Source organism: Semicossyphus pulcher, unplaced genomic scaffold, assembly GCF_022749685.1.
Source record: "Semicossyphus pulcher isolate SPU_LCO1_2020_fin unplaced genomic scaffold, fSemPul1.0.p SCAF_40, whole genome shotgun sequence".
Lineage (NCBI taxonomy): Eukaryota > Metazoa > Chordata > Actinopteri > Labriformes > Labridae > Semicossyphus > Semicossyphus pulcher.
The window spans coordinates 180,001-245,000 of record NW_027211716.1 but is presented as its reverse complement, the minus strand read 5'-3'; the positions used below and the strand labels follow the sequence as shown (position 1 = coordinate 245,000).

Genomic DNA, 65,000 nt, shown 5'->3' with positions numbered 1-65,000 from the left:
AAATGGAGTAACAGCTGATCGTCGTGTCGGTCGTTATGGAGACACAGCTGGCTGATGTGTGATGTAACTGTAAAGCCTCTTACACACAGAGTTGCTCTTTTAAAGCCTGTAAAGTGTTCTTATACACACTGAAACGAGCACGACGTAAATCGTAAGTCACATGACTGATCAGTCAACAAATCTTTACCAGGTTAGACGGATATCTTATAAAAAAGATCTTACATGTAAACAGAGATATTCTCCACACAGGAAGTGTTCAGTTTAACAGGTCTCACCTGTACCTGTGGTCAGTGTGTCGTGTCTGCAGGTGTGAGCAGGTTGAAGCGATCTCAGACTCTCAGTTTGATCTGCTGCAGTTTGACTTCACAAACTGACACTGTGCAAACAGACAGGTCGGGATGGTTTCATGGTCCAGGGTCACTTTAATCCTGCCTGTCTCTCTGCCTGCCTGCCTGTCTCTCTGTCTGCCTGTCTCTCTGTCTGCCTGCCGTGTGACCTGTCAGCAGGAGAACAGACAGTCTTGTTCCGTCGTGTTTCCAGTGTCTTTGTTCTCGTTCAGTGATTAGTGTTTCTGAGCCAGAAAATCTTTCTCCCCTTCCTCCCTCTGAGGTTTCTACATTGAGTCAGGACCAGGTGTGTGTGTGTGTGTGTGTGTGTGTGTGTGTGTGGGTGTGTGTGTGTGTGTGCGTGCGTGCGTGTGTGTGTGTGTGTGTGTGTGTGTGTGTGTGTGTGAGATGAACTTTGCTCAGTTTTGTAAGAACCAACTCCTTCAAATGTTGTTTTTCTCTCGTTTGGACAGAAACGTGTTGGAAGCAGCAGCGATGTGAGTCTAACTTTGGTTTAGAGTCTGAGGTGGTTTCAACAGTTTTCCGAGCTAACCTCACGTTCACCTTCGTATCACCTTTAAGAGTCTTCTGATCCGGAGCCTCTGAACTCTGACCCTTTCAAACGTTCTGTGCTCAAAGAGAACACGGAGACAAACATCCTCTGAGCCGAGAACAAGAACAAGACCAGTAAATGCTGCTGTGTCCTGTACAGCTGTTACCTTATCTCCGTCTACCTCCCTCCATGAGCATACATGCTCCCCTCTCCTCTACAACTGGCTGCATGTTGAGGTCATTTCCCATCATGCACCTGGTGAACATTTACAGGAAGAAAAATAAACAGTGGAGCAGGAAGCAGCTTTGGGCCACAGCTGTGTGTGTGCAGTGATCATTGTTATCGGTGCTAATGTTAATGCTAGGTTAGCATTATGTGCTAGCAGGATGCTAGTGAGGCATTTACTTCCTCCCTACGTCAAACTTTCACTAATCTGCCAACGAGCCGAATCAGGACGCGCTGCTCGGACAGTTTGGCATTTCAAACAGCTACAGTCCTCTCCATGTTTACGATCTACCTGGTTTTCTACTTCCTGTTTCCTGCTGACAGAGTGCTCCTATTGGTTGATGACATGTTGATGTAAAGTTCCTTCTCTTCTTGCTCGTTCCCTGGCTGCAGCAGCTGTGAGCTCAGCCGAGCAGACTGAAGAGACCTCAATTATTTAACCTGGAACACATTTATTATGATACAGCTGTCAGGGAGGAGGAGGAGGAGGAGGAGGAGGAGGTGCAGAGATAAACTCTTTTTAGGATCAGTCTGTTTAATCAGAAACATTCACCTCAACACACTTTGTGTTTCCCACATACCTCATTTGATTGGCTGCTGTCTGAACATGTGACCCCTCCCTCCCTTACAGCCCCCTCCCTGATGTCCCACCGGTTCGTGACGGTGCGGCGGGGCAGCCCGGCGGCTCGCAGCGGGCAGATTCAGCCCGGAGACCAGCTGGAGGCTGTGGAGGGCCGAGCGGTGGGAGGACTGCAGCACCGAGACCTCGCCCAGATCCTGAGGAGGGCGGGGAACACCCTGAGACTGAGCATCACACCACGGCACCGTACGCACACGCACACGCACACACACACACACACACACGCACACGCACGCACACACACATACACACACACCTCAGGATCTCTGCAGAGTAACATCTCATCTTCTCCTCGCCTCCTGTACTTGTTTCCTCCCCTCGTCTCCTCTTATCTCTCTTCTCATTGTCATTTCTTCTCTTTCGTCTCCTTTCCTTGTCTCCTCTCTGCCTGCCCTGTACTTCTCTCCTTCCCTTGTTTCCTCTTAACATGACTCCTTGTCTCTTCTCCTTCTCTCGTTGTTTTCTGTCATCTCTCAACTTCTCCTGTATTTGTCTCCTCTGTGTCTCCTTATCTCCTTTCCTTTTTTCTTCTGAGTCTTACTCTCCTCTCCTGGTTTCTCCTTGTCCTCTTATTTCCTCCTCTTCTTGTCTCCTCCCTTAGTTTTTTTTCTCTTTGTCTTTTCTTTTTGTTTATGTTTCCTGTATCCTCTCCTCGTATCCTATCCTTATCCCCTCTCCTTTTTTCTTCTGTGTCTTACTCCCTTGTTTGTTCTCGTTTTACTCCATCCTTGTCTCTTCTCCTCCTCTCCTTGTCTCCTCTCCTCCTCTCCTTGTCCCCTCTCCTCATCTTGTTTTCACTCTGTTTGCATTTGTTCTCCTCGTCTCGTCTCCTCTCCATGTGTCCTCTGTTCCTCTCCTAATCTCCTCTCCTCGTCTCCTTGTCTCCTCAGACTCGTCCTCTCTGTCAGAAGGAGCAGACCTGGATATCGACGGTCGGTTGATGAAGGGATCCAGAGGGAGGTCAAAGGTCAGTGGGACTCACAGGAAGCAGACACGGAGCTCTGCAGCGATTGTTGCATCTGTTTGATGTTGTATTACCTACCTGTCTGTCTCTGTACCTGTCTGTCTCTGTACCTGTCTGTCTGTCAGGAGGAGTCCAGGTTCTACAGTGTGGATCTTGAACGCGGCCCCACAGGGTTCGGTTTCTCTCTGAGGGGGGGCAGCGAGTACAACATGGGGCTGTATGTGCTGGGACTGATGGATGGGGGGCCGGCCCAGCGCAGCAACAAGATACAGGTACACACACGCACACACACACACACACACGCACACACACACTTTCTGCAGCTGTTTCATGTCTCTTCAATGGCAGGCTTTTACTTTGAAGGAGATCCAGGAAGTCTTGCAGCCTCTAGAGGCCGCTGACAACACGGGACTCTGCAGCGGCCTCAAGCGGGACTTCAGCAGTACCTCTGTTCAAACTTATCTGCTCATCGTTTCCATCATTGATTAATTTGGTCTAAAACATAAAAGAGTGACAGCTGTAGCTCATCTCCAGCAGGGACGAGACAGACAAGGCGGATAGAGGGAGAAAGAGAAGAGGTGTGTGAAGGGTTAACTGGTGAAACAGAGTTGGTTCATGGAAACAGGCTCAGCTGCTCTTATAAAAGCTGACCCAGCAGAGACGCTGACTCTCTCCTCTCACATAGGATGTTATTTATTGAAGAGTTTCCGTCTGTTTCTGTGGATTCTGAGCATCAAACATTGAACATCACAGCTGCTAACGAGCTCGCTGCTTCCTCTCCTTTAAATATTCAACACTGAGAGAGAGACGGGGTGTGAGCGCCCTCCACAGGCTGCAGGAGGTTCAGCCCAAAGGGTTATATTCTCTGGTGAGCAGAACTGAGATCATTCCTCATCAATCAGTCTGCAGGTGATGAATCTTTAACACCACCATATACTGCCCCTGGCTTCTTTAAGGGAGGAGAATTTAAAGTCCACAGAGTGTGAGCGGTCAGGTTCACCTCCAGCTGTGAGGAGGACACGCAGACCGCGTTAAAGCTGCTCTCTCGTCTGCTTCCAAAAGATGGAGACGACCACAGAACCAAACTCGGCTGTTCCGGTCTCTCTGTGCAGGGTTTGTGTGTGTGATGTCTGAATAAAGGCGTACCTGTCCTCAGGTGTCGGACCAGCTGGTGGAGATAAACGGAGACAGCACGTCAGGGATGACTCACAGTCAGGCTGTGGAGCAGATCAGGAGGGGAGGACACCGAATCCACCTCATCCTCAAGAAAGGGAACGGTTACGTGCCCGACTACGGTGAGAAACATAAACTGACCCGGGTACAGATCAAAGTGTAACACCTGTCAGCACAGGTGAGCCACAGCTCTGTGTTCTCTGTTCTCTCTTCACCTTTAAAAACAATCACTTTAGACTTTTCTGATGTTTGACTGCAGAGGAAATACTCAGGTCAAAGGTCAAAGAGCTACATCCAAACTAACCATGGAAGCTCGATGAACCAGTCACTTCCTGTTTCTTTCAATGGACCAATGAGATACAACGTTTATCTTAAACTTCACTCTGAAATCATCCAATCACAGCTCTGCATTCTCTCCACTTCCTCTCTCTGACTTGACTTTTTATTTCTCCTCCTGTACTTCCTGTCCCCCTCCTCCTCCTCCTCCTCCTCCTCCTCCTCCTCCTCCTCCTCCTCCTCCTCCTCTCCCCTGTACTTCCTGTCCTCCTCCTCCTCCTTCTTTCCCCTGTATTTCCTGTCCTCCTCCTCCTCCTCCTCTCCCCTGTACTTCCTGTCCCCCATCTCTTCCTACTCCTCCTCTCCCCTGTACTTCCTGTCCTCCTCCTCCTCCTCCTCCTCCCTGTCTCCACCATACTTCCTGTCCTCCTCCTCCTCCTCCTCCTCCTCCTCCTCCTCCTCTCCCCTGTACTTCCTGTCCTCCTCCTCCTCCTTCTTTCCCCTGTACTTCCTGTCCTCCTCCTCCTCCTCCTCTCCCCTGTACTTCCTGTCCCCCATCTCTTCCTACTCCTCCTCTCCCCTGTACTTCCTGTCCTCCTCCTCCTCCTCCTCCTCCTCCTCCTCCTCCTCCCTGTCTCCACCGTACTTCCTGTCCTCCTCCTCCCCCCTGTACTTCCTGTCCCGCTCCTTTTCCTTCTGTACCTCCTCCTGCTTCCCCTCCTCCTCCTCTCTGTACTTCCTGTCCCGCTCATTTCCTTCTGTACCTCCTCCTCCTCCTCCTCCTCTTCCCCCCTGTACTTCCTGTCCCGCTCCTCTTCCTTCTGTACCTCCTCCTCCTCCACCTCCCTCCTGTACTTCCTGTCCCACTCCTCTTCCTTCTGTACCTCCTCCTCCTCCTCCTCCTCCCCCCTGTACTTCCTGTCCCACTCCTCTTCCTTCTGTACCTCCTCCTCCTCCCCCCTGTACTTCCTGTCCCACTCCTCTTCCTTCTGTACCTCCTCCTCCTCCTCCTCCTCCCCCCTGTACTTCCTGTCCCGCTCCTCTTCCTTCTGTACCCCCTCCTCCTCCTCCTCCCCCCTGTACTTCCTGTCCCGCTCCTCTTCCTTCTGTACCTCTTCCTCCTCCACCTCCCTCCTGTACTTCCTGTCCCACTCCTCTTCCTTCTGTACCCCCTCCTCCTCCTCCTCCTCCCCCCTGTACTTCCTGTCCCACTCCTCTTCCTTCTGTACCTCCTCCTCCTCCTCCTCCCCCCTGTACTTCCTGTCCCACTCCTCTTCCTTCTGTACCTCCTCCTCCTCCTCCTCCTCCCCCCTGTACTTCCTGTCCCGCTCCTCTTCCTTCTGTACCTCCTCCTCCTCCCCCCTGTATTTCCTGTCCCGCTCCTCTTCCTTCTGTACCTCCTCCTCCTCCTCCTCCTCCCTCCTGTACTTCCTGTCCCACTCCTCTTCCTTCTGTACCTCCTCCTCCTCCTCCTCCCCCCTGTACTTCCTGTCCCACTCCTCTTCCTTCTGTACCTCCTCCTCCTCCTCCTCCCCCCTGTACTTCCTGTCCCGCTCCTCTTCCTTCTGTACCCCCTCCTCCTCCATCTCCCTCCTGTACTTCCTGTCCCGCTCCTCTTCCTTCTGTACCTCCTCCTCCTCCACCTCCCTCCTGTACTTCCTGTCCTGCTCCTCTTCCTTCTGTACCCCCTCCTCCTCCTCCTCCCCCCTGTACTTCCTGTCCCACTCCTCTTCCTTCTGTACCTCCTCCTCCCCCCTGTACTTCCTGTCCCACTCCTCTTCCTTCTGTACCTCCTCCTCCTCCTCCTCCCCCCTGTACTTCCTGTCCCACTCCTCTTCCTTCTGTACCTCCTCCTCCTCCTCCTCCTCCCCCTCCCCCCTGTACTTCCTGTCCCGCTCCTCTTCCTTCTGTACCTCCTCCTCCCCCCTGTACTTCCTGTCCCGCTCCTCTTCCTTCTGCACCTCCTCCTCCTCCTCCTCAGTGGAGCTGTCCAGCCTGTCTCTCTGTATGACAAACTCCAAACAGGGGGAGCCCTGCTTCTACGTGATTGGACGCACTGAGAACTCGCGGTTGGTAACTCTGATCTCTTACTTCCTTCTCTGTCGCTCGCTCTCATCCCTTCACCTTCATGTTTTCATCTCCAGCTGCTTCATCAGGAGGTTTCAGACACTTGAATAGAGCAGACGAGGAGCGGTTCAGATGTTGCATCATCAGCTGTGCTTTCATCCTGCTGTTTCACAGCAACACAAACCGGACAGGAGTCAGTACATCTTTGTCCACAGGGGGCGCCAAAATGTGTCGGTCTGTTTTCAGTGACTGTAGCAGCGCAGTGTCTCGGGTGGTGGCTAAATAAAAACACACTTTTTGGGTGTCTTGGAGCATCAGTATCAGAATCTAAATGTGTTAACAACTAAGCTACAGATGCACCACCTGAACAGCCTCTGAATCTGCACATAAAGATTTATAAATGTTATAAAAGGCATGTTTTTAATGGCATTAAAAACATGTTGCGTGTTATTAACGTGTTCCTGAGAGGTATGTCTCATTGTAACAACACATCCTCTTTGTTAGTAACAGGGTTAGCAAACTGTGTGTCTGTTGTTTTCTCTATTCATTTGTGTTTCATCAATGTGCAGTGTGTTGAGCTCTCAGGGCCACCGTACATCCCCCAGAGACCATCTGAAAGTACGCTCAGATCTTCACTGTTAGTTTGTCTCTGTCATCGTCTGACCCTGAAAGATGTTCAGTCAGAATGTTTGTGCTGTTTCGTCCTTTAAAGTCGTAAAGTGAGCGTAGAGAAGCTGCAGGAAGCCTCAGACTCTGAAACACATGAATGTTCTCTGCAGCGCCTCAGGCCTGACAGCAGCCTCTGGTGGCCGTCAGAGGAACTGCAGCTCACTCTTTGTTTCTGTTTGTCAGGCCCTGAGGAAGGAGCCCTCTCCCCCTCCTCCTCCTCACACACAGAGGAGCAGGATGCAGATACAGTAGCCATGACAACTGCCCCCCTCAGCCAGCAACGGGGAGGAGGAGGTGGTACAGCAGGAGGAGGAGGAGGAGAGAAGAGGAGGACAAGGAGAGAGGGAGTAACCAAAAGAAGAACAGGAGGAGGAGGAGGGTTAGGGCCTCCTGATCTGGACCTGGACCTAGTGGAGGAGGAGGCACGGGAGGAGGGGAGGAAGAGGGAGGAGGAGGAGAGAAGAGAAGAGGAGGAGAGGAGGAGAAGAAGTCAGACTGTTAGGCAGGAGAAGAGGGAGGAGCAAAGGGAGCTGGGAAGGAGGAGCAAGAGTTTACCCAGCAACAGTGCTCCTTCCTGGGACACGCCGCTGCCAGAGGAGAGGGCGGAGGTGGAGGAGTCAGGAGAACGAGTGAAGGAGAGGAGGAGGAGGAGTGAGATGAAGAGCAGGAGGAGAGCCATGGAGGCAAACAGAGAGGAGGAGGAGGAGAGGAAAGAGAGAGACCACAGCACCACCCGCCACGCAAAGCATTCTGGGAGCTCAGCATCACCTCAGAAAGCGGCGTTCTCCTTTCTCATGCCCATGGACGACAGGCGCCAGCGTCTGTCTGACAGCGAATCAGCAGCCAGCTTCTCAGAGGTCAGCCTATCAGCAGCCAGCGTCGCCACCGCCAGCTGGAGGGAGGATTCTGATTGGAGGAGAGGCGAGTCACCATGGCAACAGGGGAGCACCCCCGGCCCCTGGCTGAAGCCGACCCCGCAGAGACTGTCGCAGGTTCTGACTGGCAGACAGCGCGGTGGGCGGGAACTAGTGGGCGGGCTCTCTCTCTGATTGGCTCACAACGAGAACATTCTCTTTTTTTTTAAATTGGCGACATATAAGGGCTTTTTTAATTGGCCTGCTGAGAGACGACCCGCCTCTGCTTACTTCTGATTGGATGACAGACAATTCCTGACTAAAGGATGATAAAGCGAGCAGAAAAGGACTTGTTTCTGATTGGCTAGTGGGCGGATTTTGAGGCCTCTGATTGGCCAATGAAATAACAGCTGCACACAGAGCCTCCTAATTTACCTACAGTTGTTTTTTTATTTTACCCATGATCCTTCACTGCATCCTGAGAGCTGTATCACGAAGTCGGCTCAGTGTTTCATCCAGCCTCATATTCTGGTATCATGGTGCTGGTTTTATTACCATGGTAACAGATGCTAACCTTCTCCTTAGCTTCATCCTGACCACTGACCAATCAGATCACTGCAAAATCCTACATCAGCATCATTACTACAGGATCCTGACAGGGACACAAAGTACTGAGTTTATAGCAAACTGATAAAAAAGTACTAAAGAGCAATAGAAGTAAGGAGAGAGGAGATTATTGACACTGTTAGCCACCGTGCTAAGCTAATGGGACCGTTTGCAATCAGGTCAGCTTTGGTTTCTCTCATCACTCACTTTTATTGAACAATGTCAGAAAACCAAACATAAAAGTAGAGGAAAAAATGACCTAATGTGACGGCTACAGCTAGCCAGCTACCGTAGCCTGCAGGTTAGCCGTTAGCTTTTTAGCTCACTTTAAAAGTTGTGTTCAGACCAAAAGCAAAGCAAATCTTTAGTGACGCCTGATTACATACAGAGTAAATCCAAAGACGCAAAAGAGATGCGAGATCCACAAATTAGCATCCGAACTGTTCAAACCAAACCCCATTCAAAAAACGGTCATTTTAAAGTAGTGTCTTGTTGTCTTGCAGACAGACCTGACAAAGCATGAGTTCAGACTCTTTACAAACCAACATCATGATGTAGTTACTTCAGCATCCTTTCAGCCTGTTTATGAGGCACTGGTCAGCCTCAGGGAGCTGGAAGCAGCAGGAGAGTTCATCCAGACACAGTTCAGGAGGAGGAGGAGAGATTAGCTCCACTTTGGGTCTGAACACTCCTTTAATAATCACTTCATCACCAAACCTACAGAACTAAATATTCTGCAAAGGTTCCTGGATGAATTCTGCAGCAGCACGCTCTGGTCTCCGGACTGAGCTTTACACTTCCTGTCAGGCTGCGTCACAGACCTGCAGTCAGAGAGCAGCTTCACGATACCAGAGATCAGGGTCCTGCTGTGGACTGATACAGGCCTCCTCTCTGTCTGTGACATCATCATCATCTTCATCATCATCATCGTCCTCTAACTTTAAACTCGTATGCAAACAACATGAGAACCTTTGAGACTGAACCTGTCGTCTGAAGGCTGTTTGTGATTCTGTAACCTGAGCATGTGAATATCACAGGAATGATTTTTTATTTTTATAACATGTAAAGGCTCAAAGACATTATTAATATTCAGATTATTATTAGAGATTAAATAGAACAGAGATGATCTGATTTGCCTGCTTGCTTGTAAAAAAGAGAAAAAAACTTTGCCCTGATGATGTAATAGAGCCATACACACACACACACACACACACACACACACACACACACACACACACACACACACACACACACAGAGTCCAGGTCACGCTGTGGTCCTGTCGGCTGGAATAACCAGAACAAAGTGACAGCCATGGAGCGGCAGGCGGCGACCTGCTGCTCCGATCATGAAGTGCCTCTTTTTATTTCAGCCTTCGTCCTGCAAAGTGACGCCGAGGCTGCAGGCAGAGAAACCGCCGCGACACACCTCAACACTTCCTGTTCACACCACCACACTTCCTGTCCTGTCGTATGTACTACATGGCTTCCTGTTTATCTGACCCTGTAGAAGCTCGACCCGCACGCTTTGACGGTCACATGACTGAAGAGTTATAAAGTGATTAGTCAGAGCTGAGGCGCGAGTCAGCCTCGGTTTGAAGACCATGTTTTTAACGTTCACCTTTTAGAGCAGCTTAAAAACTGTCTGCAGCTCATTATGGGAAACTTCCACCTGTTACACTCATCAGCTGTCACTCACTAATACATGTGAGTATTGATCAGACCTGAGAACAGGCGAGGAAGTTATTACCTGGGGATCCATGCTCTTAGCCTGATGTGGTTTTCCTCCTGCTGTTCATGACGTCAGAAGATGTGAAGAAAAAGCTTTTCAGCACAAACTTTCTTCCATCTTTAATTTTAATTTAATCCGTCAAAAATGTTTTAAATTGATTTCTTTTAGGGACGCACCGATGCATCGACCGAACACCGGCCCGTCTGCAGATAAGGTGGCACGCGCCGATGTTTTTATTACTGAACTGCTTTAATCGTGCAGAAAATGTAAATTTAAGTGTTTATGTTTTCAGAAAGATCTTTGTTCGGCTATGTGAGCACTGAAACATGTCTGCACCGTGAGCAGGTGATTCAGGCTGAAGAGGCTTCTCACTTATTTTAATGAGAAATAAAAAGATTGAAGATTGAATTCATGCTTTCACAAAGAGTGTGATGAAGGCCTGAATACATTTTTATTCATGTTTCTATGATTAAAGTGAATTTTGGCCCCGTCCCCAGACGAGGGCATTAACAATGACAGAAATTACAGTTATTGAAGAACACGTCGGTGTCAGCCATCGGCCCTGATTTTCGGTGCATCCTTAATTTCTTTTCATTCCACAGAACAGGTGAAAGAAGGCTGAGCAGGGTTAGGATGGTGATTCTGAATTCTTCAGGCGGATGTAATAAACGATTGTCGCCTGATCTAAAGTCAAACACAGGAGAGAAAATCACCTCAGACTTCAGGATGGACCGCAGGACTTTCCTCACTTTAACCTGATGTCAGGACAAAACGAAACACGCCTGTCGTCAGATCATGTCCGAACTCATCAAAGATTGTTTACGAGGTAAGACGCTCTGCTCCGTAACGCTCCGGTTTTTATGTCCAACAGAGTGAGACCTCTTCTTTTTGTTTGACTTTAGTTTCAGGAGTCACGTTCTCCACTTGTTTAGATCGGATCAATCCTTTGAACTGATCAGGTTTATAGTGGTGAATCAGGAGCTCCAGGTTTAGATTCTACAGCTGTTAACCAGCAGATATTCAATAATAATCAATATTAAAGATCAGGATTAGGGCCATCAGAACCTGATCAGGTCACTTCTGTATTTTAATGTGTTTGGACACGGGAAGCGTTCGTGTCAATGCGCTAAAATTAAGGCTGACGTGATGTTAAAATTGGACTACAAACATGGTGGACTCTATTTCCCTCACCCATCTGTCACATCCTGTTGTTTAAAGGTCATATAACTGTTTGTCTGTCCGTCTGCACCCTCTGCAGTCACACTACAACTCCCACACACCTTTGCGCTGCCCTTTAGCCCCGCCCCTCAGCCTGCGCTCTCTAAGGGCATTTGGATCTTTGTCTTCTATGCATTTTCTAAGACTGTCAGCTGATCGATTCTCTGATTGATCGGAGGATCACCAGAGCGCGGACTCTGCTGCTCATGATGCGTCTGAATATTCAGGTTCTGGTCCAAAGAGAACCAGGAAGCAGGAAACAGTTTGATCCTGAGACAGCAGGAGGATCGTCACATGACCGTCACATGACTGTCACATGACTGAACTGTCTGATGCTTTAATAAAGTGTAAAACTTTAAACACAGCTCACTGAAGCTGCTTCATGTGTTCTGTCTTTCTCCATTAATTTTCTTTGATCTTTTACAAGTTGCAGCTCTGCTGACGTCCGGCTCACGTTTCCAACGAAAGAGGAGAAAAAGACTTCTTTAACATGCTAACGTTAGCAGGCTATGTGCTGCTAGCTATGTTAGCTTTGAGTTAGTAACTTTCTGTCAGTCAGCGTCGTCCTCTGCACTTCACTCGAACATCTCAAATTAAAACACACACTGATTAAACTGATCTGATATCCAGCAGTCGAGTCCTCAGCAACAGAACATTAAGCTAACACATGCCACCCAGCTAGGCTACATGTTAGCTCATCATGTCAGAACAGATGACTGATCCAGTGATGCTAGTTTAATGCTAACATAGTTTTATGCTTCACACAAACCGAGGAGCGATTTCAGAACGCTCACACATCAGACGACGACAGTCTCAACAAACGACCTGATCACAGAGCGACAACAGGTCGACCAGTCTGACACCTCCTCTACAGAAACAAAAGGAGCGCTGTCACCTGGACAGGTAGCTTCCGGAAACATCTGTACAGGTGTGATGAGAGCTGATGGAGCTTTGATCTTTCACTTCAGCAGAAGTAGTAAAACCACAGAGAAGAGGCTCCTCCTGTGCAAGGTACAGCTCTGCTTTAAGGCCAGTGAATAAGTCACTAATGAAATACATGAAAGAGTAACTGCACACCTCAACGTGTGTGTTGAGCTGTAATCTAAATTATATTACTGTGATGAAACACGTCACTGCTGCTGTTAATGCAATTCTTAGCTAATGTATAAAAATCTGTTTCATGTGTTGGAATGTCTCAACACGCCACCTGCTGTTTTAAATCAGCCCTGCACCTTGCCGGTCGATGGAGACGTAGAGGCGACCGTTTGGGACGAAATTACATCATGAAATTTATAAAAAAAAGGAATGATAACACCTGTCAATCACAGGTGGGCGGTACCACCCCTGGCCCCGTCTTTGAGAGGGAGTCTGTGAAACCGCGCTCATATTCAAATATATCCTGATGGACATCATTACATCGGCAGCCTCTCCTGTTTTCCGTCCTGAGCCCAAGGAGTCTTCTTTTTGTGTGCCACAGTTGTTCTGCTGCTTGTGAACCTTAGTTTCTTATTAAATGGGATTTCCTGTATTCCGCCTCCTGTGAGTGTGTCTGCTTTTGGGATCCAGTTCTACTATGAAGCTTAACATGTATACCTCCATGACTCGTCTTTATGTCAAACGTCCTCCTGTGATCGAAAAGACAATCATGAATCTGTTTAAAAAATGGCACCAGTTAAATGTTAAAGTCAAGAATCTAATTATGACTTTAAATGCACCATCAGAGTGGAATGTTTCACCAGTGACTACATTGACTCAAAGCTGATGTTTAATGAAGGAATGAACGGGACGCCATGTTTGATGAATGCGTCCTGAAAGAGAACCTGCAGACACGACTCAGGGCTGAAACAAGCAAAGATACTTGATATATTAAATACATATTATATATATGAAATATTTGTATCTTCAGTTAAAGGGAGAAAAAGTGTAACGTGGGTCACTAAAGGTCAGACATCGTCCTACAAGGAGGAGAACGTGGACCTCAGAGTGCAGCTGAGTTCAGACAGGATGAGGAACACACTTTAATGAGGAGTCTCTGCACATCTGCTGGTTAGTGTCCCTCGCTGTGAGAATCGAGTGTTTCTGTTGCACTCACCAAATGAGATGCTGTACCTGCTGTACCTGCTGTACCGCCCGCTGCTGCTGCCTGGTTGTTGTGGGTCCAGTGAGAAACAAACTTCTGCTCGTGAGGAACGTCTTTCTATCCTGTGTTTACTGGCAGACTGCTGAGGGTGTCTGTACTCTTTACTGTACTCAGCTGTCCACCTGTGGTCGGATCACTCATTCTGATACCAGCTAGAAGTCATTGCACGTCCCTCCCGCGCTGGCCCAGTCCTGTCAGAACCACATAGAAGGCCCTTCCTCGTGCTTTGTGTTAGTTTCAGGTGTTCTGTGTCGTCCTGTGGCTGAGCTGCTGGGCGTCTGTTTCACTCAGTGTCATCAACCTCTGTGTAGTGTTAGCATGTTAGCATGCTAGCTCTGACTCTCACTGCAAGCTTTACAATGACACATGATGTTTCCTGTTTATTCTCAGAGTTCTGCTCTGACAGCATGAAGGACACTGGGATGTTTCTCATGGTGTGTTGGTGCAGTTATAACACAGGAGGAGATGTGAACAGTGATGTGCGTCATCAGTGTGGGACGTCCTGACATGTTTGATTACTTCAGTCATTTATTGATCTGCTTTAATGACGATCAGGGAGTTTGATGACATCAGTTTCATTGTTCAGAATATTTATTTATCAAAAGGATCAAAGAAACATCAAAGAAACATCAAAGAAACTTTATTCTTGCCTCCACATTTGATCATGTTTGATCGTTATGAGTTGATCAGGACGAGTCCCCACAGTTACTGTCAAAGTGTGAATGTCATGCTAACAGGAAGCTCTATATTAATCAGCAGCAGTAAGCTGAGCTGTACAGAGAGCTGCAGGCCGAGGCTCAAACAGATGATTAACTATGATGGAAACTAATGACAGGAGTTCTCACAGTCCACTTATACAGAGAATAAAAACAGATCAAAGCCCACTGATGTTCTGAGACTGGACACATCACGCTGTTTTCATTAGGCGGTTCATGCGTCTGGCTCCGCCCCCTGCAGAGGGCTCTGCTCCTGTTGGACAAACAGCTGACAGATCACTGAGGAAAGGCTTTAACCCGTCACTCCCCACAGAGACACACAGTGAAGGCAGTAATGAAACAACAGCTCGAAAGTGAAGCTCAGACAGATGATGATCGATAGATTTACCTCCAGCCTCAGGTCGTCAGGACGCATTCCCAGCTCCTGCAGAGTTTAACATCGTGAGTTTGACATCACATCATGTTTTCCCGTCAACATCACTTTCTCACTTTGTGAGCTCAAATACGAGAGACGGAAATATTAAACTTAAAGGATCATTTCAGTGTTTAAAACACACCTATGTTTACTTTGGGTCTGAATGACTCACAGGAACACACAGTGTGTGAATGTGTCAGCAGATGTGTTCATGCTGCAGCAGTGACACAGGCTGTAATGGCTGCAACATAATCCTTGATGGGTCAAAGGTCGTCCACATCAGTCACTTGGACCCAAAATAAGTTCAAATAGGTCCCAGGTTAAAAACAAGGCGTTGCATGTGTCAGAGGCAGTTAGAGACAAACACACTCTGACTCTTCATCCTGCTGACACCACACAAACAGACTCTTTGACACGCTGAGAGAAAAACCTGTTAACATGTACCTGGTTCTCTGTCGCTCGTCGCCCTCGCTGCGCCTCTCGTTCAGAAACGTCTGGTTTAGTCTGGTCTCTAACCAGCTCCTGTGCCACATCCAAACACTCCTCCCAGTCATCACCTTTTATTTTCTTCTGGATTTCTTCAGTCAGCTTGTTCACCGCTGATTTCCTCAAAATGTCTCTCAGGACGTTTTCCTCCTCCTCCAGAATCAGCTCGTCGTACAGAAATGTCCTGTGGCAACACTTGGAATCACAGCAGCGTCTCATCCGTACAAACAGTTTCAGCACTAATCCAACAGTGATGATAGCCAGGAGCACGACAGCCCCTCGAACCTGAAGAACAACGTGTTAGAACAACATCAGTGTCGATGTCAGTTTGTTATCAAAGTTACAGACTGCATTTAAGACATGGACACAGCCTGCTGGTTTCAAAAGTGAAGCCAAAGCAGAAGTCTTAAACCTGCAGTCCCTCTCATGTCCAGCAGGGGGCAGAAAGAAGTCTGTTCCTATAGAAGTCTATGAGAACATGCTCCTCCTCCTCTCCTGATGTATTCCCTCAGTAAACATGTTCCTAATGAGTTTATGGTCTCAGTCTCTAGTTTCAAGTCTTCTTCAACACAGCATGATGTTCATTTAGTCACTGATGCTCCCATTGAGAGTCACACAGACCAGGAAGAGGGGAGGGGTTAGGGCGGGGCTACCTGTGAGTGACAGGTCAGTGTCTCCTTTCAGTGTTGTACTAAAAGACACTCTGAGGAGTCAGCTGATCAGTGTCAGCAGGGACATTGTTTGTAACCAGCCATGTGTTCTTACATACAGTCTATGAACAGATCAGGTAGAACAACAGGTAACACACTCACCCTGGACTTGTTCTTCAGCTCAGAGATCATCACTTGTTCCTTCTCAGTGATCTTCTCCCCAGCCTTACAGCCTAACAGCGCCTGTCCATCAGAGCGATCGTTCTGACAGCACACGTACCAGTCTCCATCGATGAGGACAAACACCACCCACAGCAGCCCCACAGACGTGGCGTCCACCACCTTAGAGCCAGCAGAAGAGAGCAGAAATGTGCAGCCTTCACTGCTACAGCTGGCACACGAGTATCTGCACACTCTCAGAAACAACCTGTGTGTCCAGATGGAGAGGAGAAAAACGATGAAGAAGGGCAGAGTCATGTACAAGCGACAGGCCCAGGCTTGGCCTTTGCAGGTGCAGGCGAAGTCCCGGTCGAGCAGGATGGTGTAGGTGAACATCACGATGATGGTGGCACAGGTGCTGGCCTGATTAGACAGCAGTTTATTCAGTAAGTTCTTCATGTTTGACGTGCAGCTGACATCTGATGAGATCTGCTGCTGCTCCCACGATCAGACACCAACATGAAACCACAGATTCCCTTTTTTAGAGGAAATCTGAACTGGTTTATTAAAGATGAGAAACATGATGAGTGAGTCATCAACCTCTGAAACTGCAAGTATCCTACATGTGGGTTTTTGTGTCTGCCCCCGTGACTGTTACATTGATTTATCAGAAACAGCTTTAATGCAACAAACAGGATTCATTCGTGTCTCATCTTCTTGTTCACTCAATCAAGAATCACTAAAAACAAAATAACATAAAATAACATTAAAAACATGATGGTGCAACAGGAGGCGGAGCACAGCATGTTAGAGTACAGGTGAGAGAGGTCCATAGCAGCACAGTGTGTTTAAAGGGCTCACAAAGTGCAGATTCAGAGTCACACAGGGCACCGTCCGCTTGTCATCCCGACTGCTTGTGGAAAGAAGCTGTTCAGCATCCTGCTGGCTCTTTCCCCTGACGGCGGGCCTTGGGAAGGATGATGCTGGTGGCCCTGCACAGCGTTGGTCCAGCAGGGAAGGGAGAGAGGCACCTATGATCTCGCTGGCTATCTTCACGATCCTGCTCAGCTGATGTTTGTCCGGTGCTGTGCAGCTGCCGAACCAGGAAGTGACACCACAGGATATGACAGATTCAATGGTGCCTCTGTAGAAGGTGGTAAGGTGGGGGGCGGGAAGGCCTGCCTTTTTCAGACGTCGGAGGGGGTGGAGCCTCTGGTGGGTCTTTCTCACATTGACCGTGGTGTTGGTGGTGAAGGTCAGGTCGTCTGCCAGGTGGACCCCCAGAAACTTGACCCTGTTTACCCTCTCCTCCGCGGCGCCACCGATGGTCAGCGGCTCGTGATGGTGCTCGCCAGCCCTCCTGAAGTCGTCTCTTTTGTTTTGACAACAGTGAGGGAGAGGTTGTGTGAGCTGCACCATGATGTTAGTTGTTCCACCTCCTTCCTGTAAGTAGACTCATCGCCGTCATCAGCAAACTGAATGATGTGATTGGTGTTTGATCCAGCAGTGCAGTCATGGATGAGCAGGCTGAACAGCAGGGGGCTTGAAGTGAAGCCGTCCACCCTGCCTCTCTGCTGCCTCTGTGACGAGAACCTGAGGATCCAGCTGCAAGTGCCAGAGAGCGCCCCCAGCAGCCTCAGCATTTCCCCCAGCTGCTGTGGAAGGATGGTATTAAATACTGAGCTGGAGTCAGTGAAGAGAAGCCTGGCGTAGGTGTTTTTCTCATCCAGGTGTGACAGAGTCAGATGGAGTACAGAGGAGATGGCGTCGTCTGTTGAGCGGTCGGCTCTGTGTGCAAACTGTAGAGGGTCTAAGTCTGCAGGACGAGCCGCTCAAACATGTCATGACTATGGTAGTGAGAGCCACGGGGAAGTCACTGAGGCAGGCTGGAGTTCTTGAGGCAAGTGGGAAAAACAGCTCCGTGCACTCCCTCACCACACGTCCAGGAATGTTGTCCGGCCCCGCCGCCTTGCGTCAGTTGGTGCTGGCGAAGACTTTTTTTACCTGGGCCGCTGTCCCCTGGGTTACCTGCTCACTAGGTGATGGTGAGGGCACCAGTGCTTTGTAGTTGTTCTTGTTGTCTGTCTGGTAGTGTGGGGTCCTTGCAGCTTATCAGCGATTGTGTTAAAACACCGCCACGACCGCCTTGAGTCTTTGTTGTCCGTGAAGCGGCTGCAGAGCTTTTGCCTCCCTGATGCCGGGACAGACTTTGTCTCGTCTATCTGCTGCCGCTGTCCCCTGATTTAAAGGCAGCATTTCGGGCCTCAGCAGTGAGCAGACCTCTCCACTCCGCCAAGGTTTCTGATTGGCACGCTGCCTGATGGCTTTTTGGACAGTCACATCGTCTCATCGTCTCATTTGTTTATGTAGCCAATGGCAGACAAGAGTAGATAGTACAATAGTACAAAGCGAGAAAACGTAAGCGCGGCTTCTTTTAGGATTCTCAAATACATGTCCTGCAGAAGATGATGGATAAAGTTCATTTGCAAAACGCTGCTGAAAATGTAGAAACATGAAATAAACCTCTTAAAGGTGTTGAAATGATTGACTGTCCTGCTGACCAACCTGGAAACCACGAGCCTGCACCTCCTCCTGGGTGAGGAGCAGACGTGTCCTCCTGATGCTGAGGATGCACCGCCCCTCCTGCTCCCTCCCATCTTTCTCCTCAGTGCTGAGTTATTTCTCGTGCCCGGGCCTGAAGCAGAGGCAGCTCTGTGTTTTTCTTTCTTCCTCTTTCTTTGTTCTCCTTTGAACTGTTTCCCATCATCACTGATGCCACGTTACGCTCAGGCAGAGGACGAGCTGTGGCTCTGTGGTCGCAGCTTTAGGGATGTGAAGAGTTACGCAAAACTCATGTGCTGTGGAAGTTAAACTTTCTATACAACATACAAACAACACAATCTGTCATGTGACTCTAAGTAAGTCATCAAACTTAAACTGCTAAAACTTGGAAGTGAAAACATCCAGATGCAGATTTTTACTTTAAATCCACAGCAGTGAGACCGAAGCAGACATGTGATGATCTATCAGGTCACAGGTGGGCTGAGATCTGTCTCACTGTAGCGCTATGAAGCCACAACAAACAGATGTTACTGAGATTTAATGACAATAAACAGGCTGAGAGGATGCTGAGAGAACTACATCAGGAGGCAGGTTTGTAAAGAGGCTGAGTTCATGCTCTGTCAGGTCTGTCTGTGAGACGACAAGAACACGAATGACTTTTAAAATGACTGTTTTTTGAATGGAGTTTGGTTTGAACATTTCTGTTGCAACATCAGATCATCAGAAAGGTCAAACGATGACAGACGATTCATCAGGCACAAATAGACCTTCAGTGTTGTCATGTTGCAGTATTGTAGATTGTATTTCTCTGTTGAACTGAACACTTCAGAGCCAGCAACAGGCGCACCAGACAGACAGGTCGTGATCGCTGAGACACAGTCACAGTTTGTTCAGGGTCAGAAGGAGACGCTTCGGCTCCAAACTAGTGAAACGTTTCTGTTAGTGAAGTTCACATGTGACTGAAAATAACTCACTGCTGGCATTTGATTTCCTAACGTGACATGAACACCAGCCTCTTGTGTTTCTGTCATAATAATAACAGCCACTAGGGGCCGCCACCTAACTATAAACATGAGTCATAAGAAGGCACAGACGAGCTTCACAAGAGGAACAGGACTGTAGAGACAGAAACGCTTTAAAGAAAGATTTATCACTAAAAACACAAATCAGGTGATGATGTCACATCTGATATAATAAGTGAACACTCCAAAAATAACTGAGTAAATGAACTGATACAGAAGAGTTAAGGGGCATTTTAATTAACTCAATACTCAAGAATGATATATAAAGAAATGCATTTCAAAAGGTCATTCTAACTAATGGTTCTTTTTTAACAAAGGTTTAAAAAAGGACAAAGGTCAAAGGTCACTGAGACCTCATGTTTGTGCCATTCTTTTTTTATTAAGACTGGTTCATGTAGAATTTTTCCTGCAGAGAAAAAGACGCCATCGTCCTCCCCTCTCGTCCTCCCCTCTCGTCCTCCCCTCTCGTCCTCCCCTCTCGTCCTCCCCTCTCGTCCCTGGTTGTTCGGCCGTGGTGAGAAGATGTGCTGACAGTTACAGAGAGACGCCACTGATCGTGGTGTGAAGCAGAGGCCTGATCATGCTGTTAATAAGCCCCCGTCCCGTCCACAGTGTGGCTGTCACGTGAGGTGAGCTGTTGTTCTTCACAAACCGTCACACAGGCTGGTTTAACGTCTGTCGTCCTTCAGAGGAGGGAGCACGATGTCAACATACTGTACCCTCACCAACCGTTACTGTGTGTGTGTGTGTGTGTGTGTGTGTGTGTGTGTGTGATGGCACACCTAATGACTAAAAGGATGCCCTTATGTCTGTGTGTATATAAATGTGTGTGTGCTGTGGTTGCTAATCATCAGCAGTTCCATCACAGCCGGGACGCCACACACACACACACACACACACACACACACACACACTCGCACACACAGCTCTGGCCGGCCTCAGACCACTAACCGCTCTCTGTTCATCTCCCTTTTCCTCTCTTGGCCTTTTTTTTCTGGCTCCGGAAAACCAGAAGCCTCCTGCTTGCACAACCTCGGCCTCCAGCAGGCAGGTGGCTCTGAGGAGGGGGGGCAGGAGGGGCATGAGGGGGGTAACAGCATGCTCTCTTCACTGACTGCTTCTACATCCACACATGATGCCCTCTGACAGGCGCAGGCCTCTGATAAAGCTGCTCTGTCAGTGTGTGATGTCACAGTGTGATTAGCGTCTGTCTTTAGCCTCTTTTAGCTCCTAGTTTTAGATTTTCTGCTAACCATTACCATAACCCAGTATGCATGGATTACTGAAGGGTCCTAACAGGAAATACAATATTTCTACATATCTTATGATCTAAACAGGAACACACAGTGTGTGAATGTCTCCAGTAGATGTGTTCATCCTGCAGCAGTGAAACAGGCTGTAATGGCTGCAACATAATCCTTGATGGGTCAAAGGTCGTCCACTAAAAGTTCTTGTTGTTTCCACTGACAGGCTCAGATTGTTATTCTAAGTGTGTGACAACATGACAGAAAGGATCCCTACAGAGATAGACCTTTTTGTTACAGAGGAAGATGATTGTTTTAACCACACACAGACGTTACATCGCTCTCTGCACACACACCAGACTCCATTCAGAAAAACACTGATTTAACTTTATGGGAGTTTCTGGTCTAGCTACCTTGATTGTTACGTTTGTTTATGTCAGTATGTGACTTCAACATTTAAAATAGTTGCTTCAGATCCAACATAACATTTTTGTAAGATAAAATAACTCAAAAATCCTCCCTAACTTTAACCCTAACCCTGTCCTGTGAGGTTAAATCACTGATTTCTTCAAAGGAGTCTGGTGTGTTTGAAGAGAGTGATGTGACTGTACATTAACCCTCTGAAGCTGATTTGAATGATAAAATCACAACATCTAAATGAAAATAGATAAAATACTTTTGACAAAAGAAGTGCGTTAAAGAGCAAACAGATACCAGACGCTGACAAATGTTCAAGTATAAACATTTATTTCATGAAACAATTGGTTAGGATCAATATCAATATCAGTTTAAAAAAACACAACAAAATCCGCAACTTAAAAAAGTCCCACAGGTCACAGCAAACACAACAACCTGTTTTATATGTTGAGCAGAGACGAGGAGGTGTGCAGGTTACAGAGACAAGCAGTGACACATGACCTCCTCTGTGGGCGGGGCCACCCTGGACAGCTCACTCTCTGATTGGCCAGCTCTCCCGATCCTCTTGTTCTTACTGGTTACTTTACGCTTTCTAGTTTGGATTCCATCTTTCTTCATTGCCAACGGCCTGTTCACCTGAAACACACCTGCTATGTTAAGTACTTTTACAAGTACCTGCTGTGCTTCATAAAGAGGTGTAGTACCTGGTGTAGTTTGAGGTGTAATACCCGGTGTAGTTTGAGGTGTAGTACTCGGTGTAGTTTGAGGTATCGTACACGGTGTAGTTTGAGGTGTAGTACTCGGTGTAGTTTGAGGTGTAGTACCTGGTGTAGTTTGAGGTGTAGTACTCGGTGTAGTTTGAGGTGTAGTACCTGGTGTAGTTTGAGGTGTAGTACTCGGTGTAGTTTGAGGTGTCGTACTCGGTGTAGTTTGAGGTGTAGTACCTGGTGTAGTTTGAGGTGTCGTACTCGGTGTAGTTTGAGGTGTAGTACCTGGTGTGGTTTGAGGTGTAGTACTCGGTGTAGTTTGAGGTGTAGTACTCGGTGTAGTTTGAGGTGTAGTACCTGTTGTAGTTTGAGGTGTCGTACTCGGTGTAGTTTGAGGTGTAGTACCTGGTGTGGTTTGAGGTGTAGTACTCGGTGTAGTACTCGGTGTAGTACCTGGTGTAGTTTGTAGTAGAGCCCACAGGCGTTGCAGACGGGGTCTCCTGCAGCGTTCCTCCTCCACAGCGTCGTGGTTACGGTGAAGCAGTTCACACACTGAGCTCCTTTTCTCTGAGACACCGTCTGGAAACACAAACATCACAGAAATCAAATATTCATCACTAAAGCAAAAACTTAAAATGTTCTCTGCTTTATCCAGAGTGAAGTACCAGCTGCATCTGTGTGTCCAGAAAGGGTCCAGAATGTTGTTAGCCTAGCTTAGCACAAAAAATGAGGCAGTGGATTTTTATCTTTATTTAGTAGAAAAACAGGCAGCAAGGGAAAACCTATAGCCTAGCTTAGAGCAAAGACAGGTAACAGAGGTAAACTGTTAGCCTAGCTAAGAGCAAAGACAGGTAACAGAGGTAAACTGTTAGCCTAGCTTGGAGCAAAGACAGGTAACAGAGGTAAACTGTTAGCCTAGCTAAGAGCAAAGACAGGGAGCAGTTTGCACAGCCCCATGGGTAAATTTAAGGTATTTCAGCACCATTAATGCTAAGCTCGCAGCAGTTGTACAAATAGCTCGAGCGCTTCTCTTACACCTTTCTGTCTTTGATAAAAATACAGGTGTGTGTGTGTGTGTGTGTGTGTGTGTGTGTGTGTGTGCGTGCGTGCGTGTGTGTGTGTATCTTACAGCTCTCCTCTTTGGTCTCAGCAGGGGTCTGTTGTTGGTTCTCTGTTGGACGATGCAGGTGTTACACAGGTGACGACCTGCAGCCTCTCTCCTCCACAGGGGGGCGCTGCTCGTCCTGCAGCTCACACACTCACGCTGTTCTGAACACACACAGCAACAAACACATGACACATCCTCTGACACACAGCAGACAGGTGATGCTCGGACACACAGGTTCATATCTCACCTGGGACACTGCCCCGCCCCCATGTAAGGCTTCCAGGTGACGGCAAATCACTAGAGGAGGAGGGGGCAGGGTAATTATCTTCATAGTAATTGTTCCATCCAGGTGTTGAGGTGAGGACGCAGGTGGTGGGCGGGGTCAGAGCAGGGTTACCATGTAAGGGTGAAGAAGGAGGCAGTGGGATGTAGGCAGAGCTCAGTGATTGACAGCTGGAGTCATCCAACCAGTGAGGGGAACTGATGAACAGGTAACTTGGAGCCGTCAGCCGCTCGGCCTCATGGGACATGTTTGGTGATCGGAGAAAGGTGTGTGAAGGGGCGGGGCTAACCTGCGAAAAAAAACCCACTTTCATTTATGTAAATTAAAAACAGAAGAAGCGCACGAGAGCTGTTAAAGCAGCAAACCTGTTTCAGACATTGCACGTGAAATGTATGCAAACAAGAACTACGGCAGGCCTGAGGGGTCAAGCAAGAGCAGCGTTTTGGACAGCGAAATTAAAAGAATCAAATACATTTGAATGGAAGCTGAAATTTAAATAATTAAGCTTTAAACAATCTCGGACATGAAAATGGATTCTGACCTTTGTGCTGCAGCTGGATGTTTCTGATGGCGTTGTCTTAACAGCAGAGGACCAATCAGATTTCTGCAAATAGTCTGACATCATCACTGTGCATCTCAGAAAAGAGGTGAAGTAAAGTTAGACAGACATTTTATCTGTAGTCCATCAGCACAAAATTATACAAATCAATTAATAAAAGTCAGAAAAGACAAAACATCAACATGACGTCGACTTCATAAAAACGTGTTCTGTCATCAGAGCAGCAGGTCGAGCTCAGGTAGAGACTAAAGAAACCTACAGGTGAGAGATGCTGATACTCACCGCTCCGACTCTTCTCTCCTCTCTGACGGCTGCTCGCTCACACTCAGAGGAGAGACAGGAAGTGTGGGAGGAGACAGAGCTTCACTCAGGTTCCTTTATTTCTCTTATGAAGAGTCATAATCTTTTAGCTGAATCAAGTTATTTTACTTTTTTATCTATTTTTCCGATTTATAAATAACTTTGGTTTCTGTTTGTTGTTTGATCCAGTGGTGGATCATCTCATTTTTACCACTTCCTGTTGCATGTTCTTGACTGCAGCGCTGCTTTTTATGAAATTTGACAGATTTTAATAAAGAGTGACAGGAAACATGAAGAACAAGCTGCAGTAAACTTTATTACACATGTAAGTCACAGTTTAAGTGTTTCAGCCGGTCACATGTTCGAGTTTATAACATCAGCAGAGTCAATGACAGAGAAACATGTCCTCGGTTGTTCAGAGGCAGGAGGCGTGTCCCTGAAGCAGCACGGGGTCTACCACACTGCTCTGCAGGGGCAGGTCCAAAGAAAAGTCAGTGGGCGGAGCCTGCAGGCGCTGACGGGGGGGTCTGCCCCCCCTCTGAGGGATGGGCAGCTCTGAGTGGTGAGCAGGAAGAGGAGAGGAGAAGAAGTATGGATGAAGGAGAGCCTGCAGAGGACAAGTAGACCAATCAATACTTCTATTAAGCAATCAATCAATCAATCAGTCAATCAATCAATAAACAAAGTTATGAATTAAATCTTACTGTTTAAAGTATGGATGTGTTGCGCTGATAGAAAACACAACAGTCCACACAAGTACAAACTTTTGTTTTCTAGTACGGAGTCTAATTCCCTCCAAAAACTGGATCCTACATTTCCCATAATGCAATTCGACAATGGATCCCCTACAGTAACAGCAGACATCAGTCGGGGTCCACAAACAGTGAGCTGGACGGATATTATTCTTGTGTTTCTGGACTTTAAAAAACAAAAACATGTGAACACAAAAAAAGAGGGGACCTCAGATCGAACCCTGAGGAACTCCACCTCCTGACTTCTACAGACCTGTGGTCCACTTCCTGTTTCCTACCTGTCTGGCTGAGCAGCGCTGTTTGGACGGATAAACCAGGAACTTGTAGAGCAGGTTGACGGCCTGAGGGGACGTGTCAGGGACGATCTCCTCCAATGGGATCGCAGGATTCTCCTTAAAGGTGATTTTATTGTAATCAGGCAACTCAACGATCTCCTGAAGAGAAGCACAAAGACAGACCGTGATGTCATCACGTCTCTGAGACATCTACTTCTATTACAGATGTATCAGACGTCAGCGCAGACCCGACCAATAAGAAGTGAAGACCTGCATCGCTTTGCATTTTATTGTTTTCTGATGATACCATCCAACCAAACCCGAAGTTCAGACACCTGTGTGGATTTATCAGGAGAGACCCAACAAAGGACGTGTTGTGTGTTTCTGTGAGACTTACAGGCCAGCTCTCCTGTGTCGGGGTTCCCAGCACTCTGAGGACGCAGCAGAGCTGTTCGATGTCGTTTTCTCCAGGAAACAGAGGAGACGAGTTCAACAGCTCCCCGAAAATACAGCCTACAGCCCTGACACACACACACACACACGCACGCACGCACACACACACACACACACACACACACACACACACCTTCAGACTGCTGCTGCCCCCTGCTGCTCAGCTGTGAGCACAACAGGTTTACAAAAGTCAGCAACATGTGGATTAAGATGGAAACCATGAAAAGGATAAGAAGTTGTTCAGGTGCTTCAGGTACCACAGGTACCACAGGTAGTACAGGTACTAAGGGTAGCAATAATACTATTGATCTTGGTATTTAAAGTATCAACAGATGTAATATTCTCACCACAGGTCGACTCCCTCGTCATACTTTCTGGCTCCATACAGCAGCTCTGGAGCTCTGTACCATCTGAACACACACACACACACACACGCACACACACGCACACACACACACACACACACACACACACACACAATATTAATAGTAATAACAAAAAAATCATAACATTAATAATGGCATAAATAATCTGTGTTACCTGGTGGCGACCTGGTGACTGTACAGTCTCTCTCCCTGCTCGCTGAACAGTCGGGCCAAACCGAAGTCTGCGATCTTCAGATGACCTGAAGAGCTGATGAGGAGGTTTGCTGGCTTCAGGTCCTGCACACACACACACACACACACACACACACACACACACACACGTTCATTAAGAGAAGTGAACGTCACAGACTTTTACTTTGAAAGGCTACAGGAACATAAACTGAAATCACTCCTTCTTTCCTCCATTTTATATTTGAAATGTTTCTTTTATTATAAAGTGCAAACAAACATTCAGACAGTGAAAACAATCCCATAATGCATTGGGTCACATTCTGTAGCTACACATGTGTGACAGACCAGGGGGAGACTTGAGACTGACCCGGTGCATGATGTTGTTGTGGTGCAGGAAGGCCACGCCCTTCAGCAGCATCATCATGTAACCTTTAACCTGAGCCGGGGTCAAAGGTCGCTCAGAGTTCCTGATGACCTCAGAGAGGTCAGAGAGCATGAAGTCAAACACCAGGACGAAGCCGGTACCGTGAGGAAAGACGTCCTTCAGCTTCACCACCTGAGGAGGAGGAGGAGTGAGACTCTGACCTTTGACCTCTTTAAAGTTATCATCTCAAAGTTCACAGTTTGATTGACAGGCTTGATTTTCCTGGCTGACGGTCGCTTTCCTTTTCAGACTGTTTGCTTCATCTGAGCGTCGAGTTTGTTTCTTCTTCTTTGGATTTTCACTTCTTGTTGAAGTTGTATCTGTAGTCATCCATCTTTTCTTTGTTTGTTCAGCCATAGTAGATTACTGTTTACTCGCAACACTTGCAGAGAGCGGAGAAGCAGCCGCTTAGCTCCGCCTACCCTCTCTGGCAGACCAACCACTGCTGGCTGATGGAAAACGCGTCACTAACTGGGCGCCGCCACAGACACCCAGCCCATAATAATACTATATACTGCAGATGAAAGGCTTTCATCAGTGGGCCATAGGCTCAGTCACCATGTGTTACCTCAGAGAGAGAGAGACTTACAGACATTTATTTACATGAACATCTTCCACATTGTATCTTTAACAAGGCGACCTCTGACACTCACATGCTGGTTGTCCTCGATCTCCTGCAGGGCCTTGATCTCCCTCAGAGCCTGGTTGGGGATGCCGTCCTCCAGCCTCCTCAGAGCCACCTTCTTCAGAGCCACCGTCTCCCCCGTCTGACAGGAAGCACTCATTACATCATCACTACAGCCATGAAAAAGTCTCATTATAAAAGAGTCAGATGGTCTTTCTTGACAGTTTAAAATCATTCAGTTTTATCATTTGTGACAAAATAAAACAAGCTGTGTTGTCTCGTGTGTTGTGGAGTTCAGTTCTGGTTGTGTATCAAAAGGATAAAGTGGTCTGTTCATTTCTAACAGTAATTAAAGACTCTTTGGTTTTGGACTGTCGGCTGGACACAAGAACAGTTTGGGCTTCATACTGGGCTCTGAGACACTGAGATAAAAACATCCAGACTGAACGGTTAATCATAATAAACAGATTAACCGCTCATGAAAATAATAGTTATTTTAGTCAGGCAGTGTTACCTCGATGTGTTTGGCCTTGAACACGATGCCATGGGCTCCTTCTCCGATCCGACCCAGAATACTGTACTGCTCCATGTCTGAATCACATGAACCCGTTCTGACCAATGACTGTATATATATGTAAATACACGTCTATGGTTCTGACTGTACTGTGACTGTTTGTGTCCGGAACTGTGAGCTGACTGTCTTCAGACAGCTCGTGCACCTGATTCCTTCAGTGTTTCCTTCAGAATGAGCATGAACTACTTTACTTCAGCTGTAACAGGGCTCAACAACACAAATAGATTCATTATATTTATTGAGACAGATTGAAAAGATATTATAGAATATCAAACGTTTTAACGAAACATTAACTTTTACAGAAAGACAGCCCCTGAACTGCCAGTTGTTAGCAAACGTTGCCTTGGAAACCTACAGTATTAGCTAACCCTGCGAATCCTCAGACTCAACACGTATTTCCCGCTCGAACAGTGGCTCGTGACGGATAACAGCTATTCGACGGACATTCGATAAACGTAGAGTTTATACACAATATTATATACACACTTGATCACGTGCAGAACGGTTTTAAATAAACGTTTTGTGTCATGCGAGCAAGCTGCAAAGCACCCACTGCTCCGCCATGTTTGTGTACAGATTGAAGTACTTCCTGCACCGTTGGGATTTTTCACAATACTTTTCTGTATCTACGTCAATCCTGTGGTACAAATGCGGGATGCTTTTATTTTGAAAGTAGGAAGTAGGCTTTGACAATTATTTTACATCCGGTGCCGAGTGGTGTTTTCATGAGGCTAATGTGTGCTAACTATGGATGTAGAAGAACACTTTGAGAATCGATTCTGACACAGAGACGTTATCATTGACGTCAGTCAGACATTCAGCGGGTTCCCGGAAATGTATTAACATCAAAGACGGAAGTTTGGATTTTAACAGAAAACTGACGATGTCTCTTCCTGCGAATGCTAATGCTAATGCTTACGTGGATCCAAAGGTTCTGCAGTATGAAAACTTCATCAACGAAGTTCTGAAGAGAGATTTACAGTAAGAGACTCTCCGACTCCCTGCTTCAGCTCCATAACACGTGTTAATATTCAGGTTCAGTAACACAGGAGATCTGTGTACAACATGAGCGGACAAATGCATCCCTCCTTTTACCACTTATGAAACATTGTGTGACTTAGTTTGTCAAAATCTGTGTGATCAATATTGTAATGCAGAGAGGAAACTGTGTCAACATTAACACTGTTTTTGTGTCAGGAAGGTGTTGGAGCAGAGAGACTCCGTTTATGAGAAGATCTCTCAGTACCTGCAGCTAAAGAACACCATCCAGACTCTACAGGTATATACACACACACACACACAGTAAAAAAATGCTTACATTTGAATAAAAGAGCATTAAGATCATATGTTGTTAATATAAATATATGCTTCATATCAGTGTAACAATAGAGAAATACAAACAACACACAGAAAGTAAAGAAATGATGTCACAAAATGTCGTTAAAATCTTAAAGATTAAAAGTTTAAAGATTTCTTCTGATATTTTAACCCTTGATGTTTGAACCTACTTAATGCTGGAAGGAAAATATTTTGAACCTGAAGGACAATATTAGGAATAAACAGGTAATAAATAATGACATGAATCGGAGCTCTGAAGAACATGCTTGGTCTGATGCCACTGCAGATGTCACTGTGATATCTCTTAATAAATGTGTGTGTGTGTGTGTGTGTGTGTGTGTGTGTGTGTGTGTGTGTGTGTGTTCTGCAGGAGTCGGGCTCTCAGCAGCTGAAGACAGAAGTGGATCTGGGCTGTAACTTCTACGTCCAGGCTGAAGTGTAATGATAAAATATATAACTGACAGTGACGGAGATCAGCACTTGAACTGTTTTATAAACATACAGTGAAGGATTAACCCTCCGTTAACCCCACCCCTCTCTTCTTCTCTTGTTCTGTCAGGGAGGACTCGTCCAGGATCTTTGTTGCGGTCGGTTACGGTTTCTTCGTGGAGATGACCCACGACGAGGCTCTGAGATTCATCGACAAGAAGACGAGTCAACTTACAACGTCAGTACATCATATTAAAATACAAAAAAACACATGACAGGAAGTACCAGGGCAGAGTTAACCGTTCTTCTTCTGTGGTTTTATATCTGCAGTGACTGTCCACCTCCAGCAGAGGGCAGCACATTAATAAACAGCAGCACTGATCACTTTATCCTCGAGTTCTGAAAGTTTCTGTTGTGTGTTAGCTCCATGCTAGCTGTGACCGTTGTTGTGAGTGAGAGATGCTAACAATGCTACTACTGTGTGCCACAGCTTCACAGAGCAGCTCACCAAAGACTCTGCAAAGATTAAAGCAAACATCCGGATGGTTCTGGAGGTCAGTTTGTTTTACACACACACACACACACACACACTGCTGAGTGGCAGAGCGGCAGCTTTATTTTATCTTGGACGTGCAAACAGACATTATAATTCCGATCAGTGAATGAACTAATTCATTCAGCAGTAGTGTTAGCACTGACTCAGATGTTAGTCAGAGTCTGTGTCTTATTTTTGGGCTCTTTCAGTCGTACTCGTTAGATGAGAAGTCTGATTGGCTGTTTTCTTCTCCTCCTCCTCTTCCTCAGGGTCTGAGGGAGCTGCAGGGACTCACTGACCTGCCTGAGAGCGGAAGAAGAGATGTTTTCTAGACTTTTCCACATGTGGGATGGCCAGATGACAGTCAGGCCTTCAATGTGGTGGTGTGGCTGCTAACATCTAAAGTAACAGACTGCAGCTCCGCGCAGACAGGATGAACAATAAAGGAGTAGAAGAGATTGAATCTTCACTCTGCTCATCTTTAATTTAGCTTTTCATTGTGGACGTTTCCCTCGATGAAGTGAAAGAGTCTGTTCTGTACCAGACGTTCAGCAGGACACAGAAGCCTCCTCAGAGGGGTGCTGGAGACTTGCACTGGAGGATCTAAAAAGGCTCTCCTCAGAGTCAGATTATTCCTAAATGTTTATTCTCTGTGTTCAGTACAGCAATATGTCCAGGATGAGATTAGCTTAGCTTAGCACAAAGAAAATTGTGTTTGATTCTCATGGTTTTCCTGTTTAGACACTTGAAGGTGTCCCAGTGTGTTGGGCTGTAACTTTGCTGACAGGAAGTATCCGTAGACTTTCAAAATAATGCCACAGGAAGTGACTCCATAAACAAGCAGAACTCTTTTGTTCACATGAATTTGAATTCTTTTGTAGGTCTGGATGTTTTATAAAGTGTAACATGTATTAAAATCCAGAAATCTGTTTCCCTGGTTGGTCTGGTGTCTGAACACTACCGCACACAGTGATGCTTCAGGCGGCTGGTTCCCAACCTTTGGACTTTGCAGTGAATCAAACAACATCTGTAGTTGTTGGAAACTGCACTTTATTTAGGGTTTAACATGGTGTGCTTCACATCTCTACACTTCCTATGTGTGTTAATGTTGGAGCAGTGAAGCAGTATGTGTTGAGATGAGAAGTTTAAGCATTCGTACTTGTGATGATTTAGAGTTTTATTTCACACCTGCACCACCTCTATCCTGCACTCTTTAAATGGTTGCTGATTATGCTAGACACACCAACCTCTGACACACGAGGCCTGAGGACTACAGAGGAGACAGTCAGGGAGTCTAACACCCTGGTTTATCTGAAAGATCTCCGGTCCCACAGCTGGAAACAAGAATGTTTGTGAAAAGTTGACTTCATACTGGACAGAAATGTAACGTGAAAAAAAACCCTTAGTGATATAATAATATAAATAGAGTAAGGAATGGATCCTGTAAGGCGTCCACACACTTTAGGCCACATGTCCTGTAGTAATCAGGTGTGATGTTCAGTGTTTAAGCAGACACACAAGTGTTATTATAAATATCATTCAAGTAGTACTGTAGTAATAACATCATCGAGCCGTCATCTCAGCTCCTCTCAGAGCTGCTCAGTCACCATCACAGAGGCTGTTGCCATGGCAACTGATGCTAAATGGAGTCAGTGCATAAAGAGGCTGAGAGATGACTCTTGAAATAGACACAAACACACACACAGGAGCACTTCCTGTCCAGCCTCCTGAAGAGGAGACACGTGACTGCGACTCTGCCGTTCACAGCTGACAGACTGAGCAGCTGCTGGTTTGATGCCTGGCTCAGCGGCTCCTCAGCAGCAGCCTCTCGTCTCTGTGTTTATGAAAAGACAGGAACTAAAACACTCAACTCAGGGAAATATAGCTGCTAATTAAAATCAACAAACTTATAAGGCGGCCATCTTGGTAAAAAGTTTGACTGAACGTGTATAAGTGTGTGTTTTCCCGTCAGGATCTTTGAGTGACTTTATGAATGTTTATGCTCAGTTTGTTACAAAAATGTAAACAATCAGCAAAATACTGGTTTTCATCTTGATGGAGGAAATAGATTTATTTTATTTTAAATACATTAAATCATGATGCCAGCGTCCTAAAAGCAGTCAAACTCTGTGTAATATTCTGGGAATTTTACAAAAACATTAGACTATTTTATATGTTGATTGTTCAGTTATATGTTGAACTCTTCCATCACATGCTCTGGTGCCAGGAATATTTAAGACTTGAATGCTCTCATTGTTTTTACTTCATATTTTATTAATTGCTTGTGTGTATATTTTAAAAACATCGTAAATGTGATAAACATGAGTACTGTGTCCTCTAATGCTAACAAGAGGTTAGCAGCTTTTACTTTGAAACAGTTGTATTGATGGCCTGCTCAGCGGCTCCTCGGCAGCAGCCGTTCTTAGTTCAATGATGAACAAACAGAAGGAGCGGAGCGACATGTCGTTTTGACGTCACCGTCACGTATCTATGCATGTTGCTGCATGAGCACAGCCGCGTGCTAGGTCAAGCTGCCGGAAATGAGACAAAGTACGACGTTTTTCCTTCAGTGTAAAATCGAACACAATCCCACTTAATTCAGTTAAAAAACATTTCATCTCAAGAATGGAAACACTGCTTGGTAACACAGACGTTTACCACGCTAAGCTTCTTTTTTCTGTCTGCTTGTATATCATGTAACGACTGACGCACATGCAGTAACATGAATTCCAAGTTTTCTTATTTGTCTATTGATTGTTTATCAAAGTATTAATTTAAAATTAAAATTCGTCCAAAATAAAACGGTCCTGTCCTTCTTTGTTATTTGTTGTCCCCCATTTTCTGCGGGGTTTCTCATCCAAGGTTCTGCCCTGCAACAAGTCCACTTCGGCTTTGCGGTTCTTTAAACTCAACAGACCAGTTTTATTTTGAAAACCATTTCCGGAAGTTTGATTGTTTGAATTGCCGCTGCTCTAACTGTGGTGAAAAGTAGTGAGGAGGCGTTCGTCCAAACAGGAAGAATCTGGGAAAACACAGCTAAGTGATGGATTTATGTTTTTACGGACGAACACTAAAGAGCTCACACCACGAAGAAACAACCAGGAGGATTTTACAAACTACTTTTCTTCCGTGTCGGATGAGTCCGGACGGTTTACAGTGAACTCTGCGGATCCAGTCCGCAGTCAGCAGCGCTGTTTGGGGGCTGACGCACCAGCAGGGGAGGAAGGCGGGGGGGGGGCTGTCAAAGCAGCAGCAGCCTAGGCTAGGCTAGCTGGTTAGCACGCTAGGCTAACAGCCTCAGCCTTCAAAAAACCCGGAATATGAAGAAACTTAGTGAAGCATCAGAAAGAGCAGCAGTCTAGCGTTTAAACGAAATATACTGAGAATATGGATAGCACACAAACTTATCGCCAAAAACGTTTAAGCTGCTAGCGCTAGCATTGCTAATTAGCATGCTAGTTAGCTTCCATAAGCGCTTGTCAACACATCAGCAGGCTCTGACAACAGGGACATAACGGATAGGAAACACATCAACACACTTTATCTGCAGAATTAACCTTCACTCTCATATTAACACTCATTAATTAGCATAATAATTAGCAAGTTATGTGCGGCTACAGGCTGCAAACGCGCATGTCAGTCTTTGTTGATAATTAATTTCCTGTTTTTCGGACAGTGTTTCTTGGTTTGAGCTAACTTTGAATCCCGGTGCTGCTCGGTGTGTTAGCATGGAGACACGGCGGCCTGGCAGCAGCTCGGAGCGGTTACATAACTCCAGCAGGTCGCGGGAGAAGCTGCTGCTGCTGAACGTCTCCTCCTCCTCCTCCTCTTCAGCCTCCTCAGCCCGGCTCTGACAGCTGTAACCTGCTCCGACAAACCCCCCGACACACAGACAGACACGGAGAGAGAGAGACAGATAGAGAGACAGACAGCACAACAACACAGCAGCATGGAGAAGGTGTGAGCCTGCAGGGAGACTTTCAGCAGAGAAACAAGACACAACATTCAGCTGAAGATGGATTCAAACCCGCTGATAAACGGTAAGAGAAGCTGCTGATGGAGAGTCTGGTGCTGTGTGTGTGTGTGTGTGTGTGTGTGTGTGTGTGTGTGTGTGTGTGTGTGTGTGTGTGGTGGTGTTGGAAGGAAGCAGCAGCGTTGCAACAGGTGTGTGAAAGCTGCTGAGGCCTGTGGCAGCCTGCAGATCAGTGTGTGTGTGTGTGTGTGTGTGTGTGTGTGTGTGTTCAGGTGGGACGATAAAGCAGGTATTATCAGGACACTGAATGCTGTGTTGGATGTGATTTGCTTCACGCCGCGTGTAGAAACTTGCAGCCTGAGAGCAGGTCTACACTAGGACCAGGTAACTTTGAGCTTGTGTCTACAGGTTGTAAATATCCTCACTGAACCACCTGTACCTGGCCTGGATTTTAACATAGTGAGGTTCTTGCTGCTGTATTTGTATTTTAATTCATTCCAGCCTAAATTTATACTTTGATTTCCATACACACTTGATGTATAGCAGGATAATAACATGATAACTGTGTTGTCTGTAGCCCGAGGTGGACAAATAAAGTGACATGTAACTCACAAAAACACGATAGCTCAGCGCTGTATCGCTCGTTCGGGCTCCTGTAACTACACCCAGGATTCTCCACTCTCAACGTGCACAAACAAGTGTTTTAATGAATTATTTTGTCTACGGGTGAAAAAAGAGTGTAAAATGCTGATTGCAGTATCCAGAGGTCAGGGCTCAGATGTTTGCTCTGTCTGACCAACAGTCTCAAACTAAACGATGTTCAGTTTAGCGTCACGTAAGTCATAGAAATGCAGAAAATACTCACAGTTGTGAAGCTGGAATCAATGGCGTGTTTGCCAGGAAAAAAACCCTTTAAATTATTCATTGATTATCAAACTAGTTACTGATTTTTGTTCTGTGTCAAGAGTTATTGTTTCAGCTCCAACTAAAATAAAGCTTTAGGTGCATTTCAAAACTTTGTCACATCGTTACATCATGATGGTTTTTAACAGAATCATTATTGGTCTCTTCTGTCATTCAACACGACCAATCCAAAGATTGTATATATACAGTAGAGATGGAGATGCGTCGTCCATCTGCTCCCATTGTACGTAATTGATGCCATAACAGCCCTGTGATAGGCGCTGCCATCCTGCGATGGTGACGTCATACGGAGCCAGAGTCTGCGCAGTAGAGATCGGCGGGTGGCGCTGACGTAGCCACTTCCGCTAACCCAAACACACACTTAACTTACTGAAACAACAGCAAGGATCCCGCACGCCGGCGTGTTTAACAGCAGAACAGCTTCTTGTGTTGGTCTGAGGTTAAAGTTCACAGGTGTGGAAACTTCAGTGACTGTAGTGATTGTGTTACGTCGCTGTTCGTCCTCCGCTCTGCTAATCCGGAACTGATCGGCTGCAGGAGCTGTATTGGTCAACAGAGCTGTCAATCATCCTGACAGCATCAAATAACTAATTAAAAATAAACGTGTCAGAAAAATTAACACTGTGACATAAATCAGCAGGATAAGAACTAACTATAATGACAGAAACCATGTTGGAGAAAAATGTATTTGACGTGTATTTTGATTTTATAGTTTGACTCATGTCCCATCTGTTAACATGGAGGAGGCGGGCTTTATGAGCTATACTGCAGCCAGTCAGCAGGGGGCGACAGAGAGGGTTTGGCTTCACTGTTAGGGAGCTGTCATGTCGTCAGTCTATATATATACAGTCTTTGGACCAATCACAGAGAGGGTCACAGGAAACAGGAAGTTGTCTTTTTATCTCCTCTGACACAGTTCAAACTGGCGTCATCTTTTGTGTCATGTAAAGGTTGTAAAAGGAAAGGATGGAGGTTTCAGAGGGAGACTTTTTGGTTGGCTCGACTTCCAGCCAAGAATGCAGAAACACAGTGGAGTTCAGTTATTATGCATCTATTGAATGTAGTTTGTGTGACATTGACACTTGTGTTGATAAATGTCGCCCAGCCTCAGTGACGCTGACTGTGATCAGTGATTGAATATTCACACTTTGTCATGGCAACAGTGACGCACTCATGATGTGAGTGTTAAACAGTGTTTGTGAAATACGACATGTTTCTGATCTGAGTCACAGACTGGAGGAAGGACTGATGGAGAGTCGCTGATGGTACCAGTACTGTAGTATGTTCAGGGATGTGTGGAGGTCGTCTTGAGTCTTGTGTCGTCTGACATACAGGAAGTAGAGAAACCACCGTGGAACAGGAAGTGGTGAGGAAACCCGACTCTTCTTCTTCTCTGGTGGAGGAAATGGTTTGCTGTCATCCGGTCTGTTTCACCGCTCGCTCTGTTCTGTGGGAAACATTTTACAAGTATTCAGAAGCGTGCGAGGATAGTGAAATGGGCAGCGTAACATTTAGACCTTAAAGATGAATTGTAAAGTTTATTTTAACCTGACGTTTGTCCCATTAATATCTGCACACTTGGGCAGATCTTGCCATTGCTTCTTTACTTACTTATCGTACTTGTGTTGTTATTGTAGTAGGCACTGTCTGTTAGCATTTAACCCTCGCTGTATTTGATGCTCTGTTTGTTCTGTCAGCAGGCTGACACTAGAACTTCCTTCAGGATGAATAAAGTTCTGTCTTATCTCTGGCTCCACTTCTTCCTGAATGAACACTTCCTGTCCAGCTCATTCTGCACGGACTTAAAATCATACAACAGAAAAGTTGTATTTCCCCGCTGTGAAGACCCTAAACCACCAGAACATCTCCTGATCCCGAGCGGCAGTGCTAACGTCCTGTAACAAAGAGGTTAAAGGTCACAGGTTCAGCTCCTCTAACAGCTGCCTGGTCTAAAGACAAACTTAAATGCCATATTTTAAGTTTATTGGCAATACAATCTGCTTAAAGCACTGTTGACTTGGAGATGTTGTTCCTGTACTTATTGATTAATGATTGGTAAGAACAGGAAACCGTGAAGAAAGTCCCCGTCACTTTGTGTTCAGCTTGTAAATGTTTGTTTTCTCAGGTCAGACGCTCAAGAGATTTAGTTCAATGTCACGGGCAAAGAGGAACAACAACTCGTTTAAGGATCAGCACATCGATCGTGCTGCTGATTGATTTGATCAGAGGATTAATCAACTATAGGCTTCAGCTCTGATCGTTTTATCATCACAAACACGTGGATGGATACTTTTCACATCCTTTACAGGAAAGTTCTTGTTTAAAGCAGCTCAGATCACCACAAACACTGAACATAAAAACATGAGGCACATAAAGTCACTAGTCTAAAAACGCACTAAAATATGTCGTGTGCAAAAGTGACCTGTAATATCTACAAACCTCTATTTAATAAATATATATATAGTACATAAATATGAGCTTGTGCACTGTTTCCTGTACATGAGCACATATAGTAAATGTGTGTGGCTGTGAAACTGTGTCAGCTGTCATCGGCTGTGTCCCAGTCCAGGGGCTGCATCCTGGCTGCATCCATATGAAGGCCGATTGCGTCACAGCGGCGCGTCGAAGGCTGTCCCAATTCAAAGGCTCCTTCAGATGCGGCGGACAAATGCGTCCTCCTTTTCCCGGGCCACGAAGGATCCATCGGGTGCATCCTTCACGGCCCAGCGTGTCCCGAGATTCACTGCACGCCAATTCACGAGTTGGCAGACTCTCACGTGGCCGAGGAATACGCATTAATGTAAAAGTCGAAGAGCTGCGTTACACATGTTTAAAATGAAACAAATGGTCTTTAAAATAAAAGGTTAACTTACTCAACATTAGTTATGATAGCTAGATAGCCCACTAGCTACCTGTTGCTAGGCGGCAGCAGCAGAGTCCGACTCTGTTGCAGGTTTAGAGTGAAAGTTTCAGAGGCCCACGGCTTCCAAAGTTTGGGAGTACTTTAAATGATCCCAAAACAAAAAGGCGGTTTGTACCCAGTGCAAAGTTTCGCTGGCATACAGCGGCAGCACTAGGGCTATGCACCAGCACCTGAAGAGAAAACACACAGGCACTGTTCTGGATGACAAGGCCAGACCGCGTGCGCGTTGAGCTTCTGCGAGTAGTTCTATTTCTGCTGTGATGCTGAGCACATTTCTCTGTGTTGGGAATGTTATAAACACAAGAGCGTTTGATTAATCGTGTAATAATTGAGGGAAATGAATCGTTTAGATTAATCGAATAATCGGTAACATGGTTGATAGATTAATACAAACATAGTCATTAGTGGCAGACCTAGTCAGATATGGAGTGAGTCAGACTGGGATGAAGAGCAGCGAGGAGCAGTCCGTCTCTGTGGAAATAAACCATCAACACAGTCTGCCTTTTGTTGTAGAGAGGCCCGGAGGACTGAGATAAGCTCACACACATACAAAGTCATCAGATGTGTGTGTGTGTGTGTGTGTGTGTGTGTTATCTGTCCTCGTGTTCCTGTGTGTGACACACCTGCAGATATCTGCTTCCCTCTGATCTGGTTTCTGTCCTCTGCTTCGAACAGGAAGTAAAGGACGCTCTGAATCTTCTTCTCAGACTTTGAATCTGTTTTTCCTGAGCTGACAGAACGTTTGTTTCCACACACAAACAGCCTGTCAGTCACACTTAGTGAGAACAAACTGAGCTGTCAGTCCCTTTAAACAGGGACAATAATCACAAGCATCACTCTGATTAGCATGAGACTTTCACTTTGGTTCAGAAGAGATAAAGTCATGCAGTTGAGGTGGTAATGGTTGGAATCTGCTGCAGTCACTTCCTGTCATTCTAACAAAGATGATTTCAAAGTAAGACTGGGTTTAGGAGCTTTAACGTCACACATGCAAGGTTACGAAATAGTTTGTAACAACCCTGCAGGTGTGGAGGAATAAAGAAGGCATCATACTGCCCATGTAGTCAGTCAAACACTGCCATTTATTACTTTGTGTGTCCACAATAACAGCACACAAGCTGACAAGCTTTCTGCTCCAGTGTTCAATAAGAACAGAGGAGGAGGAGGAGTCAGAAGAGGCGAGGAACAAAAGGGAAGTGAAGGCACGAAATCATAAAACAAACAGAACACAACACGCTTCCTGAGCCCACAGATCCCCCACTGACTCACTGAGGCTGAAGGAGAAGAAATAAAAGCCTTCTGACTGCTCCACTCTGACCCGCCAAATTAAAAGACACAAGCAGACACCAAAAAAGTCAAAGTGTTCAACTAGATAATCTGATTCTTTGCGTGTGGTGCCAGAATATAATGTATGAACATTATCAGTGATTTGTACCTCATATACACCACCAGTCAAAGGTTTGGACACGCTTTCTCAAACACACCAGACTCCATTCATAAAAACGGTGATTTTAGCTCCCAGGACACAGGAGCTGCTGCTCGTCTGCTGCCTTAATCAGAAAAAAAGAGTTTTTGTTTATGTATGAATTTGTCTGATTCTCGGGGTTAGTATAGATCCAACACAATATTTTTGTAACACACAAAAAAGTAACAGATGAGGCAGCAGCAGAGCAGCAGCTCCTGTGTTCTGAGATCTAAAATCAGTGTTTTTCTGAATGGAGTCTGGTGTGTGTGCAGAGAGCGATGTAACGTCTGTGTGTGGTTAAAACAATCATCTTCCTCTGTAACAAAAAGGTCTATCTCTGTAGGGATCCTTTCTGTCATGTTGGTATGGTCGTCTTTTTGATGATATAATTAAATAGTGATATAATGTAAATAGTGTCTAACAGTAGTGAGTATCCTCCTCAGTGAACAGAGAGCAGCAGTAGTGTTGCAGTGCCTTTGAGCAGAGATTACTGTCATTGTTTAACACCACTTCTCATCTCTCTCCCTCCGTCTGTGTTCATACTAACTCACCCGCCGGCCCTCTCCCTTGGTTACCATTGATGAAAGGTCTCTCACCATGGCGATGGTTTCCAAGGTGTTTGATAGGTTAGTTGTGTAAGAGGTCAGCCAATGGTGATGAGGCTTATTTGCATGGCTGACTGGCATCCACCTCACTGTAATCTGTTTAATGTGACTGTCCGCCAACCACAGTAATTATGATAAATGAATAATCAATTATAAAATCCTGCTGTGTCATTACAAACCGCATGTCTACAGGTGAGGACCATATGCACCAATGAAACGGCATACTGTGTGCATCACTCCCACCCACGATAGCTTTGGACCAATAGAAAGTGACATGATTGTGACACATCCGCAGCGTGCGGCTGCCTGCTGCTGTGAATCTTCTGAAGGCTTTTTAGATCAGTGACTGGGAAAGTATAACTGCTGTCAGGTTGAGTCCACAAGCAGCTGGAATAAAGTGAGCCTCTGTTTTAAAGTGTGTCAGTGGCGTTAACATGATCCAAAGTGTTTCTGTGTGTATCTCTATGAACAGCTCTGAAGGGTTGAGGGGGAGAAGTTTTACAATACAAATAGTTCCAATGGCATCAAGAGTGCAGATGGTAGTAAGCATGTGCTTCATCAGTGTTACGATTACGCAGTCTCTCTTCCCCTCCCTGTCTGTCTGTCTGTCTGTCTGTCTCACATGTGGGATTAGACGAGTAGGACGAGCTAATTAAACAGAACGTACATCATATGTATCACAAAACCTCTTAAAAGATTGAGTTTGAGTTTTTCCAACTGGGCCTGAACACATCTCTCGTCTCGTGTGTATCAGGAAGAGCGCGCTCAGTGAGTGACGGTTAATGTAGAGAGAGAAAGGTTGGGAGTGAAGGTGTTAATCTTGCGGTCGGCTTGAATTTAACATCAGGGCTTCATTAAAACGTTTAAGGCTCAAGCCACGCCCCCCAGAACGTGGCGCCCTATGCCTTGAGCTGGCCCTGGGTCCCTGGCCCCAAAAGGTTTGAGAACCCCTGTTTTAAACGATATCATGATTATCATGTTTTATAAATGCCACCCCAGTGTAAGTCCTTCAAACTGAAGGGTATCTGTGAACGTCGACATGAGAGGAGAGGAACAGAGAGCAGTTTGAGAGGCTGAAGCAGGATTCTTTGTTATTTTAAAGCTCAGAAACAGTCACTGTTCCAGTGTCTCTGATATGAATCCAGTTTTTGCTGATATTAAACTGCATGTCTTTTTGGACGGTTGGTTCTGCGTAACCCGACCCTCTATTTCTGTTGTCTTGTGGTCGATACTTTAAACCTATTTTATGATTATTTGACAGACACATAATATTGTTATAACATTGAATCAATTACAAATGCCAAGCAGGACAGCTGTGCAAATAAAACACTCTCTTAATTAACGGTACCAACCTGAGAAAGTGACTGTTAGATGGCCTCCAGAGTCCTGATGCACTTTCTCATTGTTCATTAAAGTAGAAGATAACGGCAGCCTCGCTCTGTACACGTCAGGCTGCTGTGTGAACGGTTTCCTCCTGCCTTTAGCAGAGGGGTCTGTGTTTCAGTGTCTTTACTTCTCTACAGAACACTGCAGAAAACCCTGAATTAATAGAGACAAAAGAATTCCAGCTGGACATGAACCTGACTGAAAACAAATGAACTGAAAGCTGAAACCTGTTGGATTCTTCATGGTGGTTGTTGATTCTGTGATCAGACAGTTTGTCCTTTAAATCATGCTTTTGTCCTTTTGCACTGTAATTTAAAGATCTAAGACTTGTCAGATATTATTGTCGATTATTCTGTATCATTTTTAAGCTGCTTGATTTAAGGATCAGATATTGGATGGACGTCTGGTTTGTTGCTCTTTTAAAAAAGTATCTCGTATTGATACCGAACCTCCTGTTTCCCCCCTCAGCGATGGACCCGTCCATCACGCTGTGGCAGTTCCTGCTCCACCTGCTGGAGGACCAGCGGCAGCGTCACCTTATCTCCTGGACAGGTGAGGACGGAGAGTTCAAGCTGCTGGACGCTGAGGAGGTGGCTCGACTGTGGGGGCTCCGCAAGAACAAACACAACATGAACTACGACAAACTGAGCCGAGCGCTCAGATACTACTACGACAAGGTACGACACATCTGACGCAAGATAGACGTGGCCTTCATTCAAGAGTCGCACCTCATACATGCTGATAAACACAGACTAGCAAACTGACGTCACTGCACTGAGACCGCTTCAATTCCAGAAGTCGGGGAACCTTAGTTTGTTTGAGATGATCTATCCTCAACTGTGATGAAAAGCTACGGGAGTGAAGACGGCCGAATCGCATACTTTAAAACAAATATGCATACTAACAGATCACGGTGCAGTAGAGCAGCTACTCTTCCTGTTTGCTATGTAAATCAGTGTTTTTCTGAATGGAGTCTGGTGTGTGTGCAGAGAGCGATGTAACGTCTGTGTGTGGTTAAAACAATGATCTTCCTCTGTAACAAAAAGGTCTATCTCTGTAGGGATCCTTTCTGTCATGTTGTCACACACTTAGAAGAACAATCTGAGCCTGTCAGTGGGAACAACACGATGCCCACAGATCCACATACTGACAGTGAACAGCTGATTGTGTCTTTGTGGTGTGACAGCAGAAAAGGAAAAATCAGAGTTTTATTTGTTTGTGAGGTGCAGCTGAGAGAGGACGGCTCCTTTTCACTCCACAACATACCGTTAATGTTTCATTACAGCGTTGTTAATATTGTCCCCTCTGAGCTCCTGTATGTGTTTGTTTCTAGAACATCATAAAGAAGGTGAGCGGTCAGAAGTTTGTGTACAAGTTTGTCAGTCAGCCCGACCCCTCCCTGCCTGAGGGCGTCCGCAACGGAGACGAGAACCAGAGGAGGGACAACACCGACCCAAACAGCCAATCAAAGGTCTTGGGGGGCGTGGTCTCAAGCTGTCCGTCAAAGGGATTACCCCAGGTACTCTTATAGATAGATTTCATTAGCGTTTGAACACTGATATAATATGACTGACTGACTGACTGACTGATTGATTGATTGATTATCTGTATTGGTCCACAGCGCTCGTCGCCCAGCAGCTCTCAGAAAAGCTCTCGTAACGACTACATGAAGTCCGGCCTCTACTCCACCTTCACCATCCAATCATTGCAGGCGTCTCCCAATCCACGGCCAATCAAATCAGAGCTGCTGATACAACCAGACCCCGCCCCCAAGCTGGATCGTTCTCCCAGAGAGGTGAGAGACTTTACAGTCCAGCTGGTGCGTCAGGACTGAGCAGGGTTTTTAATGATGCAGAATCAACTTCTCTCTTATTCTCCCCTCCTCCTCTTCCTCCTCCTCCTCCTCCTCCTCCCCCTCCTCCTCCTCCTCCTCCCCTCAGGTGTGTGTACTAGCAGATTCTAAATGCTCTGCGTCAGTAGGGGGAGCTGTTGAATCGGCTCTCCAGGTGATCGTCACTCAGCCGTCTCCCTGTCCCACTCCGGCTCTCAGCCCGCAGATACCAGCCAACACCAGCAGCCAATCACAGGTCAGTGTCAGGACGTAAACAGGAGTTAGAAACTGAACATGTGATGAAGCAGAGCTGCGAATGTTTCTGCTTTGGAAGAAAAACCTGAATTAAAAAAGGAGGACTGAATATCTACTTCCTTTTCCCAGAATCCTCCTGCTCCTCCTCTCAGCGACCCTCCTCAGATTTACCTCACCAGCGTGGGGGACCCGTCCTCCCTCACCCCCCTCATCCCCCTCGGCCCTGTCGGAGGGTCCATGAGTCCCATCCCTCCCCCCCACGTATCGATGGGCCCTCAGGGGCCGCAGCAGGATGACTGCGGGGGACTCAACAACCCGGCCAGCTTCCCCCCTCACCCTCACCCTGCTCCTCACCCGACTCACCCCCCGCCCGTCTTCGTCATCATCAACCCTCCTCCTCCTCAGCATCAGCAGGCAGCCATGACAGCCGCTCCTCCCACTGTGGCTGCTCCTCACCCCGCCCGTCCCCCTCCTCCCCCCATCGTCATCAAGGAGGAGAACCTTCCGTCGGAGGAGGAACTGCTGGAGATGGTGTCTCTGGAGGAGAAGCAGGTGGAGGAGGTGAGAGGAGGAGATCTTACAAACATGTTCAGAGCAGCTCAGAGACTCTTCATGACGTCTCTCTGCTCCTCCCTCCAGGTGCCTCAGCTGATCTCTGGGGAACCAGAGCCCCCCCTCACCATCGTGGAGAGCCCGCCCCCTCCCTGCATGGAGCCTGGGGTCGGAGGTCAGCAGGCTGCAGGGGAGGCAGTAGCAGAGGGGGAAAGGAAGGACTCGCTAACAGGTAACAGGAACAGACTTCATGAGCATGCTTTCTAACTTGTACAGTACGCTTACCTGAGCAGGTAAGGTGGACGAACGGGGGAGAACAGGAACACCTGTTCTAACCTCTGTGATCCTGCTGCTGTTAATGTGACCTTAGACCTTAGACTGTGGTGCTGACTGACAGGTGGTCTTCAGACCGGGACGTGTGTGTGTCAGTGAGCCTGTGACCAGCACACCTGAGCTCCTACACTTTAGAAACGGAGCTGGAAACATGCTCACACAGTCGCGCGTCGCTCTTATTATTTATCTTCAACTGTTTTATGACTGAATTTCTTTGATCTGTTAACTTTGTGGGGATGTTCTCTTCTCATCACCAGATCCCTCCATCCCTCTGCTGACCTCCTCCTCCTCAGCCGTGACTCCTGCGGTCTCCTCCTCCTCAGACGTTGTTCCTCCCAAACCAAAGAAGCCGCGGGGCCTGGAGCTGCCCTCCTCCCCCTCGCTCCCCCCCGGCCTCTCCCTGGACAAGGTATGCAGCCGAGCCGAGCCTTTGACCCGCTCCACTCTACTTCATTCAGAGCTTCTTACAGTCCTGCTGCTAGTGAATGATTCAAGTTATTATCCTGAGCTCGTGTTGAACTTATGGCAGGTGTCAGTGTTCAGAGGTGAGTCCTGTGACATCACTTCCTGTCATCTCTCTGCAGGTGAACGCAGCTGTTAACAGTTTATTGGCTCCTGGATCAGCGACCAACACGCTCACACCGACTGTCATCACCTCCCACGCTCTGGTAAACCCTCACCTGTGTGTGTGTGTGTGTGTGTGTGTGTGTGTGTGTGTGTGTGTGTGTGTGTGTGTTACTCTGATGACATGTTGCCTTTCTGTCCCTCCAGACTCCAGTCCTGCTGACCCCCAGCCCTCTCCCCTCCACCATCCACTTCTGGAGCACGCTCAGTCCCATCGCTCCTCGCTCACCTGCCAAACTGTCCTTCCAGGTAACACACGGAGCCCGGTGTGAGCTCCTCTGATCCTCCCACTCAGGAATGATCAGCAGCACTGTAACGTCTCACATTATACATTCAGTTTCATGCAGCGTCTCTCAGTTTGCACTGACAAATAAAACATCACATTTTATTTATTCAAGACTTTTATTGTGAAACAACTGCAGGAAGTTGTGTTTAATTTGACAGGAAATAGTATAAATGTTGGAGAAGAGATGTTAACACAAATATATCAAGACAGGAGGTTTTAATATTCGCACTTAATTCCTCATATCTCCTGTAACACACACACACACACACTGTGCACTGCATGTTATCTGTACCTGATCCAGGTGTCTCTCTCTCACACACAGACACACACACACACACACACACACACACACACACACACACACACAGAGCTGGTGTCTCTGCAGGCCTCTGGCTCCGTGTTTCCTCCATCTGTTCTGTAAAAACAGACGATTATTCGCTTCGGTTGTCGTGCTTCCTCTCTGCTCTTCTGTCCGTCCTGTCGGAGACTTCAGCTTCTAAATGTCTGAATATGTTTGATTTTAATTAGAGTAACATTTAAACCCTTCTTCAACAGCTGGACACATTTTTAATATCAACTAAATCCTCCAAAATAAACGGAGCGTTTGTCCTGTGTTGGTGAGACATTCAGGAGCTGGTGTCAGTGTGGAACATCACAGCTCCTGAATACTTGTTTCTTTTAAACTTCAGCTGTGGATCAAAACCTGCTGAAAACCATCGGCTTCCTGTAGTCTGTGTTAGTGTGAAACTTTGTCGCCTCCTTCTGGTGCGTCTGAGTATTACAGGATGTGAGCGCAGGGATCGTTTCAGAGGCATGATAATATATATGATATTAACTCCTCTTTCCATCCCCACAGCAGCTACAAATACTTATTCCTAATTTTACTGCATTAAACAAAGTGAAGTTACCTTGATATAAATATTTTCATTTGATTTGTAATTCATCTTTCCATTAGAAATAACTGATTAAAGTGCCCCCCCCCCCCAGTAAGATCCAGTGTTTCACCTTGTAATGGTTGGAAATGTGCGTAGTGGGCGGGGCCTATGCAGATTGGGAAAGTTTTAATGAGGAGAAACCTGGGAAGGATTTTTACAAGGTGATGAAACAGAAAAAACACATCAGACACAGTTTATGACTGCTGCTGCTGGAGTGTCTTTATGGTGTGTGACGATCGTGTACCGGTGACAGCTGCTCCTGAAGAACTGACTTGTTGAAGATTCACACGTTTCCACGCGTGTGTTAACCTGCTACAAAGTCCTTGTGAGGTTTGTTGTTCACATGTAAACTTCCATCACACAAAGACCTGAAACAAGTGAAGCAGCAGCTCGATGGAGGGATCAGCTGTCGGAGCAGATTACTCAGATACATCACTTAACTCTCTTTATCTGTGTGACTCATATAGAAGTGTAGGATTACAGCTGCTTTTATATTCATCTGATGTCTCTGAAATCTGCACAGTGTGTGTAAATCTCTCAGAGCTGACGTCAGAGGAGGCTCAGGGTGGCGATCTCTGTGGTCACAGCTGCCAGTATAAACTCTGTCTGACTGTCAGTCCTCAAACTGTGTCCGATGCATCCGTCGCGTCCTGTGAATGTTTACTTAGTCTGAATGATTACGTGTCTGAAAACGGTGTTTACGTGTGTTTATTTGGGTCATCAGGAACAGGTCTGCTCAGGGCTTTGAGGTTCATGAACAAGAGTTTATATTTGATGACATTTATGGGACAGTAAGGACCTTTAAAAAATGAGCTTAAACACACAGTTACATCAGCGTGAACACTGAAGGGATAAAGACGTTTAAAGAGTCGTGTGTGTGTTTGTAACAAATGAGAGGAAATTCAAGATTTATAATAATGAACTGAATTTGTATGAAACTATGAGCATAAGAAGATGAGAGGAGGACAGATAATAATAGTTACATTTTAGGACACGTCCGTCACCCTCCTGCCTCAGAGTCAGAGCTAGCTGAAGTATGAACCGAGCTTCTCCGGTATCTGCAGGACGAGTAGTCGAGCCTCCCTGTCAGACTGAATCGTGGTCGGAGCCGCGGACACACCAGCGGCTGATGTTGACATCTTTATTAAAGTGTTGAATCTCTCTGTCTCTGCAGTTTCCCACTAACGGCAGTAATCAGATCCACATCCCGGCTCTGAGCGTCGACGGCCTCTCCACCCCCGTCGTTCTCTCCCCTGGACCCCAGAAACCCTGAACGCTCCCTGAACGCCTCACACTGCTCCTCGATGGATCAGAACTCACCTCGCCTCCTGGAGGATTGGAGGAGAACTGCATCTGATTCTGAAACGCTCCCAACACACCAGGTACCACATCGTCTTTATGCACTGTGGACTGACTGGTGAGACTGGGAGGTTTGATGGTTTATGGGACGTTTCACACCTGACAGACGTCCCGGTTTGGTGCTGGACAGAGATACTGTGACAGAACATTGAAACGTGCAGGCAGCAGCTGGATGTCTGTTTCCATCCTCCTTAAATCCTCCACAAACTTCTGTTTCTGTTTGGTGCTCAAACACTTGGTCAAAGAGTCGTGGGGAAACGGGGCGATTCTCTGGACTTGAACGCATCACGAGAAGCCAGTGGCAGAACTGATATCACGTCCACAGCTGGACGACGAGACGGAGCGCTGAAACCTCTTAAAGGTGAAACTGTTGATTTCAGCCGCAGAAACGACTTTTAGCAGCAACTGGAATCTGTTAGATTTTAACTGGAAACATTGTGTGGATTTATTTAGTCCTGATGGTCCGACCTCGCAGCGGCTCACATGCTGGTTTGTGTCGGCTCCACCTGACCCGAGGACGTACAGACGCAGGTTTCTTCAGATCCCTCCGCTCGGATCTTTTTGCTCTTCTTCGTCTGTTTTTAAAAAGTGGCTCTTTGTTCCTGTTTCCTGTTTCTCTGCAGATTGTTGAACATTACCTGACTGCTCACCTGGCGGTCTCCTCGGCTCCTGACTGTGCTGGGCGAGCTGGATGTATTCACTCCCAGAGAAACATTTTATAACCACTTTTTGGGCCCTTAAAGGGTCTTTTCTTCGCTCTTATTGGCCGCTTTAAAGGCCACGCCTTCCTCCAGTTATGCATGGCCTGTTATTGGACCGACCTCCTCTGCATCATTGTGATGGACCAATCACAGAGGAGGGATGAGGATGGAGTTTTCACACAGCCAAGTTGACAGAGTGTATATTTCTACAGAGTTTAACATGACGTGTGGCGAGCTGCAGCGACGCAGCGCGGACACAGACTGTTCGTACGGAGCTCACATTCCTCTCAAAGGGTTAACGGAGGTGTTTGTTGACAGAGGACTGCTGATCGGTTTGTTTTCATTCATTCCAGACGTTCAGCAGATTCTCTGCTGCTCTCTGTGTCATGTTTTGTGCCCTGACAGCCTCGGATTCACGATTTAATCTGCAGCCTCCAGAGTTCAGTGATCGCTCGTTTATTCCCATCCCGCCGTTCAGACAGAAAGAGGGCGACTCGTCTCCAAACATTTGATTGTGACGTTCAGCTGAAGCATCATGGACGGATGGATGAAGGAGCTTTAGGGACAAAATGATGAGAGGAGGAGATTTGATATTATCTAGATTCTAGTTAAAGTGTTTAACAGGTTATTTTGCTGTCAGAAAGTTAAATTTATAGTTTATATTTACAGCTTGAGTCTCAACAGTTCCCCTCTGGTCCTGATGCTTCCCATGTGTTCTCCACCTGTCACCTCCATATTTGATTTTATTCTCAGCAGGTCGACGACCTTCTTCTTCTTCTTCTTCTTCTTCTTCTTCTTCTTCTTCTTCTTCTGCTTCTGCTTCTGCTTCTGCTTCTTCTGCTTCTGGTTCTTCTGCTTCTGCTTCTTCTTCTTCTTCTTCTTCTTCTTCTGCTTCTGCTTCTTCTTCTTCTTCTTCTTCTTCTTCTTCTTCTTCTTCTTCTTCTGCTTCTTCTTCTTCTTCTTCTGCTTCTGGTTCTTCTGCTTCTGCTTCTTCTTCTTCTTCTTCTTCTTCTTCTTCTTCTTCTGATTTCATGTTTCCGTCCGTGGCACGGATCCTAACAGATCATCTCCCCATGTTTTCTTCTCGTGCTGCCACTAACACTCTTGGTCAGTCAGTCGATGTACCTGCACAGGTGAAGTAGATCCATGTAGAGCTCTGCTTCACAGGTTATTTACCTGAGACTCCACAGAGACGCACAATCTGCAGAAACGACGAGCTCAACATTTTCTACAAACTAAAACGACTTTCCCCAAAAATCCAAAGTGAGACTGAGCAGTTTACAGCCTCTGACACGTCCACGGTCTCCTGAAACGACTGTTGTTGTTGTTGTTGTTGTTGTTGTTGTTGTTGTTTGTGTTTCTGATGCTAGCTGTGGTTGCCATGCCGACCCGACTGTTGTTGTTGTTGTTGCTGCGGAGCTGAAGCTCCCCATGATGACGCTGTTAATGTGTTTCTATGCTTCTGTGTGTGACGACGAGGCTGCTGACACACACACACACACACACACACACACACACAGGGACTGAGGGAAGCTGAGTTCACTGTGACCGCTCATTATTCAGTTGTAACATAAGTGAATCGCTCAGTCAGTTCAGACATTTAACAGAATCTTGAGTTTCCTGTGAAACAAACAAAACCAGTCAATTTTCACGTTTGAGCTCCTGAAAGAATCAAACTGAATATTTTCATCATTTCAGTGAATTCAGGCTGAGCTCAGTTCCTGAGGGCGATGTGATTTCCCAGCCTCGGCGGTGCCATAAACGCAGCACCAAGCCATCGTGTTCGACTGTTCTCTCCTTCAGCATGACTCTATTTTTCTATCAGACGTTTTTATGAGTGTAAAAGTTTAAAGAGCGACGAAGCCTTAAAGATTTCAGCGCTGCAGAGGAGGAGGGTGATCACTGGTTTGAAATATATATAACGTTTATATATTATATGACATATATATATATGTTACATATTATATGTATATATGTAATATATATATATATATATATATATATATATTTTATATGTTTATATATGAAAACCGTGGTGACGAACAAAAAGCCATTTCCAGTGAAAAGCATGGAGTCAGACATCTTTAACGTTTCTCTCACCAGCAGAACATAAAGAATGTTTTTATATTGATTAGTCACAGTGTTGCATTCTGGGTAATGTCCAGACTTTTTTAAACTGGTGTGTTTCCTGTGAGAACACTGTAAAAAACAATGAGCCACTTTAAACAGCATGAAGAGTGACGATGTGTCACATCCACAGCGTGTGTGTGCTTATATACTGTTTATGACAAACCATTGTTTACATTGTTTTAGACGCTCAGAAACAAAACAAATGTTTCCACCAATCAGAGCTCTGATTGATCACTGATGAACCGTGCTGTCATGTGTTGGTCTGCAGATAATTATCATCATGATGACTTCTTCTTCGCTGACAGTGAGACGCGTCCTGCAGCAGAGGAACACGCGGCTGTGGAGCGATTTAATTATCACGTTATAAAAGTGGCACATTGTTTTTCACACGTGTGTGATGATCCAGAGAGCATCGTGGATGTGTGAGCGCTGCTGACGCACACATGTCAGACACATCACCTGAGAGCGCTCTGATCACGAGTCTGTTTCCGTCAGACGAGAGGGAACGACCTCGTGTTTAAATCACAGCTCATGGGCCGCTGCCTCCGGTCCAGCTAACGTGCTAACGTGCTAACGTTTCAGACGTGTTGTTTCTTTTCACCAGTTTCGTTCTCAGATCCATTTGATCTTTACATTTATAAAAGCGGATCTTTGGGAACGTCGGTTGTGTTCTGGAGCTTTCTGTCTGATGGGCTGTGTCACAGGAAACCGTCAGCTGACGCTGCCGCGACGCCGGCTCCACGGACACTCGCTGACACAGCCGCCGCACAGAGGCGGAGTCTAAACGTGAACGGATTAAAGTTCGCTGTTTAAGTCTGGCCTGTAGATTATTACAGCCAGGACAGGCCTCTGGGACAACTTGTTTGGGGACACAGTCTGTGACCTTTGACCTTTTCAGTACATTCAGTGTCTCTTGTATTGATTCTTAAATCTCATGGCCAAAAGTGTGTGGACGGGGCGTTCACTTACCAAGTCTGTTTGAATGACATGTTTTTCTCAGTGAAGTGTGATGCTGTGAAAACACACGTCCTGCTGGAGTCAGCACTTTAGTTCAGTGAACGTCTGCAGTCGGGCTGGGCGGTAAGACGACACACATCCTTAAAACAATATGAAAATGTTTTTTATATCGTCTCTAACGTGATGTCACAAACCAGCAGCTGAACTGCTGTACGGCAAGTTTCACGTCAGTTTGACGACGCCGGCGCTGCACGTTCTAATCCTCGCACGTGGGCTTGAACCTGGAGCGGTTTGTTAACACGACGTTAACGGGCAGAAAAGGACTCTCGTTTTATTTGTCGAGTATTTATTTCACTCAGGACGATCCACGAACTTTAACGTGGTTACTTCATAAACACTCATGATACATGATGATTGTGATCAAGGGTTTTGTGCACATGGCCCAGCCGCACTGCAGATGGTTCACAGTCTGTCCTCCTGTTTGGAGGGTCAGATAACTTTGGACCCGACCCTGTAGAAGTCTGCTCAAAGCTGGGGGATTCATGCAGACGCAGCTCGGCCAGTGATCGTCTGAAACGTGTTCACTCAATCTGAAAACATTGATTCTACTTTTTCTTCTTCTCCTTTTTGTGTTTTTCTTTCCTCTTTTAAGGAACAGAACACCGACTGACCAGGTACTTTTGGCCATGTAGTCTATTTCTAACATCCCATGATGCATTGCAGCAGGTGACATCAGACAGGAAGCTCTGTGTGAAACATGTTTTCTATCTCTGTACATAAATGGACTTTAAATATAATCTGAACAGTCAAATCTATATATTCTGTACGTGTGACAGGCGGCTGAGGAGTGTAAACCACGTGTTGTTTCTGTTGCCTATCGTCGCTGTCAGATCCAGCGTGGCCCCGCCCCTCCTCGCCTCTGATTGGCTGAGGGTTTATTGATGTAAGGGGGTGGGGCCTGCTCTTATTTTTCTGAGACAGTTCTTGTTCTTGTGTCATTTACTGAAAATATTAAAAAGAGAAGCTATTTTTTATGGACATGACTCTAGTTTCTGTTTGTGTTCTGTTTCACACACACACACACACACACACACACACACACACACACACACACATACACACGCACACACACATGCACACACGCACACACACACACACGCACGCACACACACACACACACACACACAGATACACGCACACGCACACACACACACACGCACACGCACACACACACACACAGACAAGCACGCACGCACACACGCACTCACACACACACAGACAAGCACGCACACACACACACACACAGGCACACGCACGCACACACACACGCACGCTCGCACACGCACACCCCCACGCACACACACACGCACGCACACACACCCCCACGCACACGCACGCACGCACACACACTTTTTCACCATCTCACACATGTAACCCTCGCTTGTTAACAAAACCCAGATATTTTCACGTCTTTAGGTTTTTAGGATTGAACAGGATTAAAGTGTTATGCACCTGTTTGTGGCTGAAACACCTGAACACTGACACACATCCTGTACCTCCATTCAACGAACAATCTGAGCAGGAAAAGTTTCATTAAGCGTTCAGTTTCTTTCACTAAGTTCAGTTGGAGCTTCTAAAAAGCAGGTGTATGATGACATAACAAGCACAGGTTATGTTCATAAGCTCCGCCCCTCACAGGTGACTCAGGAACACCTGACGCTCAACCTTCACCTGGATGGATGTAAGTAAAGCTCAGGTACCGTCAGGTGATTGGTGGAATAAAAAGGGGAAAATTCTCTCAGAGGAGCAGTGGAGTTCAGGGGTCAAAGGTCAGGTGTGTGTGTGTGTGTGTGTGTGTGTGTCTGTGTGTGTGTCTGTGTGTGTGTGTGTGTGTGTAGCTCATTAATGAAGAACAGAGGAGCAGACTCAGCAGGACGTCCAGCACCGCACATCATGATGAAAGGATGAAGATGATGAAAGGATGGAGGAGGAGAGAAAGAGAGAAATCAGCATCATTTAGTTTCCCAGCAGTGACGAGGTGTGTGCAGAAACACTCATTTTATATACGTTAAAAACAAACGTCCATAATGAGGCTCTGAGCGCGCTCAGTGTGACCTGTTCTTCAGGTGAGACACAGGAACGAAAGCTGTTTGATCTTTTGTTTTGATTCACGGATGATCCGATACCTGCTCAGTAACACGCACGCACACATGCGCACACGCACGCACACGCACGCACACGCACACACACAATCAGGAACCTGCTGAAATCAACTGGTTTTATTATTTGAGTTAATTTGAGATAAAAGTTGTTCATGTGAACGAAAGCAGACTGACTGAGCGGTGGAGGGAGGAGAGGGAGGAGACTGATGGAGGGAGGAGAGAGATGGAGCGGAGGAGACTGATGGAGGGAGGAGAGAGATGGAGCGGAGGAGAGAGATGGAGGGAGGAGAGGGAGGAGACTGATGGAGGGAGGAGACTGATGGAGGGAGGAGAGCGATGGAGCGGAGGAGAGAGATGGGGAGAGGAGAGAGATGGAGAGAGGAGAGAGATGGAGGGAGGAGAGAGGAGAGAGATGGAGGGAGGAGAGAGATGGAGCGGAGGAGAATGATGGAGTGGAGGAGAGAGATGGAGGAAGGGGGAGGGAGGAGACTGATGGAGAGAGGAGAGAGATGGAGGGGAGGAAACTGATGGAGGGAGGAGAGAGTTGGAGGGAGGAGAGAGATGGAGGGAGGAGAGAGATGGAGGGAGGAGAGAGTTGGAGGGAGGAGAGAGTTGGAGCGGAGGAAGATAAACAATAAGAACAGAGAGAGAAACAGATGATGGAGCAGCTAATTAGCATGCTAGCATGGTAGCTTCCATCTTGACTAACTCGATGTTCTGTCCTCTTGTTCGAAGCTGAAACAACAAAGTCGCGTTTCATCACCTTTTAGTTGATTTGTTGAAAGATCAGTCGGTTGCTCGTGTCTCGTTTGTGTCCCACATTCTCTCTGTCAGCTCTGTGTTTGGTCTCCTCCACCTCCTGAAGGACACATCTGTCTCTTCGGCTGCTCTATGCTCATTAGCTTGTCTGTAACTGTGTCACACACACACACACACACACACTTCAGTGTTAATCCAGACTAAGCTGGATTTCATTTCGATAACATGACGACCTGAAAAATGTCTTGTTTAGTGTTTTGCTGTTTTTTCAGCTAGCCACAATTAGCATTCCAATTAATATCACAGTTAACATGAAGAGCAGATGCATCTAGTTCACCAAGCTAACAAGCTAACCCCTCACTTCTCTCCTCGTCTAAACATGGTCAAACTCCACAAACCAATAAGTGATGTCACATTGGCCACGCCCACTTCTTATATACGGTCTATGAACAGCGCTGATAAAATGAGCTTCTGTTGGAATAAACTCACGAAGAACCACACCTGCATCTCACACACCTGTCAGTGTTTACTGACACGTAACAAACATGAAACACTGAAAACTGACAGAAATCAGGTTATACACAGAGAGAGAGAAATACAGTGTGTGTGTAATCGTCTGGGACTGAAGCCACACACACACACACACACTCAGAGGCTCAGAGAACAGCCTGACATACATTTACAGATAAAACACTTTGGCAGAAAAACAGCATTGCATTGTGGGAGAATTTGGGTTGAGGAGACAGAAAGAGAAACTGTCAGAGTCAGAAATCAGACTCTGAGATGGAGCTCGAAGTCTTTCTCTCCTCTGGACTGCACACGCTCAGTAGAGTCTCTCCACTCAACAAGGAAGACTTGACGCTGTCTTTGACTACACAGGAATAACTTGATTCTAAGAAGCTTCCAGAAGGTCTGATCAGATGATTTGTGAATAAGAAGAAAATATCTCACTGTTCATGAAACACAACAAACACGCAGAAGCTTCTGGTCCCTCCATGTTTAAACAGATCCACGCCGGCCAATCAGAACCTTTTCTATCTTATAGAGGCGGGTTTAAGCATGAACAACCAAGATGGCTGCTGCTGATGTTGAGCTCTGCTTATTCCACTATCAGCATTTAACAGACTTCTACAGTACTTTCAGTTACACGTGGTGTTCCCGCTCAGTCATGTCAGGCCAAACGTCTGTGTTATCTGTTAAACTAGAAGACAAATAAACTGCGCTAGCTAACTAGCTTGCTAGCATGTTATGCTGCTCTGATTGGTCATAGCCTCCAGAGACATTTGCTTTTAGGATTCTGTCTGAGACATGAAGTCAGTGTTTCTTTGTTACTCCTTAAAAGTTATTTCAACCAGATTTCATGTGTTCAATTTTAGAATATAAGGTTGAAAGAAAAGGTGCTGGAAATTCTCCTCAGAGTGACAGGTTGTGTAATCAAGAGAGCAGCTTTGAAGAGAGTAAATCTGGTCTGATGGTATTAATCTAAGAAAACATCCACACATGAATAATGTGAAGTATTAATGATGGAAGAAACACATGGTATTAATATGAACTTCAACTTCTTCATCATCTCCTTTTAGTTTATGTTTGTCATAATGTTATCATCCTCCTCCTCCTCCTCCTCCTCCTCCTCCTCCTCCTCTTCCTCTGGCTGACCCCCTCACTGTGCTCATCCTCGTCTTCATCACTCCAACAGTAACTCTGACTCAGCCTAAAGGTTTCCTGGACCACTGTGACATCACTGATGATGTCAGCAGCCGTCTCATGTTACACACAGAGTACTCTGTGTTTCTTCTTCTCTTGTTGTAATCGACTCGTCGTCTCGGTCAGTGAACACATCGTATTGATTTGTTCAGTTTCACGTTGAAGTTTCTGTTTGAACTCTGAAGCAGCAGAATTCATCCGATGACATCACTTCTTCTCCTCACAGACATGATGATGCTAAACTTTACAATGAAACAAAACTGTGTTCAACATGTTGTTACCATTTTACATTTAGAAACACAACAATGTGATGATTCTGCAGGTTGTGCCTTCGACTCTCTTACGATGAAGGATTCTGTTACAGCAACTCAGATTAAAATCTTTGTATGTTAGCCAGGCCAAGTGTTTTTATAAAGCACATGTCAGCAACAAGACAATCAAAGTGCTTTACACAAGACAACAAAAGAAACACATTATGAAACATTAAAAAGCAAAGTTACCTGCTGGAAAGTTTCTAATTGGTCCTGTTTTATAAGTTTTATAAATCAAACATGATTCTTGTTCTTAGTTCCCTGTGTCAGCTCACAGAGCAACAGGTAGAGTCTGTGTTGAAGATCCGACAGCTCCTATATGAGGTCCAACTGTTTCTACTACATGAGGTCCACCTGTTTCTACATGAGGTCCAACTGTTTCTACTACATGAGGTCCACCTGTTTCTACATAAGGTCCACCTGTTTCTACATGAGGTCCAACTGTTTCTACTACATGAGGTCCACCTGTTTCTACATGAGGTCCACCTGTTTCTACTACATGAGGTCCACCTGTTTCTACATAAGGTCCACCTGTTCCTACATGAGGTCCAACTGTTTCTACTACATGAGGTCCACCTGTTTCTACATAAGGTCCACCTGTTTCTACATGAGGTCCAACTGTTTCTACTACATGAGGTCCACCTGTTTCTACATGAGGTCCACCTGTTTCTACTACATGAGGTCCACCTGTTTCTACATAAGGTCCACCTGTTTCTACATGAGGTCCAACTGTTTCTACTACATGAGGTCCACCTGTTTCTACATGAGGTCCAACTGTTTCTACTACATGAGGTCCACCTGTTTCTACATGAGGTCCAACTGTTTCTACTACATGAGGTCCACCTGTTTCTACATGAGGTCCAACTGTTTCTACTACATGAGGTCCAACTGTTTCTACATGAGGTCCAACTGTTTCTACTACATGAGGTCCACCTGTTTCTACTACATGAGGTCCAACTGTTTCTACTACATGAGGTCCACCTGTTTCTACTACATGAGGTCCACCTGTTTCTACATGAGGTCCACCTGTTTCTACATGAGGTCCACCTGTTTCTACTACATGAGGTCCAACTGTTTCTACTACATGAGGTCCACCTGTTTCTACTACATGAGGTCCACCTGTTTCTACATGAGGTCCACCTGTTTCTACTACATGAGGTCCAACTGTTTCTACTACATGAGGTCCACCTGTTTCTACATGAGGTCCAACTGTTTCTACTACATGAGGTCCACCTGTTCATACTACATGAGGTCCAACTGTTTCTACTACATGAGGTCCACCTGTTTCTACATGAGGTCCACCTGTTCATACTACATGAGGTCCAACTGTTTCTACTACATGAGGTCCACCTGTTCATACTACATGAGGTCCAACTGTTTCTACTACATGAGGTCCACCTGTTTCTACTACATGAGGTCCACCTGTTTCTACTACATGAGGTCCACCTGTTTCTACTACATGAGCTCCACCTGTTTCTACATGAGGTCCACCTGTTTCTACTACATGAGGTCCACCTGTTTCTACTACATGAGGTCCACCTGTTTCTACATAAGGTCCACCTATTTCTAATACATGAGGTCCACCTGTTTCTACTACATGAGGTCCAGCTGTTTCTACATGAGGTCCACCTATTTCTAATACATGAGGTCCAACTGTTTCTACATGAGGTCCACCTGTTTCTACATGAGGTCCAACTGTTTCTACTACATGAGGTCCACCTGTTTCTACATAAGGTCCACCTGTTTCTACATGAGGTCCAACTGTTTCTACTACATGAGGTCCACCTGTTTCTACATGAGGTCCACCTGTTTCTACTACATGAGGTCCACCTGTTTCTACATAAGGTCCACCTGTTTCTACATGAGGTCCAACTGTTTCTACTACATGAGGTCCACCTGTTTCTACATGAGGTCCAACTGTTTCTACTACATGAGGTCCACCTGTTTCTACATGAGGTCCAACTGTTTCTACTACATGAGGTCCACCTGTTTCTACTACATGAGGTCCACCTGTTTCTACATGAGGTCCACCTGTTTCTACTACATGAGGTCCAACTGTTTCTACTACATGAGGTCCACCTGTTTCTACATGAGGTCCAACTGTTTCTACTACATGAGGTCCACCTGTTCATACTACATGAGGTCCAACTGTTTCTACTACATGAGGTCCACCTGTTTCTACATGAGGTCCACCTGTTTCTACTACATGAGGTCCACCTGTTTCTACATGAGGTCCACCTGTTTCTACATGAGGTCCAACTGTTTCTACTACATGAGGTCCACCTGTTTCTACATGAGGTCCAACTGTTTCTACTACATGAGGTCCACCTGTTTCTACATGAGGTCCAACTGTTTCTACTACATGAGGTCCACCTGTTTCTACTACATGAGGTCCACCTGTTTCTACATGAGGTCCACCTGTTTCTACTACATGAGGTCCAACTGTTTCTACTACATGAGGTCCACCTGTTTCTACATGAGGTCCAACTGTTTCTACTACATGAGGTCCACCTGTTCATACTACATGAGGTCCAACTGTTTCTACTACATGAGGTCCACCTGTTTCTACATGAGGTCCACCTGTTCATACTACATGAGGTCCAACTGTTTCTACTACATGAGGTCCACCTGTTCATACTACATGAGGTCCAACTGTTTCTACTACATGAGGTCCACCTGTTTCTACTACATGAGGTCCACCTGTTTCTACTACATGAAGTCCACCTGTTTCTACTACATGAGGTCCACCTGTTTCTACTACATGAGCTCCACCTGTTTCTACATGAGGTCCACCTGTTTCTACTACATGAGGTCCACCTGTTTCTACATAAGGTCCACCTATTTCTACTACATGAGGTCCACCTGTTTCTACTACATGAGGTCCAGCTGTTTCTACATGAGGTCCACCTATTTCTAATACATGAGGTCCACCTGTTTCTACTACATGAGGTCCACCTGTTTCTACTACATGAGGTCCACCTGTTTCTACATGAGGTCCACCTGTTTCTACTACATGAGGACCACCTGTTTCTACTACATACGGTCCACCTGTTTCTACATGAGGTCCACCTGTTTCTACTACATGAGGTCCACCTGTTTCTACTACATGAGGTCCACCTGTTTCTACATAAGGTCCACCTATTTCTAATACATGAGGTCCACCTGTTTCTACTACATGAGGTCCACCTGTTTCTACATAAGGTCCACCTATTTCTAATACATGAGGTCCACCTGTTTCTACTACATGAGGTCCACCTGTTTCTAATACATGAGGTCCACCTGTTTCTACTACATGAGGTCCACCTGTTTCTACTACATGAGGTCCACCTGTTTCTACATGAGGTCCACCTGTTTCTACTACATGAGGTCCACCTGTTTCTACATAAGGTCCACCTATTTCTAATACATGAGGTCCACCTGTTTCTACTACATGAGGTCCACCTGTTTCTACTACATGAGGTCCACCTGTTTCTACTACATGAGGTCCACCTGTTTCTACATAAGGTCCACCTGTTTCTACATAAGGTCCACCTATTTCTACATGAGGTCCACCTGTTTCTACTACATAAGGTCCACCTGTTTCTACATAAGGTCCACCTATTTCTACATGAGGTCCACCTGTTTCTACTACATGAGGTCCACCTGTTTCTACATAAGGTCCACCTATTTCTAATACATGAGGTCCACCTGTTTCTACTACATGAGGTCTAACTGTTTCTACTACATGAGGTCCACCTGTTTCTACATGAGGTCCACCTGTTTCTACTACATGAGGTCCACCTGTTCCTACATGAGGTCCACCTGTTTCTACTACATGAGGTCCACCTGTTTCTACTACATGAGGTCCACCTGTTTCTACATGAGGTCCACCTGTTTCTACTACATGAGGTCCACCTGTTTCTACTACATGAGGTCCACCTGTCTCTACATGAGGTCCACCTGTCTCTACATGAGGTCCACCTGTTTCTACTACATGAGGTCCACCTGTTTCTACTACATGAAGTCCACCTGTTTCTACTACATGAGCTCCACCTGTTTCTACATGAGGTCCACCTGTTTCTACTACATGAGGTCCACCTGTTTCTACATAAGGTCCACCTATTTCTAATACATGAGGTCCACCTGTTTCTACTACATGAGGTCCAGCTGTTTCTACATGAGGTCCACCTATTTCTAATACATGAGGTCCACCTGTTTCTACTACATGAGGTCCACCTGTTTCTACTACATGAGGTCCACCTGTTTCTACATGAGGTCCACCTGTTTCTACTACATGAGGACCACCTGTTTCTACTACATACGGTCCACCTGTTTCTACATGAGGTCCACCTGTTTCTACTACATGAGGTCCACCTGTTTCTACATAAGGTCCACCTATTTCTAATACATGAGGTCCACCTGTTTCTACTACATGAGGTCCACCTGTTTCTACATAAGGTCCACCTATTTCTAATACATGAGGTCCACCTGTTTCTACTACATGAGGTCCACCTGTTTCTAATACATGAGGTCCACCTGTTTCTACTACATGAGGTCCACCTGTTTCTACTACATGAGGTCCACCTGTTTCTACATGAGGTCCACCTGTTTCTACTACATGAGGTCCACCTGTTTCTACATAAGGTCCACCTATTTCTAATACATGAGGTCCACCTGTTTCTACTACATGAGGTCCACCTGTTTCTACTACATGAGGTCCACCTGTTTCTACTACATAAGGTCCACCTGTTTCTACATAAGGTCCACCTATTTCTACATGAGGTCCACCTGTTTCTACTACATAAGGTCCACCTGTTTCTACATAAGGTCCACCTATTTCTACATGAGGTCCACCTGTTTCTACTACATGAGGTCTAACTGTTTCTACTACATGAGGTCCACCTGTTTCTACATGAGGTCCACCTGTTTCTACTACATGAGGTCCACCTGTTCCTACATGAGGTCCACCTGTTTCTACTACATGAGGTCCACCTGTTTCTACTACATGAGGTCCACCTGTTTCTACATGAGGTCCACCTGTTTCTACTACATGAGGTCCACCTGTCTCTACATGAGGTCCACCTGTCTCTACATGAGGTCCACCTGTTTCTACTACATGAGGTCCACCTGTTTCTACATGAGGTCTGAGATCTGATGAGATCCAAACATCAGCTCTGCCATTACAGATGTTTTAATGATCCATTTTTATTGTGTGTGTGTGTGTGTGTGTGTGTGTGTGTGTGTGTGTGTGTTGTTCCTGATCTCGTCCTGTTTGATTCAGATCATGTGTTGTCTGCTCTCATACGTTTTTAGAAGCACTGCACAAATTAACTCAGTTATCTAAATCATGTGTGATCACTGTCAGTTATATTCAAGACTTCCCCTCTGAGGTTTATTTCTTTTGTCTTTTTTTTCTCGTGTTATAAAAGTTTTAACTCTTCCCAGGCCTCCCCCTCCTCCTCCTCCTCCTCCTCCTTTTTTGGAGCTATCTGCCACTATAATAATTTCCTTCACGATTACTAAAGTTCTATCTTATCTTATCTTCCTCCTCACCCTCCTCTTTCCTGCACAAAACTGTAAGTTGTTGTAGTGTCAGTTATTACAGTGAGCATGGAAGTGGTGGAAAGAGACAGAAAGAGAGAGAGAGAGAGAGAGAGAGAGAGAGAGAGAGTCATTAGGAGAATCTGGAGCATTACGTCATGTTAGCATCCCCCCTCCCTCCTCCTTTCTCTCACCGCTGTGCAGCATCCGCGCCCTGATTGGTCCATCACTCGGTGGCCTATAAACCTCATTGGCTGCTCGTGAGTCTGCTGCTGCGGACCTGATAGAGGACAGGAAGGAGCGAGGGAGGGATGCTTCGGATAAAAGCGGCAGCGGAACGCGGTCCGACATCATCCGGATCAACAAAAACCTGAACGAGCTGGAGAACCTGCAGAACTCTGTCGGTCCGGACTGAGCCGGTCTGTGGTCCCGGAGCAGGAGCAGCGGAGCAGGAGCACCGGAGCAGGAGGAGCTGCAGGCGGAGGAGCAAGGTGAGAACATGGGCGTCTGTCCTACACACAGAGGAGGAGCGGAGCACTACAGGGACATTGCACAGATTAATGCTCTTAAAACCAGCAGTTTTTAAGTGAGGTTTGGTTGGAGGCTGTTAGAATGTTGTAATGTGACTGCAAATAAAACACACTTTCCCAGCATGCATCAAACAGCTGCTATTACATGAGACTACTTTCTGTGATCTCAGTGTGCGAGTGCAGCTGTGAGTGTGTGTTGGGTATTATTATGGGATGTTCTGGGACGAAGCAGCAAAGTTCGGTATCAATAATGAAGCAGCACAAAGACAAACCGTCACCATCTTTATATTTCAGGTTTCTTTCGGGACTTTTAGAGATAAAGTTGAATCATGTGACACTGCTAGCTTATTTTTGGGAGATGCTACTTACTGAACATCCAGACTTTGTACTGTTGAGGAATGTGATGCCTCTCAGGAAACTGTAGCTTGACTTCATACTGACACTGAGGACATGAACTGACACATACATGAGGTCCGTCTGACCGTCACGATGATAACCCTCATGCTATTATAGCCCATGCTAACTTATTACTCCAAATGCTAATGTAAAATGTGACAGCAGCAGTATTAAAGGAGTAGTTCTGGTGCAGCGTCCTGTCTTTAAGCGGCTCTGAGGAACTCTCATTGTGTGTTGATTTTGGCGCCCCCTGTGGCCGGAGGTGGCGTTGTAAAGATCCTGTTCTGGTCAGCGTGTGCATTTGTATTGTCAGCGTATGAAAGAGTGTTTGGTGCTGCCGGTTGTGAAGCGAGAGTAAGGTTTCTCTTTATGTTTATATCACATGAATAACTGTCACATGACCACTTTTGTTTTGATGCAGTTTACATGTTAGCCTCAAGCTAACAGGTCCAGCTGCTTTGTGGTAGAGATTTTGTTAAGGTGAACATTTCCTGTAATTCTATGTCTTTATAATTATAAGCCAGTAGTTTTACAGTAATGTCAGTTACAGACATTAAAACAACCATGTAGCTTAGCTTAGCATAAAGACTGACAGCAAAGGGAAACAGCTAGCCTGAAGCGTTCTGATCAACATGTCGGGACGTGTTTGTTTATTCTGTACAAACACAAACATGTAAGAATCACAGCTGTTCTGGAACTATTTCTAGATGAACTTCAGTGTATCCATCCGCCCAGACGGGCCTGCAGCCACCATGGTCGAACATTTTCTCTCAGGTTTCAGACGACTTGATTTTATTAAAAACTGTTTTTAAATCTTCAGATGAAGTTCAAACTGTGTGTTTTTCATTCTCTGATCCGTAGAGACTAAACGTCCACACAGGACGGACCAATCCGCTCAGATTAACTCTGACTGTGTTACTTTTGAATGTTCGGTTAGTTTTGTGGTTTCAGATGTGGGTTAGCATTTTGGGTTTCAGCGAGCGATGTTAATGTTGCACCAGCAGTTTATCTTCATCAGTGGATTAAGTCTGTCGTGTCTTCTGCGTTCTCTTAAACTTGAGCTGTAAGGTTGAAGCTTGATCTTTAAAACATCAGTGGACTCAAAGTCCAACGATGGTCTGTTCTGGAGCTCATTTTTCTTTCTTTGTCACAGTACTGGCTTTCCTCTCCTCCTCTCCTCTCCTCTCCTCTCCTCATCTCATCTCCTCAGTGACTCATTGAGGAGTCTGTATCCGAGCGCTGAGACTCTGTCAGACGCTGAGATGGAGACAGGAAGTAGGATGACTTGAGTCGAGTTGTTGTTGCGTAATAATTCTTCTGAAACTCTCTGATGAAACTGGGTCACAGAGTTTTCTTCACTTCACTTGACTTTCACATTCAGAGGGTTTCCACGGTAACAAGCATCCTCCTTTATGTAATCACTTCTACTTTTTAACCTCCTCAACTCTGAGTTAACCCTTGATTATCCTCGCGGTCTGTTTCAAACACGTTTGGTTCATCTGAGACCAAACCCTGGAGACAGCTCGCAGGCTTTACACACACTGGGTCTCTTTCAGGGTCACTATTTCAAGACCACAACCAGCTTCCTGTGGAGATAATTTCCCATCATGCACCTGGTGGAAATTTGCAAGAAGAAACAGAAGCAGCTCTGTGTGTGCAGAGATGCAGGCTGTAACGTTAGCTGTGTGTTAGCATTACGAGCTAGCAGGCTGCTGAGAAGGCATTTCCTTCTAACTTATACTGCTATGCTAGCACTGTATGCTAACAACAAGCGAGCGTCCATCCTGGCTGCTCATTCAGTTCGTACACGGGGACAGCAGCCCTCCATGTGTACCGTCTACCTGGTTTGCTTCTTCCTGTTTGCTGCAGAGAGCGCTCCTATTGGCTGTTCACCACGTCCACAACACTGAAGTTTTTGCAAACTTTGAATTTTGTTCAACGAGATGAGAGAAAGTCTGACTTCAGAGAGACAGAACAGTGATTTCACCTCACAGAGCACAGGAGCTGCTGCTCTGCTGCTGCTTGAGCTGTTAGTTAGTTTGTGTGATTGTGTGAGCCTGGTGTTTCACAGGTTGGTTTGGATTCAACACAATATTCGTCTGATACACGACATAATAAATAAACCAAACGATCGACGCAGCAGTCGACCAGAAACTCGTGAGTTGCCTGAGTGAGGTAAAGTTGCTGATTTTCTGAATGGAGTCTGGTGTCTTAGGAGAGAGCGATTCACGAGTCGGCTCAGATATTTATAAACACTTTGAAGGTCTCACTTTGTGACTGAATCAGTTTGTTGTGAAATCTTTATCACAACAAACTGATGAGCCGGACGTGTTACTGCGAGACTTCAGT

General features: G+C 46.0%; 4 protein-coding genes across 5 annotated transcripts in view; 3 read left to right on the top strand and 1 right to left on the bottom strand.

Annotated features, from left to right (window-relative positions):
- Positions 1 to 11,659, top strand: part of LOC138608216 (membrane-associated guanylate kinase, WW and PDZ domain-containing protein 3-like) — a 30,177-nt gene extending 18,518 nt beyond the window's left edge. The window contains exons 16-20 of the mRNA XM_069680738.1: positions 1,736 to 1,930; positions 2,635 to 2,711; positions 2,834 to 2,980; positions 3,865 to 4,003; positions 7,077 to 11,659. Of these exons, the coding sequence (XP_069536839.1) occupies positions 1,736 to 1,930; positions 2,635 to 2,711; positions 2,834 to 2,980; positions 3,865 to 4,003; positions 7,077 to 7,942 (1,424 nt within the window). The 3' untranslated portion in view covers positions 7,943 to 11,659. The remainder of the gene's footprint in view (positions 1 to 1,735; positions 1,931 to 2,634; positions 2,712 to 2,833; positions 2,981 to 3,864; positions 4,004 to 7,076) is intronic.
- Positions 11,660 to 24,375: 12,716 nt separating this feature from the next.
- Positions 24,376 to 28,291, bottom strand: cdk20 (cyclin dependent kinase 20). 2 transcript variants are annotated; one of them, XM_069680728.1, is made up of 8 exons: positions 27,669 to 28,291; positions 27,183 to 27,324; positions 26,473 to 26,661; positions 26,089 to 26,210; positions 25,896 to 25,958; positions 25,493 to 25,616; positions 25,099 to 25,254; positions 24,376 to 24,675 (listed from the first exon to the last, which is right to left on the bottom strand). In XM_069680728.1, the coding sequence occupies exons 1-8, from the start codon at positions 27,698 to 27,700 to the stop codon at positions 24,484 to 24,486; spliced, it is 1,020 nt and encodes a 339-aa protein (XP_069536829.1). In that variant the 5' UTR covers positions 27,701 to 28,291; the 3' UTR covers positions 24,376 to 24,483. The 2 variants fall into 2 exon arrangements, with proteins under 2 accessions (XP_069536829.1, XP_069536828.1); XM_069680727.1 differs by having other exon boundaries at positions 27,183 to 27,296.
- A 153-nt stretch (positions 28,292 to 28,444) lies between these two features.
- Positions 28,445 to 30,930, top strand: uxt (ubiquitously-expressed, prefoldin-like chaperone). The gene is made up of 6 exons (XM_069680733.1): positions 28,445 to 28,709; positions 28,926 to 29,007; positions 29,437 to 29,504; positions 29,626 to 29,733; positions 29,986 to 30,049; positions 30,300 to 30,930. The coding sequence occupies exons 1-6, from the start codon at positions 28,612 to 28,614 to the stop codon at positions 30,360 to 30,362; spliced, it is 483 nt and encodes a 160-aa protein (XP_069536834.1). The 5' UTR covers positions 28,445 to 28,611; the 3' UTR covers positions 30,363 to 30,930.
- A 2,331-nt stretch (positions 30,931 to 33,261) lies between these two features.
- On the top strand, positions 33,262 to 49,051 carry elk1 (ETS transcription factor ELK1). Its single transcript, XM_069680724.1, has 11 exons — positions 33,262 to 34,070; positions 41,775 to 41,983; positions 42,640 to 42,825; positions 42,928 to 43,101; positions 43,247 to 43,393; positions 43,522 to 43,953; positions 44,032 to 44,176; positions 44,535 to 44,686; positions 44,862 to 44,945; positions 45,049 to 45,150; positions 47,297 to 49,051. Exons 1-11 carry the CDS (start codon positions 34,046 to 34,048, stop codon positions 47,393 to 47,395), a joined length of 1,755 nt encoding a protein of 584 aa, XP_069536825.1. The 5' UTR covers positions 33,262 to 34,045; the 3' UTR covers positions 47,396 to 49,051.
- The last annotated feature ends 15,949 nt before the right edge of the window (positions 49,052 to 65,000 follow it).

What these genes read in the sequence shown, in the direction of transcription:
- uxt (XM_069680733.1), top strand. Translation starts at nt 28,612, where the DNA reads ATGTCTCTTCCTGCGAATGCTAATGCTAATGCTTACGTGGATCCAAAG. An exon ending in TTCTACGTCCAGGCTGAAGT is followed by an intron (nt 29,505 to 29,625) that starts GTAATGATAAAA and finishes TTGTTCTGTCAG; the next exon opens with GGAGGACTCGTCCAGGATCT. An exon ending in AAGACGAGTCAACTTACAAC is followed by an intron (nt 29,734 to 29,985) that starts GTCAGTACATCA and finishes TGTGTGCCACAG; the next exon opens with CTTCACAGAGCAGCTCACCA.
- cdk20 (XM_069680727.1), bottom strand. Translation starts at nt 27,743, where the DNA reads ATGGAGCAGTACAGTATTCTGGGTCGGATCGGAGAAGGAGCCCATGGC. An exon ending in TCAAGGCCAAACACATCGAG is followed by an intron (nt 27,297 to 27,668) that starts GTAACACTGCCT and finishes GCTTCCTGTCAG; the next exon opens with ACGGGGGAGACGGTGGCTCT. An exon ending in AGCGCTGCTCAGCCAGACAG is followed by an intron (nt 24,676 to 25,098) that starts GTAGGAAACAGG and finishes TGTCCTCTGCAG; the next exon opens with GCTCTCCTTCATCCATACTT.
- elk1 (XM_069680724.1), top strand. Translation starts at nt 34,046, where the DNA reads ATGGATTCAAACCCGCTGATAAACG. An exon ending in AGGAGAAGCAGGTGGAGGAG is followed by an intron (nt 43,954 to 44,031) that starts GTGAGAGGAGGA and finishes TCCTCCCTCCAG; the next exon opens with GTGCCTCAGCTGATCTCTGG. An exon ending in TCATCACCTCCCACGCTCTG is followed by an intron (nt 44,946 to 45,048) that starts GTAAACCCTCAC and finishes CTGTCCCTCCAG; the next exon opens with ACTCCAGTCCTGCTGACCCC.